General features: G+C 44.8%; 2 protein-coding genes across 2 annotated transcripts in view; both read left to right on the top strand.

Annotated features, from left to right (window-relative positions):
* The first annotated feature begins 20,454 nt into the window (after nucleotides 1-20,454).
* On the top strand, nucleotides 20,455-63,074 carry PSMD2 (proteasome 26S subunit, non-ATPase 2). Its single transcript, XM_032225337.1, has 21 exons — nucleotides 20,455-20,658; nucleotides 23,883-23,939; nucleotides 25,401-25,565; nucleotides 27,987-28,108; nucleotides 30,871-31,095; nucleotides 32,676-32,834; nucleotides 35,129-35,273; nucleotides 38,770-38,830; nucleotides 41,363-41,509; nucleotides 47,262-47,368; nucleotides 50,216-50,343; nucleotides 51,103-51,190; nucleotides 52,012-52,174; nucleotides 53,396-53,497; nucleotides 53,724-53,869; nucleotides 55,069-55,152; nucleotides 55,761-55,929; nucleotides 59,283-59,377; nucleotides 60,054-60,180; nucleotides 62,475-62,593; nucleotides 62,774-63,074. Exons 1-21 carry the CDS (start codon nucleotides 20,500-20,502, stop codon nucleotides 62,954-62,956), a joined length of 2,751 nt encoding a protein of 916 aa, XP_032081228.1. The 5' UTR covers nucleotides 20,455-20,499; the 3' UTR covers nucleotides 62,957-63,074.
* Nucleotides 63,075-69,814: 6,740 nt separating this feature from the next.
* The window catches only part of EIF4G1 (eukaryotic translation initiation factor 4 gamma 1), a 189,446-nt gene continuing 187,822 nt past the window's right edge, over nucleotides 69,815-71,438 (top strand). Inside the window, 1 exon segment of the mRNA XM_032225132.1 lies at nucleotides 69,815-69,917. The gene's annotated coding sequence lies outside the window, so the exon portion shown is untranslated.

Raw genomic sequence — 71,438 nt, 5'->3', positions numbered from 1 at the left:
GAGTGGGTAAATCGGTGGATGGGAGAGTGGGTGCGAGGGTGGGTGAGTGGGTGAGTTGGTGGGTGAGAGGTTGGGTAGGTACATGAGTGGGTTGGTGAGTCGGTGGGTAAGTGGGTGAGAGGGTGGGTACGAGGGTGGGTGACTGGGTGAGTGGGTGTGAGTGAGTGGGAGGTTGGGTGGGTGAGTGAGTGGGTAAGTGGGTGAGTGGGAGGGTAAGTGAGTGGGTGAGATGGTGGGTGGGTGCGAGGGTGGGTGAGTGAGTGGGTGGTGAGTGGGTAAGAGGGTGAGTTGGTGGGTGAGAGATTGGGTAGGTAAGTGGGTGAGTTGGTGAGTGGGTGGGTAAGTGGGTGAGAGGGTGGGTACGAGGGTGCCTGAGTGGGTAAGTGAGTGAGTAGGTGGGTGGGTGGGTGGGTGGTTGAGAGGCTGGGTGGGTGAGTGGGAAAGTGGATGGGTGGGCGAGGGATAAAAGTTGCGGGCATGGCGTTCCTCTTCCCCCAACCAAAAAAAAAGCCTCCCCGCCTTTTGGACCAGCCGGTTTCTTTGCCCGGCCCGCTTCAGCCCGGCCCTCGGCTGCGCTGCGCTTTTTGCAAAACAAGCCCGCCCTGGGCCGAAAGCGGGCGAGCGGGCGAGCGGGCGGGCATCCGCCGTTGCTTACTCACGTTGCTGCCGAGCTCCTGGAGAGCCACGCTCATGCTGGCGATCCGGAGGGAGAAGGGGGAAGCCGGCGGCCGCTGCCTCCTAGCGCGCGAGCCAGCCGGGGGCGAGCCGGGCAGGGGCGGCGTCCGGCGCTCGGGCCATGCGGGGCCGCTCCGCCAGGGGGCCCGCGGACCGGCAGCCCGGCCTCTGCCGTCCTTCTCCGGAGAGCGCCTCTGACGATGGGCCGGGGAGGGCAAGGTTGGCGCGCTCCCAGCCGCGCCCTGCGGTGCCTCCGCCGCCTCGGCTCCGCTGCAGCCCGGACGAGGCAAGGAACTGCGGGGAGCCTCCCGCGCCTTCCTCCTACCCCACCGCCGCCGCCGTCGCCACCGCCACCCCGGCCTTCGCCCACCTCCTTGGCCGCTCTAGCTTGCCTTGCCGGGGAATGGCCGTCTTCTTAGCGCGAGAGCGCCGGCTCAAGTTTCAAGTCCTCATGGGTGCGGAGGAGCCGCGCGATCCTTCCCCTCCCCTCCTCCCCTCCCTAACCCGCCGACCCCCTTCGTTGCGATTCGAGGACTGGGGTTGAGGATGAATCGTAGGGCGAGTGGCACCGGCATCCGTCCTCTTTTGCCACCTTATTGTAGGATTGATCATCTCAAGTTTCATGTCCTCATGAGAGCGGAACAGCCGTGCGCTTCTTCTTCTCCCCCCCCTCCCCGCCGACCCCAACAAATCCCCCCCTTGCGATTGATGGCTGGTGCTGAGGGATGCTTTTTTGAATGGTAGGGCAAGTGGCACTCTTGCCACCTTATTTTAGGATTTATCATCTCAGGTTTCAAGTCCTCAGGGTGCTGAAATGCGCTCGTTCCCCCCTCCCCTCAAACCCCCTTGTGATTCGGTGGCTGAGGATGAGGATGAATTGTAGGGCATCCGGGCCCCTCTTGCCACCTTATTTTAGGATTTATCATCTCGAGCTGAGATTTATCATCTCAAGTTTCTAGTCCTCAGGAGTTGTGAACCTTAACCCTAACCTCCCACCTCAAACCCTCTCGATTTGGTGGCTGGAGCTGAGGATGCTTTTGAATTGTAGGGCAGGTGGCACTGGCGTCCTGCCCCTCTTGCCACCTTATTTTATGATTTATCATCTCAAGTTTCAAGTCCTCATGAGAGCGGAACAGCCATGTGCTCCTTCCCCTTCCCCCCCCCCAAAAAATCCCCTCCTTGTGCTTGATGGCTGGGGCTGAGGATGCTTTTGAATTGTAGGGCATCCTGCCCCTCTTACCACCTTATGATTTATCAACTCAAGTTTCAAGCCCTCAAGAGTTCTGCAGGTTTGTTCCCCTCCTTCCTTACCTTCACCCCTGCCAACCCAAACCCCCTTCGTTTTTGATGGGTGGCTTGGGGTTGAGGATGGTTTTAAATTGTAGGGCGGGCATCCTGCCCTTCTTACCACCTTATGGCTTTAAGGTTTATCATCTCCAAGCTGAGATTTACCCTCTCAAGTTTCAAGTCCTCATGGGTGTGGAACAGCCGCATAATCACCCCCTCGGTCAACCCAAATCCCTCGCTTGTGATTGCTGTCTGGGGCGGAACATGCTTGAATCGTATGGAGGGTGGTATATCTTGCCCTTCTTGCCACCTTATTTTTCTTTTTTTTAATTATTTTTTTTATTTTATTTTAATATAAAACAATCCATTTTCCATTAGTGTGTCATCTGGGTTCAAGTATATTTTGTGCCAACAATTGAAATTTACAATCATATTCATTCTTTCATCTATTCTTACCATAATTACCAATACTTTAAATGTCTAATACTATAACAGTCCACTTCATAACTTATTTAACTCTGTTAATTATGTTAACAATTAGTACATTTTCTGACCAGAATCTTACCAGTAACTTATAGTAAAGAAAATGTATATTTTGATTATCCGTGTTATAACAGCAGCTGGGATTGTATTTGCACAAAACTGGAAAGGTGAAGAGATTCCCTAGAGAGGAGTATGTAATTAGAAAACTACGAGAATGTGCAGAAATGAATAGATTAACACTGGCAATTAAAGAGAAAGAACAAGCTGATTATTATACAATTTGGGAATCATTTTATCGATGGTAAGGAGAATAGATACAAGAATTAGCCATCTTATTTTTCTGATTTAGCTTCGGTGTAAGGAAATTCTCATTCAGATTCTCCCGTTTTCCCCTTCTACAAGGCAGCTGTGCCCCTCTGTGCACCTCATATAGGTAGTCCTCGACTTACAACAGCAACTGAGCCCAAATTTTCTTTTGCTAAGCAAGACGGTGAATTTGTTCTACAGCCTATCTTGCCACAGCTGTTAAGTGAAACACTGCAGTTGTCCAATGAGCAACGTGGTTGTTGAGTGACTCTGTCTTCGCCATTGATGTTGCTTGTCTAAAGGTCGCAGAAAGCGGGATTCCGGGACTCTGGGACACTGCAACGGTCATAAATATGAACTGGTTGCCAACATCCAAATTTTGATCACATCCAAAGGGTTGTTAATCTCCATTCCCCATGAGCTTTGCTTGTCAGCCGAGGTGGCGCAGTGGTTAGGGGGCAGTACTGCAGGCCACTTCAGCTGACTGTGATCTGCAGTTCACCGGTTCTAATCTCACCGGCTCAAGGTTGACTCAGCCTTCCATCCTTCCGAGGTGGGTAAAATGAGGACCCGGATTGTTGTTGGGGGCAATATGCTGACTCTGTAAACCGCTTAGAGAGGGCTGAAAGCCCTATGAAGCGGTATATAAGTCTAACTGCTATTGCTATTGTCAGAAAGCTACAACGAGTGATCACACCTGGCCCCAGGGCACTGCGACGGTTATAAACATGAATCAGTTGCCAAGCATCTGAATGTTGATATACGTGACCAAGGAGATGCTGCAATGGTCTATGTGTGTGAAACACGTCGTCAGTCACTTCTTTTCAGTGCCTTTGTTACTTCGAAAAGTCACTAAAACGAAAGGTTGTGAATTGAGGGCCACCTGGAGCGTGTAGCACATTCACTTTGCCTTGAAAGCAGTAACAGCAACAGAGTTGGAAGGGACCTTAGAGGTCATCTATCCTAGCCCCCCTGCTCATGCAGGAGACCTATACTATTTCTGACAAATAGCTGTGCGGTCTCTTCTTGAAAGCCTCCAGTGATGGGGCATCCACAACTTCCGAAGGTTATCGGTTCACTGATTGATTGTCCTCACTTTTAGGAATTTTCTCCTTAGCTTTATGTTACTTCCTCGAGCAGTTTCCATCCATTATTTCTTGTCCTGCCTTCAGGTGCTTTGGAAAATAAGTTGGCCCCCCTCTTCCTTGTGGCAGCCCTTCAAGTATTGGAAGACAGCTATCATGTCACCCCTGGTCCTTCTTTTCACTACACGAGGTGTTGTGGCCCAGCAGGAGCCGTTGGAGCTGCCGATGGACTCCAATGGACTCGACCTGGGTACTTGAGAGACCGCCTTCTGCCAATTACCTCCCACAGACCCATTCGATCCCACAGATTAGGCCTCCTCCGTATTCCATTTGCTGGCCAATGTCGGCTGGTGACTACTCGGAGGAGGGCCTTCTCTGTGGCTGCCCCGGCCCTTTGGAACGAGCTCCCCGTGGAGATTCGGACCCTCTCCAGGCCTTCCGGACGGCCATGAAGACTTTACTGTCCCAGCAAGCCTGGGGTTGAATTCCCACCCCCTACTCGAATTTGCTGTGTCTGTTGTGCTTTTAAATTGTTCGTATTGTCTGATTGTCTTTGTCTTACTTTTTGTAATTTCCCCTCCCTTGGCTTTGTTCAGCCACCCTGAGTCCCTTCGGGGAATAGGGCGGCCTACAAATCGAATAAACTCCAAACTCCAAACTCCAATAGCGAGAACCCTTATGAGTCAGCTCTGGAAGATGTGGAGGACCCTGGGCAGGGTTCAGACTCAGAGCAGGGACCAGAGAGGCTGGTTGGCCACCAGGAGGCGCCTGAGGCATGGAGCAGTGGGGAAGATCAAAGGGAGTTTGTCCCTGACGCCAGGCAACTTAGGGCGGAGAAACGGAGGCAGCAGTTACGGAGACAGACTCATAAGAGATAATCAAGCCCAGGTGGTTGTGGCTTGGCCCCTCCCAAGAGAGTATATAAGAAGAGACTTTGGGAGGAGTCCTTTTGCAGGACACAACCATTTGTAATAATCTGGAGAACTCCTTGTCTGGTCTGCCTTGTGTTCCCGTGTCTGTTGGAGTCTGGGTTGCTGTCAACTTCTTGCCAGTGAGTGTTTGGGCTTTCAACCAACAGGATTATAATTGCTGTGAATAAAGAGTGGCAAGCAGCTAAGCCTGTGTCTGTGTTCATTACCGGACGGAAGGGGGACAGAACAACTAGGTAAACCCAGTTCTTTTGTATGTTATAGCTTCTAGGCCCCTAATCATTTTTGTTGCTCTTCTCTGAACTTTTTCCAAAATCTCAACATCTTTTTTGTATTGGAGTGACCAAAACTAGATGCAGTATTCCAAGTCTGGTTTTACTAAGGCTTTATAAAGAGGTACATTTTTTTTATAAAGCAGAGACATCACTCTGCCAACAAAAGTGCCTATAGTCAAGGCTGTGGTTTTCCCAGTTGCAATGGATGTGTCAGCGTTCCAAATATCATGCAGAATTAAATCAGAGTCCAAGGAAGAGCTATCCTTCAAGTTCCAATTTAATAAGACAGACATGTTGGCACAACTGTGGAATCACAAATCTAAAAGCTTCCTGGGATTCCACCCAGTTGAAACTTCATAATCTTATCTCCACACCCATAAATCCATCACATGGTCCAATCTTCTTCGGCCACACTGGCATCTCCACTCAGCTGGTTCCGGTCAGGTGCAGAGGTGCGGAGACAAAAGATGACCTTGGGCTTCTAGAAAGGAATGAGAACAACAAATTCCACAATTCTACTCCTTTCTATTCCCCCTCCCAATTAGTACACTAATGATACAGCATAATGAAATAATAGAGAGAATGGCAGGCCAAAGATCCTAAAAAGGAATATAACTGCAGGCCTGACAGGATGGCTGTGAAAGTTGGACCATAAGAAAGGCTGAGTGCCAAAGAATGGAGGCCTTTGAACTCTGGTGCTGGAGAAGACTCCTGCGAGTCCCTTGGACTGCAAGGCCATCCAACCGGTCAGTCCTAGAGGAGATCAACCCTGACTGCTCTTTAGAAGGCCAGATCCTGAAGAGGAAACTCAAAGACTTTGATCACCTAATAAGAAGGAAGGATTCCCTGGAGAAGAGCCTCATGCTGGGAAGGATTGAGGGCAAAAGAAGAAGGGGACGACAGAGAATGAGGTGGATGGATGGAGTCAACAAAGCAGTATGCATGAGCTTAAATGGACTCCAGAGGATCGTAGAGGACAGAAAGGCCTGGAGAAACATCCATGGGGTGGCGATGGGTCAGACACAACTTTGCAACCAACTAACAACTAAGAGGTACTAATACTTCATGTGATCTTGATTCTATCCTTTTGTTAATGCAACCTAGTATTATATTGGCTCCTTTGGCTGCAGCTAAACGCTTTTGACTCATGTTTACATGGTTGTCCACTCCAAGATCCCTCTTAGAAGCAGTTGACCAAGGGATCAAACTGTTTTCTTAAGAGGAACTGGGCATTTTAGCTCTAGAAATCAGAACCGAAACCTCTAAAGCTGGCTCTCACAGCATTTCCAGGGCTATGGACAGGCTACATTCATCATTAATGTAAAGGTAAAGGTTCCCCTTGCATATATGTGCTAGTCGTTCCCAACTCTAGAGGGCGGTGCTCATCTCTGTTTCAAAGCCGAAGAGCCAGCGCTGTCTGAAGACGTCTCCGTGGTCATGTGGCTGGCATGGCTAAACGCTGAAGGCGCACAGAACGCTGTTACCTTCCCACCAAAGGTGGTTCCTATTTTTCAACTTACATTTTTTACGTGCTTTCGAACTGCTAGGTTGGCAGAAACCGGGACAAATAACGGGAGCTCACTCGGTTACACGGCACTAGGGATTCGAACTGCTGAACTGCCGACCTCCTGATCGACAAGCTCAGCGTGTTAGACACTGAGCCACCGCCTTGTCTTATTCCCTTATTCATTGTAATCTCATCCCTAAGCGAATCGCTTTTTTTCAAAAGCCAGATTAGATGCATTGCCATCAAAGTATTCTAAATGACAGATTTAAAAGAAAAAATCCTCTCTGTCAAAGATTATGTCTCTGTGTAATGACACTGATGCTGAAATGATGGAACACATTTTAGTGTGCTGTGAATTTTATAAGTGTCTTTGGCAGGAAGCTATGTGGCCTGTTTTGAAATCTAAATAAGGGAAACATACTTCTGAGTATGTAAAAAATGTTATTGGCAGATGAAAATTGTGAGATTTCAGTGGCAACAGCCAGATTTTTAATGATGGCTATAAAAACAAAGCTTTTAGTAATAAATCAATGAGTTGGGGTTTTTACTCTTGCTGAAAGAAATATCCTTCTGGGTTCGGCTCCAAGTGGGGAAAAAGACACTGGAGACATGGAGGCTGCTTGGAAAGATGGTTTTAATGGTGGACAGGACCACATGGCTTGAGCCCTGAACAGAAAAGGTGATCAACATGCTTCAATGTTGGTGGAAAAAAGAGAAGGGAGGACTGAGATGCTGAGACCCTGGTTTTATGCCCTCTCTGGCCTTTGATCTTGATCTTGTATTCTGATTGGTTGTCAGACTCCCATGGGGCTGTGCAGGGGTAACTCTCTAGGCTGTGTTTTGAATCCAGGTTTGGTTGAGTTCTCAGATGCCATGTGGGGAGTTTCTGTGAAAAGCTGATACTACCTTTATTATGTAAAGTAGACTAGCTCAGGCTTTAACGGCTCATTGACAAAGGGGGTGGGGGCAGAAAGCTGCAGGGAGCTACTCTATCTTTTTAAAACATGTTTCTTCCTTTTCACATCCAGGGAAATATAATATTCTGCCTTTCCAATATTTCCTAGGATATTTCATTTTTCTAGGAGAGGGCTGGGTTTTTAACTTCCTACACTCTATGTGACATTAATTAATATTAGGTAACATTATTTTTGTTATTTAGTAATATTGTTTAATATTATTTAGGGATGTGATGGCTCAGTGGCTAAGACGCTGAGCTTGTCGATCCGAAAGGTCGGCAGTTTGGTGGTTCAAATCCCTAGTGCCGCATAACGGAGTGAGCTCCCGTGACTTGTCCCAGCTTCTGCCAACCTAGCAGTTCGAAAGCATGTGAAAAATGCAAGTTGAAAAATAGGAAACACCTTTGGTGGGAAGGTAACAGCGTTCCGTGCGCCTTCGACATTTAGTCATGCCGGCCACATGACCGCGGAAATGTCTTCAGACAGCGCTGGCTCTTCAGCTTTGAAATGGTGATGAGCACCACCCCCTAGAGTCAGGAACAACTAGCACATATGTGCAAGGGGAACCTTTACCTTTACTATTATTTTGTTAAACTTTTATCCAATGTCAAGTTTACATTAGTAACTAGCTTTGGGGACTTTTGGCTGCAAATAAATTTGAATGACGAAGCTGTGGTTTCTCTAATACAGTTTTGTAGTTGAGTTTACCCAATGCGTTAGGCCACAAATTATGGTTGGAAGCCACGGTCCCAGCATCCAAATAACACTCTAAGCCAAATGCCAAAGGGGCTTTTATGGACTTCTGGATTTTTAATGACTTCTACTTGTTTCTGTGGAGGATAGTGTCAAGCAGCAAGTTGATAAACTGCCTCCTAAATTACCCTTAAGGTAGTTTTTCTATTCCCTGCTATGTTATAATTTAATTTCTGTTGTAGGTCTCTGGAAGAGTTCTTCAAATTCTTTGTGGAAGCATTATTCTGCGATTTTAAGAAAACTGTAAAAAATCCTTGCCTTGCCCCCACTGCAGTGGTGGGTTTCAAATTTTTTTAGAACCTCTTCTATAGGTGTGGCCTGCTTTGTGGGAGTGGCTTGCTGGCCATGTAACTGGGTGGGAGTGGCTTGCCGGCCACGTGACTGGGTGGGCATGGCCAACTTGCAAAATGTGGTGAAACTCACGTAACAACGCTCTTGTTTAGCAATCAAAATGTTGGCTCAGAAACTCTGGCATTTGAAGCACGCAAGCCTTAAAGCTGTCAAGTTACAAGACCCTTGCACCCCTAACCCTTTAGAAAAAAAACCCAGGGGTGTTCAAACTTGACAGCTTTAAGACTGGTGGACTTCAACTCCCAGAATTCCTCCTCTTGCTCTTCATCTTGATGATGTGCGGATGGGTGGGGGGAGGGAGGGAGCTGGAACCGGTTCTAAACGGCATTGTAGGTTTGTGGAACCTCTTATATAGAAGAGGTTAGAACAGGCAGGAACCCACCACTGCTGTATATCCAGAACTTTACGGGTGGGGGTGAGGGTGGAATCCCCACCCTTCTTACTTTCAAGTTGGCAATTCCTTGGTGATGCACATTGCTTAAGTAAAGAAGAACAAGAGAAAAATATTGAAAAATAGGTTGCGCGTGAGTCAAGCTCCCAGCGCACAAAAGCTAACCGTGTTATCAAGACATCAAAAGCCGAATTGATCCAATAGCAGCACAGAACAAGACAATCACATTACTTGCCCGGAACAAGGGCTGTCTTTGCTCATTATAGTAAAATACACCGGATAACATCAATTTGATTTTTAAGTATGATTGCTGTTGTACTGATTCAGCGAGATTGCCCTTGGGCATCGTTCTCTTATTATTGCATTTTGTTGTTGTTCCTTTCATATTTTTTTTTGTTGGCTTTTTAATCTTGTGTCCTCCACCCGGAGTTGCCACTCATAAGATAGATGACTATGTAAATCAGGGGGTCGAGCACTACATCCTCAATAAATAAATCAGTGCTGGAGTACGTAAATAATAAATAAAGACACCAAGATCGGTTAGTCTTCACCTTGGTTAGATGAACAAACCCAGCTGTTTGGCCAATTCATCTTTGCAAGTGTTGGACAAATGCCAGACACTCAATAAGAACATCCAAGAATTTGTAAGTGGCACAGGCAGATTGTGAAGGCGGAGAGAGAGTGGGGGGGGGGGGGCAGGCAGGAGACCTCAAAATTATGAACACAAAGGAAGGGTACTCAGAGAAACATCTTTATGTCTGGGTTGCTAAAAAAATATCCTGTGCTCTCTGGATTTTAGATAGATAGATAGATAGATGATGATAGATAGATAGATAGATAGATAGATAGATAGATAGATAGATAGATAGATAGATAGATAGATAGATGATAGATAGATAGATTGATGGAGGGGGGAGACAGGCAGGCGGACAGACAGACAGACAGACAGACAGAATTCTTTATTGGGCAAGTGTGGATTGGACACACAAGGAATTTGTCTGGTGCATATGCTTTCAGTGTACATAAAAAAAAAATATTCGTCATGAATCATAAGGTACAACACTTAACGATAGTCATAGGATACAAATAAGCAATCAAATCATAGTAGGAAACAATTATCAATCACAAGCAACAAAATTACAGTCATACAGTCATAAGTGGGAGGAGATGGGTGATAGGAACGATGAGAAGATTAATGGTAGTAGTAATGCAGACTTAGTAAATAGTTTGACGGTGTTGAGGGAATTATTTGTTTTTCGGGGGGAAACTGTCCTTGTGTCTAATTGTTCTGATGTGCAGTGCCCTATAATATTGTTTTGAGGGTAGGAGTTGAAACAATTTATGTCCAGGATGTGAGGGGTCTGTAGATATTTTCATGGTCCTCTATTTGACTCGTGCAGTGTACAGGTCCTTAATGGAAGGTAGGTTGGAAGCAGGGATGGGTTTCAACCGGTTCGCGGCAGTCCCCGCGAACCGGTTGGTCGGCAAACTGGGAAGTAGGTAACTTCTGGGAACGGCGAAGGGCCCACTCGTCCGCCCGCATTCCTTACCCGGTTTTGACGAGTTCTGCGCTTCCACGCATGCGCAGTACGCATACAGCGCCTGCACGATCCTCCAGGAGCAGCTGGAGCATCGGACAGACGCCAGTACGCATGCGTGCACTGCGCGCGTGCACGAGGACGCCGCTGGCCCCATTCCAACCGAACCGGTTGGAACGGGGCGAGAAACCCACCCCTGGTTGGAAGTTATTGTTTTTTCTGCAGTTCTGATTATCCTCTGAAGTCTGTGTCTGTCTTGTTGGGTTGCAGAGCCAAACCAGACAGTTATGGAGGTGCAGAAGACAGACTCAATAATTCCTCTGTAGAACAGAATCAGCAACTCCTTGGGCAGTTTGAGCTTCCTGAGTTGGCGCAGAAAGAACATTCTTTGTTGTGCTTTTTTGATCACGTTTTCGATCTTAGGTGTCCATTTTAAGTCTTGAGATATGATAGAACCTAGAAACTTGAAAGTCTCTATTGTTGCTACTGTGTTGTCTAGTGTGTGCACCATGAATCAGAGAACAGCAATTTGTCAGGGAGTGATAGGCGTAATGTTAGAGGTTAGGATGCCTGAATCCTTGGGACCGATCCTAAGCTTAGTGAGGAGACAGCTGTCAGCTGAGGGAAGGGAAGAGGTCTGGTTAACGTCAAAGACTGTTTTCAAATACAGTCTTTGAATGCCAAGCAAATGTTTTTATTATAACTGTACTCCTCACCGGAGGGTAAGTCCAGCCACAGTGCAAAACGAACAAGCAAAGACTAACAACTAAATCTCAGCTGAAAGTAATAAAATGTTATTATATTATATTAATGATATTTGGCGTTGTCCAAAAACGCTAATGCAATCCTTGGTTGTATAAGCAGAAACACAGCATCAAATTCACATTGTGAGTGTTTAGTACCGCTTTGTAAAGCCTTTGTAAAGCCAAGGCCTGGAATACTGCATCCAGTTTTGGTTACCACATTACAAAAAAAGAGACTCTAGACTTTGGAAAAAGTGTGAAGAAGAGCAACTAAGATGATTAAGGGCCTGGAGACAAAAAGATATGAAGAACTGTTGCAGCAGAGGTGGGATTCAGCAGGTTCTGACCAGTTCTGGAGAACCGGTAGCGGAAATTTTGAGTAGTTCAGAGAACCTGTAAATACTACTTCTGCCTGGCCCCGCCCCCTTCTATTCTCTGCCTCCTGAGTCCCAGCTGATTGGGAGGAAATGCAGATTTTACAGTATCCTTCCCTGGCCACGGCCCCCAAGCCACACCCACCAAGCCACACCCACCAAGCCACACCCACAGAACTGGTAGTAAAAAAAATTTGAATCCCACCACTGGTTGCAGGAATTGGGTATGGCCACCGTATTGGCCAGTCTAGAGAAAATAAGGACGAGGTGGGATGATGATAGCAGTATTCCAGTATTTGAGAGGAGGGGGACATTTTATTTTCCAAAGCACCAGAAGACAAGACAAGAAACAATGCATGGAAACTAATCAAGATTAGGGAGAAAATTCCTAACAGTGAGGACAATTAACCAATGGAACAGAAGTTGCTTCATCACTGGAGGTTTTTAAGAAGAGACTGGACCAGTGGTGGGTTTCAAATTTTTTTTAAAACCTCTTCTGTAGGTGTGGCTTGCTTTGTGGGAGTGGCTTGCCAGCCATGTGACCAAGTGGGAGTGGCTTGGCAGTCATGTGACTGGGTGGGCATGGCCAACTTGTAAAATGTGGTGAAACTCACTTAACAACGCTCTTGCTTAGCAACCAAAAGGTTGGCTCAGAAACTCTGGCATTTGAAGCATGTAAGTCTTAAAGCTGTCAGGTTACAAGACCCCTGCACCCCTAACCCTTTAGGGAAAACAAACGCAGGGGTGTTCAAACTTGACAGCTTTAAGACTTGTGGACTTCAACTCCCAAAATTCCTCCTCCAGTCATGTTGGCTCAGGAACTCTGGCATTTGAAGCTATTGCTATTGCTATTTGAAGCACGTAAGTCTTAAAGTTGTCAAGTTACAAGACCCTTGCACCCCTAACCCTTTAGAAAAGAAACCCCAGGGGTGTTCAAACTTAACAGCTTTAAGACTTGTGGACTTCAACTCCCAGAATTCCTCCTCTCGCTCTTCATCTTGATGATGTGTGGACGGGCACGGGGAGGGAGCTGGAACCGGTTCTAAACGGCACTGTAGATTTGTGGAACTTCCTCTACAGAAGAGGTTAGAACTGGCAGGAACCCACCCCTAGACTGGACTGTCGTCTGAAATGGTATCGGGTCTCCAACTTGAGCAGGGGGCTGGACTAGAAGATCTCAAGGACCTTTCCAACTCTATTCCAATTGATTGGTGAATGATATCTTCATAGAGTTAAAATATAGGTAGTCCTCGACATAACAATTTATTTGGTGACTGTTCAAAGTTACAATGACACTGAAAAAAAGGGGACATGATTGTTTTTCAAACTTACGATCGTTAACAGCATCCCCATGGTCATGTGATCAAAATTAAAATGCTTAGCAACTGGTTCATATTTATGACGGTTGCAGTGTCCTGGGGTCACGTGATCCACTTTTGCAACCTCCTGACAAGCAAAGTCAATGGGGAAGCCAGACTCACTTCACAACTGTGTTATTAAATTAACAACTGCAATGATTCACTTAACAAACTGGCACGTAAAGTCATAAATTGGGACAAAAGTCAGACAACCAAGAGGAAAGGCAAAATAGGAAAATGGCAGAAATTTGAGAGCCTGCCCTGAGAATCAAGATCACGTGAAGGGTTAATAGCACTTTATAATTCCTTGGTGAGGCCACACTTGGAATACGGCATTCAGTTTTGGTCGCCACGATGTAGAAAAGATGTGGAGACTCTAGAAAGAGTGCAGAGAAGAGCAGCAAAGATGATTAGGGGACTGGGGATTAAAACATATGAAGAATGGTTGCAGGAACTGGGTATGTCTAGTTTAATGAAAAGAAGGACCAGGGAAGACGTGATAGCAGTCTTCCAATATCTCAGGGGTTTCCACAAAGAAGAGGGAGTCAAACTATTCTCCAAGGCACCTGAGGGCAGAACAAGAAGCAATAGGTGCAAACTGATCAAGGAGAGAAGCAACTTAGAACTAAGGAGAAAATTCCTGACAGTTAGAACAATTAATCAGTGGAACAGAAATTGCCTCCCGAAGTTGTGAATGCCCCAACACTGGAAGTTTTTTTTTTTTTTAAGATTGGATGGCCATTTGTATGAAACGGTATAGGGCAGCGATGGCTAATCTTTTTGTCATCGCGTGCCGAAAGCAATAATGCAATTTGTGCATGACCTCCCAAACACCCGTGCATGTGCGCATGAGCCCCCCATGATCCCCCCTCCCCCCGCCCATGCATGTGTGGCCCTCCCCTTACCCCATCTTGGACCGATTGGCCTCCCTGCAGCCTCCTGAGACCAAAAACGGGCCACAGGGTGGGCATGCTGCACCCCCACATGCTCCCCCATGCCCACACATCTTCCACATGCCCTCCACACACACATGCGTGGCAGAGACCAAAAAAATCAGCTGGCTGCCGGGAGGCGCGCACACATGCACAGTGGAGCTGAGCTGCAGAGAGGGCTGTGCATGCCACCTGTGGCACATGTGCCATAGTTTCGCTATAGTGTTGCAGAAAATCAGGAGATTCGGACTGCGAGATCCAGAAAAAACTTTATTTGGCCAAATAGTTCCGATAGAGAGAGCAATTTCTGTTGTGGCCCAGCAGGAGCCGTTGGAGCTGCCACCAGACTCCGACAGCGAGGGGCCCTATGAGTCGGCTTTGGAGGATGTGGAGGACCCTGGACAGGGTTCCGACTCCGAGCAGGGCACAGAGAGGCTGGTTGGCCACCAGGAGGCGCCTGAGCCTTGGACCAGTGGGGAGGAGACAAGGGAGAGTGATCCTGACGTCAGCAGTGGGGAGGAGCCAAGGGAGTTGTTCCTAGATGCCCGGCACTGGAGAGCTAATAGGCGTAAAGAACAATTATGCAGTTACAGGAGGTAATTGTACGCAGCTGGTGGTAATTAGGCTCCTCTCCAGACTATAAAAGAAATGCTTGTGCACACGCCCCTTTTGCAGAAGTCAATGCATTAACTAACGTTGGAGAACAGTATTGTGAGCTTGGCAGGCTGGATTGCTGCCAAGGCTTATCTGTGCCGGTTTGCTGCCAAGGACCTGTCTGTCTCTTAATAAATTCCGTAAAGTATCTTTGGCTTGGAGTGCTTTGGTGTGGAACGAGGGGGGTCAGAACAAATTTCTAACATCTGAACAGCGTTCTAATCCAAACATGCATTCTTATAGTGTGTTCAAAGCATCAAAAACACGGAAATATTAAAGCATTTCAATTGGCTAAGCTCCTCATTGCTAGGCAAAGAAGCATGCAGGAAACATTAGTTTCATATTGGCTTTTGTGGTTAAGCCTTAGGCCTGACTCGCAAGCAAGACCTCCATCTGAGTTGGCCTACTTACAACAGGTGTCACGGTTTGACATTTGAATCTCCTAAGTTCAAACTTCCTGTTTTTCTTCAAGACTAGAAAATGTATAACCAGATAGAAGGGATAGAGAAAGAAGAAATCCCCTAGTCTGACCCCATTTCATGTTCACTCTTATGTCCAAATCTCGCTTTATGTCCTGCCTTAATAGGGTTTCCTGCCTGAGCACGGGGTTGGACTAGAAGACCTCCAAGGTCCCTTCCAATTTTGTTATTCTGTTCTGTTCTAAGAGAAAGAACACACGTTCACACAATGTGCTCAACCTGGGTTATTGTATGGGGCCTTATTTCATGATCTCGGGCCTTGCAAAGGATCCTTCATCAGCTATATGTATGTTGCCTCCCACTTGATATATCCAAAATTGAGAGCACTTGTACACAGGCGGAAATTGTTTAAGGGGAGGAAAGACAAGTCCAGTTAGAAATTTTGTTACAGTCTATTTTGTATTTCCACCTCTCATTCATTCTCTGGTTTTCTATTTGTTTTGTAGTTTCTTGATCTACAAAATAGACCATAGACAAAAATAGTAGGAAATAAGAGACATAAGATGACAAATGTATATAAAGGTTGTTATATATGGAACTGATAGAAGAGATATATATGAAACAAAATATGTATGTAGATAGATAGATAGATAGATAGATAGATAGATAGATAGATAGATAGATAGATAGATAGATAGATAGATAGATAGATAGAGGTGCAGGTGTTTGTATATATATATATATATGTATGTATGTGTGTATGTGTGTATGTGTGTATGTGTATGTGTATGTGTATGTGTATGTGTATGTGTATGTGTATGTGTATGTGTATGTGTATGTGTATGTGTATATGTATATGTATATGTATATGTATATATAGTATTGTGTCACATTTATTTATGTGACACAATATTTTATTTATTTGCTTTAAATAAATTACTTTACTTTATTTATTTATCAGCACAAATGCAACACACACACACACACACACACACACACACGCGTATGTGTTGTGTCACAACCCCTGGTATGCCCAAATATCGGAGGGAGCATACTGCTCCCCTTTTCTGTCTTTCGGCTCACCTTAGGAGCCATCCAGGCTGAAAGCCTTTTTTTTTAATGTTGCCTTTGTTACATTTGTGTTGCATTTGTGCTGATAAATAAAGGGAGACTAGTATAGATCTAAATAGCTTGAAATAGATTTATACTAGTCTCCTTTTATTTATTTATCAGCACAAATGCAACACACACATACACACATACACACACATAGAGAGAGGGGGGGTTATATAAGATTTACATGTACAAAGGAAACACAATGGATATGTAAAAGAAGTATAATGTGTTGCAAAGATGTTATGTTTGTATAAACAACAATTGTAAAAAAAAAATTAAAAAGAAATTTTGTTACAGGAAACGTCTCCTGACCCTTGATCAGCAAAATTGTCGTTCTGACCTTTTAATTTGGGCCATTATCCGGGAACAGCTGAAAACTGAACTGTTTGCCTGCAGAGCGAGATGGTTCTCTTCCTTTCACAAATCGGTTTATGTCCTGATTTGCCGTGCTTCCGTTGGGTCACTTGGTACACATCCTAACCTTGTTAGGCAGGCATCAACGTAAGAAGCAACAGATTAAGAAATAGAATTCTGCAGAGGACATAAATCAATTTGGAGAAATTTATTTTCCGATTGCTGCCTGCCCTTGACTGTTGACTTATACCAGGCAAAACCTTGGGCTCAAGGCCAGCTCATGGAAAAGGTTTTCCCCACCCCATAAAGCCGTTCCCTTTTTATTTTTGTCGTAAGACATGTCCATCTGGGTTCAGTTCAGAGGTGGGTTCCTACCAGTTCGCACCTATTCGGTAGAACCGGTTCGTCAAATCTACCGAACCGGTTAGAAGAGGTTCCACCAGTGGACCCGGAAAGCAGGCCACACCTACAGAAGAGATTCCAAAAAAATTTGAAACCCACCACTGGTCCTTGGATATGATTATTCTACACTATCATGCTCCTATTTATAAAACTCAGTGCCTCTGTGAAAGGTAAGGATGACTCCTGCGTTTGTGGTGCAATCAGGACATTGCATGTGTTGAAGTTGTTTTAACGCAAACCAAAGATGCCTTTTGAAAAAGAAGTTCACATCCTATTCTTATGCATGCCAGTGCTGTGTGTGGGGTAATTTAAGATGGTTCTGACAAGTGTCGTCGGCATCTTCATATCCGGTCACATGGGTGGCAAGCCACTCCCATCTGGTCACATGGGCGGCAAGCCACTCCCACAAAGGAGGCCACACCCACAGAGTAGGTTCGAACAATTTTTGAAACCCACCACTGGTTCGGTTCCAAGTGGGCAGAAAAACACTGGAAACATGGTGGCTGTTTGGAAAGATGGTTTATTTGATGATGGGCAGGTTTGGCGTTCTGGGCAAAGAAGGGAGGAGATGCTGAGAGAGCCTGGGTTTAATCTCCTTTCTAGGCTTTTGAATTTGAGCTTGTATTCTGATCAGTTGTCAGACTCCCATGGGGCCATGCAGGGACAATTCTGTAGGCCCGTGATGGTAAACCTATGGTATGCATGCCCGAAGTGGCCAGTGGTGGGATTCAAATAATTTAACAACCGGTTCTCTGCCCTAGTGACCAGCAGGGTAGGCGGGGCTTGGTGGTCATGTCACTGGGTGGGCGTGGCCAACTCAACATCACTCATGTCAATGGGCGCTTCGTCTTAGCTGTTATAGTGTCATAAGGGTTAACTGGAGAGGCAGTTTCTGTAAGCAGGGCAATAAAGATTAGGCTAGAAACAACACCAGAATGTTTCCTTCCTGCCTTCCTTACAGGATTAGCCCTGTAAAGTGGGAAAAAACAAAAGATTTCTTCCAACAACCCGTTCTCCCAACTGCTTAGAAAGTTAACAACCGGTTTTCCTGGATAGGTGCAAACTGGCTGAATTCCACCACTGGAAGTGGCACACGGAGCCATTGCACGCACGGCATCCCCCGTTCCTGTTCTAGGTTTCTGGCTCACATGCACACGCAACGATTAGCTGGTTCTTGTGCGAGCTGCTCTTCCATTTTCCAGCTGATTGTCGCGCGCACATGCCCACCAGTAACTGGAAGACCTGCTTGCTGGCACATATGCGCATGCTGGAAACTGGAAGCTCCTTTTCTGGCACCTGCATGCCCCCTGAGAGGCTCCTCTTCCGAGTCGCGGTCCAGATGAGTGCATTTTTTTGGCACTCAGTGCCAAAAAGGTTCCCCATCACTGCTGTAGGCTGCCCTGAGTCCCAAGCTTGGTTGATTCTTGCTGGGTGATGATGTAACGAACGGGTTTTGAGCAATTCCTACTATGGCTCTGCCTGAAGGAGGTAGATCTTTGTTATGTAGAATAGGCTGGCTCAGGCCTTAATGGCCCATTGACAAAGGTGTTGGTGTGGGTTGAGTTTCTGACTCCCTTTTAGGGGAAATATTCTGCCCTTTTAATATTTCCTAAAATATTTCATTTTTCAAGGAGAGGGCTGGTGCTGACTCACCTACATTTTCATTATTCATTAATTTCTATTTATTTTATAATCCTGCCATGTTGCGCATACAATTTCATGAATTGTGCATCAAGAGCAAGAAGTGCAGGAAGTTACAAAAATGAAATATCGGGAACGGACTTCGGGTTTGCTCGTAGGGCCAGTTTAAGCCCTCCGGAGCCTTCCGGTTTGTCTGTTGGGTCGTTTTTTGTCCTCCAGAGCCTTCAGGAAAGCCTCTGGAAGGCCCCTGAAGGCTCCAGCATACTTAAACCGGCCCTACGAGCAAACCAAAAGTCTGTTCCCGAACTTTCAGTTTGCCCATAGGGTCGGTTTTTTTGCGCTCCAGAGGCTTCAGGGAAGCTCCTGAAGCCTCTGGAAGGTCTCTGGGGGTGCGGGGGAAGCTGTTTTTGCCCTCCCCAGGCTCCTATAAAGCTTCTGGAGCCCAGGGAGAGCAAAAAATGGCTTTAAAGAAGGTTGAACTCAGCTGGCCAGCGTGTGCCAGCTGACAGGGCAATGCCTCACGCCCTGACAAATCAGAATACAATAGGATAGGGCAGCGATGGGGAACCTTTTTTGGCTCGTGTGCCCTGACAAATGGCTCCGTGTGCCACCTGTGGCATGCATGCCATAGGTTCGCCATCCCGGGTGTTGCTTGAGCAGGGGGTTGGACTAGATGACCTACAAAGTCCCTTCCAACTCTGTTAATGTGTATCTGTATCTGACTCCCAGAATTCGGAGAGTTGAAGTCCACAGATCTTCAGCTAAGCACCTGAGGTCCCTTACTACTTACAGGTAATCCTCAACTTACCACCACAACTCAGCCCCAAATTTATGTTGCTAAATGAGGCAGTTAAGAGAGTTTTGCCCCCTTTTCTTTCTGGCCGCAGTCATTAAGTAAATCCCTGCATCTGCTAAGTTAGTCACATGGTTGTTAAAGGAACATGGCTTACCCCTTGACTTGGCTTGTCAGATTTTCCAATTTAGTTGTATACATGATGTACAATGACAATAAAGGCTATTATTATTATCATCTCTTTTATTCATTAAACATGAAACTCAGTCAACTGAACATTCCAAAATGCATCAGAAAGACCACTGACTGGCGCTGATGGCTGATACGGTTGCTGCGTCCTAGGTATCAATCAAGTACCTTTTTAAAATATACAATGTTCCGAGTAGCAGAGTTTTTTGCAGTTCCGCTGGGGTTATTGCAGGAAGTTGCAATTTGTTGATGTATCTTACATCTTATCCTTGGACATGGTACCAAGTGCCCTGATGACAATGGGTATCACTCTTACATGTTTCATTCATAATCACGTAGTTTCGATGGCCAGGTTGCTGTATTTCATCATCATCATCATCACCACAAAAAGTGATCCCGTGATACTAGGATACTAAATAGGAACCAGTTGCAAAGTGTATAAACTTTGATCACGTGACCATGAGGATGTTCAAGAAGAGACTGGGTTGCCACCTGTCAGAAATGATGTAGGGCAGGGGTCCCCAAACTTGGCAACTTTAATACTTGTGGACTTCAACTCCCAGAAATTCTATGCTGGCTGGAGAATTCTGGGAGGTGAAGTCCACAAAATATTAAAAGTTGCCCAAGTTTGAAGACCTCTGATGTCGGGTCTCCTGCTTCAGCAGAGGGGGTTGGACTAGATGTCCTCCAAGGTCCCTCCCAACTCTGTTAATCTGCATAATACGTAACCTGGAAACGGGAGCCAAGAGACCCACCTGCAGAGCGATCTGCACGTGGCCCTTTGCCTTGCCTCGCCACGCCCCCTCTATCAGCCTGGCCCCTCCCCTCCTCCAACGCCCCTCCCACGTCCCTAGACGCGTCCGCCGGCGCTCGCGCCCCCTCCATTCCCTCCCCCGAGGCACGGATTGGCTGGCTGAGGCTCCGCCCCGTCTACGGCGCCGGCGCATGCGCAGAGCCTCCGTCGGCCTCTGAGAGGAAGCGGCTTGCGATGGAGGACAGAGGAGGAGGCGGCGGCAGCAGTAGTTGTCAAAGGCGGTCTCAGGCTGGGGGCTCGACGCCCGGCTCCGGAGACGACAAGCTGGCAGGGCCTTGGAGCAAAGACAAGAAGGACCCCAACGCCCCCGCGGTGGACAAGGAGCAGGAGCTGGTGAGAGGCCGGCGGGGCTGCCGCAAATAGCCGCGCTGAGTCACGGCCAGGCCCGGAGCCGGGAAACGCGCCTTAAACCCGGCCCATCATCCGCAGCCCGGGCTGGAGACCCTGCGCGGAGCCCTCCCTTCGCCGGCCAGGGCTGGTAGAGAAACGCGCCCGCCTCTGAGCATGTGCAGAGTGGAGCCGTGGGTTTGGGGCCGGGTCACTCGCACTTGGCCCAGCCCACCTCGCAGGGTTATTGTTACGATGAAAATAGGAGCCTTTATGCATGTTGGCCGCCTTGGAGGCATCTTATAAAGAGAATAAAGGCGGGATACGGGTAGGGCTCGACTTACGACCACAATGCCACCCCCCCCCCAACATTTGAATTGCTAAGGGAAACTGGTTTTTTTTAATTCTTATTATTATTGAACAGGTTTTTTATTTTTTTAACATTATCATCATCTTTGCAACATTTCTACATCGGTATAATTCCATTATACCGTTTTTATCCATACATCTATGTATATACTTTAATATGTGTAAGAGAAGTATAAGTGCATATATATGGATATAAGATGTAGATAAATTAGTATACTAATAGATTATGTAAAAAAGAAGTATACGAAATGTTAAGTGGGTTTTTTGTCCCATGTTTCGGCCTTGCTGACAGAGGTTAAAATTAACCCAGGGTGGCATGTGTGAATGGGGCGATGACATTCTTTACCAGGGACTAAATCCTGTTTTTCCCCCTCCAATAGGAGCATCAATAATATTTGGAAGGTGGAATAGAGGCACCAGGAGTTTCCTTGAATTTTTATATATATAGTCCTTGACTTATATAAGTTCATTTAGTGACTGAAATTACAATGACACTGAAAAAAGCGACTTGGGGGGTGACACATACTGCTACCATGTCCCTTAAGGTGTGATATGATAGCAATCGTCCAATATTTGAGGGGCTGCCTTTTTATACAGCTTATACAACTTATATAGAAAATATAATTTGTTTTCCAAATCACCAGAAGGCAAGACAAGAAACAATGGATGGAAACTAATCCAGGAGAGAAGCAACTTGGACTTAAGCAGAAACTTCCTAAGAGTGAGGACAATTATCCTATGGAACAGCTTGCCTCCAGAAGTTGTAGGTGCTCCATCACTGGGGGGGGGGGGTGTTAAGAAGAGATTGGACAACCATTAGTCTGGAATGGTATAGGGTGTCCTGCTTGAGCAGGAGGTTCGACTAGAAGGGCAGACCAAGAAGCAGTGGGTGGAAACTAATCAAGGAGAGAAGCAACTTAGAACTGAGGAGAAATTTCCTGACAGAACAATTAATCAGTGGAACAGGAGTTGCCTCCAGAAGTTGTGAATGCCCCAACACTGGAAGTCTTTAAGAAGATGTTGGATAGCCATTTGTCTAGAATGGTATAGGGTTTCCTGCCTAGGCAGGGGGTTGGACTAGAAGACCTCCAAGGTCCCTTCCAACTCTGTTATTGTATTGTATTGTAGAAGACCTTCAAGGTCCCGTCCAAATCTTGTTATTCTGTTATTCGTTTAGTTGTTAAGTGAATAGGAACAGTTAAGTTAATCACAGGGTTGTTAAGCAAATCCGGCTTCCCCATTGACTTGGCTTGTCAGAAGGTCGCAATAGGGGATCATGTGACCCCCAGTGACCCTGAACCATCATAAATATGAGTCAAGTTGCCAAGCATCTGAATTTGGATCATGTGACGGTGGGGGATGCTGCAACGGTTGTAAGTGTGAAAAATGGTCATAAGTCACTTCTCTCCGTGATGGAACTTTGAACAGTCACTAAAACAGTTGGAAGTTGAGGACTACCTGTATAAATAAATCTCCCCCCACCCAAAGCGATAGTTCCAGGGCTGCATCTTTAGCACCACCTACTCTAGCCTGCCTTTGTGTGGGTTCAGTGAGCCCTCCTCCACCTTTTGGGAGAAGTGGATGAATGGCCAGTGAAGATCCGGGGTTTGGGCATGTGGGCCAAAGCCCCAGCCTGTGTTACGGAACAGGTGACCTTGGAGAGCAGCAAAATGAGCCTTTGGAGGATGGGGATGATGACACAAGAGCTGTCCTATATCCCTTTTGAAGGAGACCCTTCCCAGTGTTGGCAATGAGCCTGAAAGCCATAGAATTACTTTTATTTATTTTGATGTTTATGTAGTGTATTTTGGAGTCATGACCCTTTGAGAGCTGTATGCAATGAAATTCACTTTAATGTTTGCTGATTAGTGTAAATTTAAAGTGACAAAGTTATTCTAAGTTCTAAGGCCCTCTTTTGTCACTGACATATTTCCAAATCTTCAGTGGTTTTCCCAGAATTGCTACCCTAGGGAGTTAAACGGAGGCCTTGTCATTAAAAACCTGTTACTGAGATGAACAGAATAATAATGTCAGAAGGGACCGTGAAGATCTTCTAATCCAACCCCTTGCTCAGGCAGAAAATCCTATACCATTCCAGACAAATGATTGTCCAGTCTCTTCCTAAAAACCTCCAGTATTGGAGCACCCACAACTTCTAGAGGCAAGTTGTTTCACTGTTTAATTGTTCTCGCTGTCAGGGAATTCTTCTAGATTGCTTCTCTCCTTGATTAGTTTTCACCCATTGCTGCTGCTTCTACCCTCAGGTGCTTTGGAGAACAGGTTGACTCTCTCTTCTTTGTGGCAGCCCCTGAGTTATCGAAACACTGCTATCATGTCTCCCCTGGCCCTTCTTTTCATTAAACAGATATACCCAATTCCTGTAACTGTTCCTCATATGTTTTAGCCTCCAGTCCCCCAACTTTGTTGCTCTTCTCTGCAATCTTTGTAGAGTCTCAACAGCTTTTTTATATTGTGACCAAAACTGGATGCATTCTAATGTGATGGTGGCTTGTGGGGGATGAAATACTTAGAACAACAATAAGGAGCAGTTGGGATGCTTCTGTGTGCTTTCCTGGTTTGCTAGATTTGCCTGAATTTCAAAGGAATGCTGGCATTTGTTATGTTAAGTCTGTAGTTTATTGCTATTTTTCCTCAGTTGGCTTAATGGGGATTTTTCTCACCACTTGAATTTCATATGTTTATGTCTTCAGTTGGATATATTTATGATTAAATATAAATTATAGTGCCACCATCACCTTGCTGTTGAATAACTTTGTATTCCTGTATCAATTCAGTTACAGTTCAGAATAGTTGATTTCGGAGAGGCCTGGATTTTCACATTTTTTCTCCATTCTTTACAGTCTGAGGAAGACAAACAGCTACAAGATGAGCTGGAAATGCTTGTGGAACGCTTGGGAGTAAGTTCTTCACTGTGAACTTGTGAGAGATCAGACTATACTAATTTCCTAAGTCCAGAAATGATGGAGCTTCAAACAGCAATAAAGTTCACGCTGTATTGTAGTGACAATCCTATGTATAATACAGGTAGTCGTCATGACTACAATTAAGTGCAAAATTTCTGTTGCTAAGTAAGACATGAGGTCTGCCCTGTTTTATGACCTTTCTTCCTACAGTTGTGAAATGAATCACTGCAGTTGTAAAATTAGTAACAGGGTTGCTTGTGATAAGATCTCAAAAGATGGGTCATATGACGCTACCACCGTCATAAATATGAGTCAGTTGCCAAGCATTTGGATTTTGATCATGTGACTGCAATGATTATAAGTATGAAAAATGATGATAGTGACTTTTTCAGTGCTGTTATAACTTCAAACAGTCACTAAACAAACTTGTATAGTGAGGGCTACCTGTATATTATTTCTGACAACAATAATGTGCATGTTGTTGGTTCTACCCTATTCTCGTAATAAAATTAATTCTGACGCTGACAGTGTTGATCCATCTAAAACAATAACTTGCTGTTTATAAAAATGGTATTTTAAGACTGTCAACAGTGTACCTATAGTCCTCGACTTGTGACTGTAACGGACCCCAGAATTTTCATTGTAAGTCACGACGATTGTAAGTTGAATCACCTATATTGACTGGACCCAATTTTACTTCTTTGGAAAAACCGATATTTTGATTGGCTCATAATGGTCATAAATCTAAAACTTCCTTTGGCTCATTTTTTTTAAATTTCAAATCTATGTATATTAACTGCATTCTTAGATGATCTCCAAAGCAGCACAAAATGAAATGGGACAATTATCATATGCTTTATTCGTAAACGGGAGGATTCCAGACATCTTCAACAGTTATTTAGCAGTTAAGAGAGTAACGTGGAAGAAAGCTCTCAACATTGTTCTAATATTTGTGAGGTTCTTGGTGACCTTTGTCTGACTACTGTGTGACCAAGAACAGTACGGAGGCTTAGTGGTCAAGACCCTCCCTTCCCACTTTGGAAGTTGAGAGTTCAATCCTAAGTAGCGACGGATGTTTCTTTCCTACGGCTCAAAAGAAAAAGATATCTGCTGTGAACTCCACATAGGTATCAGGAAGGGCATCTGGTCAGTAAACGCTCAGCTCCATCCAATTGCCCTGACTCTACCTGAATAGGGACCACAGGGTCATAAAAAGGGAGGTTTTTTGTTATTGTGTGAGCAAAAATGATGGCTAGACAGTTGCCTAATCTGCCAGGACTCTTCTTAACGAAACATTTATGCCTGTTTCTAGTAAATATGCTCTTAGTGCAGGTCCCAGAGCAAAGTTTTGAGCTGATTCCTCCTGGCCACATTTAACCGTAGCGGCAATTTTGCAGGGAGGGCTTGGCAGGTAAATTTTTGTTCCCTTCCTAATAACAACCTATCTGATTGCAGGAGCAAGACACAGCTCTTTACCGTCCTGCCTTGGAGGAACTTCGCAGGCAGATACGCTCTTCCACAACCTCCATGACTTCCGTACCCAAGCCCTTGAAGTTCCTGCGGCCACATTACGGCAAATTGAAAGAGATCTATGAAAATATGGCCGCAGGGGAAAACAAGGTGCGTAGCTTGGATTGATTCGAGGGAAGTGCTGGTGCTACTTTACCATTTTTCTTTTTGTCCTTTCTAATAGCTAGCTGGGACGCGGTGGCTCAGTGGCTAAGACGCTGAGCTTGTTGATCAGAAGGTTGGCAGCTTAGTGGTTTGAATCCCTAGTGCCGCATAATGGAGTGAGCTCCCGTTACTTGTCCCAACTTCTGCCAACCTACCGTGTTTCCCCCAAAATATGACCTGTCCTGAAACTAAAGCGTTGCCACATTTTTCGCGTGGGCAAAAATATAAGCCCACCCCCGAAAATAACCCCCCCCTGGGCAATCCCCACCTCCGGCCAGGCAGAGCACCGCTCACCGACATAGCAGTATCCTGAAGGTGCCAAGCCGCAGGAGCCTGGGTGGGGGGGAGGCGTTCACATTGCTTGGCGCCTTCAGGATACCGCTAGGTTGGGGAGTGGCGTTCTGCCTGGCCAAAGGAGGGAGTTGCCGGGCGGCTGCTCCCTTGCGAACTGTCTCCCGAAGAGCCGGGCAGGCGCCCGGTAACCTCAAAACAATAAGCCCTCCTCTATAATAAGCCTAAGGCCATATTTTATAAGTAAAAAGAAAATAAGACCCTGTCGTATTTTGGGGGAAACGCGGTAGCAGTTCGAAAACACGTAAAAATGCAAGTAGAAAAATAGCCACCTTTGGTGGGAAGGTAACAGCGTTCTGTGCATCTTTGGCATTTAGTCATGCTGGCTATATGACCACAGAGGTGTCTTCAGACAACGTTGGCTCTTCGGCTTTGAAACAGTGATGAGCACCGCCCCCTAGAGTCAGGAACGACTAGCACATATGTTCAAGGGGAACCTTTACCTAATAGTAGCTAGCTAGCAAATCGGTCCCTGGTTGTCAAAAATCTGAATACCAATTTACTTGCTTTGCTCCTTTTTCTTTGCTTCAAGAATCAATCTATTCACAGTAGACCTCCCCATGATCTCCAAAATGGTTTTGTGCAGACCTTGGTGTGATTGTGTATCACCTCTCCTGCGGAAGCTGCATTGATTGCCGATTTGCTTCATGGTGCAATTCAAGATGCTGGTTGTCACCTTTAAACCCTTCATTGCTTGGGACCAGTCTCTTGCCAGTCACTGTACCCCGCCCCACTAGAGTGGGGAGGCAAGGAACGTTGCGGGTCCCGCCTCTAAGGAGATACACTTGGTGGGACCCAGAAGAAGGGCCTTCTCCATGGTGGCTCCCTCACTCTGCAATATTATCCCCCCAGAGATTAGACTGGCCCCCACTCTAACACTCTTTCAGAAGGCCCTGAAGATGTGGGCTACCAACGGGCCTGGAGAACCCAGAGCAGGATGGAGCCCATTAAATGGCTGGCATGCATGTGTGTTATCGCCGGGATGAGAGGATGGGGGTGGTTATTATTTTTATGTTTTATTATTATTACTTTTTCTTTTATATTGTGCTTTTATGTCCTTGTAAGCTGCCTTGAGTCGCCATTGCAAGTAGGCAGCAATGTACATTTTCTAAACAAACAAACAAAATAGCAGAACATAAACTGGGTGGGAAATGAGAGCCCATTTGGCTTCAGGCTAGTTCCCGGGAGACTCTGAGTTCTAATCCCACCTTGGGCAATGGAAGCCAGTTGGGTGACTCGTCCAGTCACTCTTTCCCAAGCCCCTGTCGACCTTTGCTGACAAGCTGCTGGTTTCACAATCAATGGATCATCACTCGAGATGGAGAAAGCACTTGCTAGGAAGGAAATAAAAATGAGTGGCAGATGAGATGCTGCCCAAAAGGCCTCCTCCAGTGTGAATTAAAAGCTCCCTGTTATAGTTGGGTTATAAGAGGACGTATTCAAAAGGAGAGCGAATATGTTGCTGTTTCCTTTGAGAAGGGGGCACAGGAAGACCTGGAGGGTTTTTTTTAAAAAAAGCTTTAAATAGCCAATAGCATCTTTATGTTAGGAGAGGACGTTCTTAATGTTGCGTACAGGTAGTCCTTGACGCATGGCCACAATTGAGCCCAAAATTTCCATTGCTAAGCGAGCTTTGTCCCATTTTATGACCTTTGGTGCCACAGTTGCTAAGGGAATCACAGCATGTCATTAAGCAAATCCGGCTTCCACCATTGATTTTACTTGTCGGAGGCCAATTGGGAAGGTTACACATGGTGATCACATGATCTTGGGCCACAAATACATGTCAGTTGCCAAACACCTGGATTAAGTCTCTTTTCCAGTGCCGTTGTAACTTCGAGTGGTCACTGAACAAATGTTTGTAAATCTAAGACTCTCTGTAGCCATCCCTGGAGAGTCTGAATTGAAATACTGTTATTTATTCACACACAGAGCGTTGTTGCCATTTTTCTTTTTTAAGAGGTTTTAGCCAGAGGAATTGTTTGATCCACTCTTAACATTTATTTCTTCTTACAGCGTTTTGCTGCAGACATTATATCTGTTCTGGCCATGACAATGAGTGGAGAGCGAGAGTGTCTGAAGTATCGATTGGTGGGGTCTCAGGAGCCCTTAGCTTCCTGGGGACATGAATACGTGAGGTAAGGAGCAAGCTCAGATGTTTGATGATCTAGAAGTCAGCAATACAGGTAATCCTCCACTTGCGACTGCAGTTGAAGCCCCAAATTTATGTTAAGTGAGAAATTTGTCAAGTGGGTCTTGCCCCATTTTACGACTTTTCTTGCCACGTTTGTTCGGTGAATGACTGCAGTGGTTAAATTAGTAATACAGATGTCCCAAAGGGGCTTTTTTTTCAAGAGGCCACTGGACTTTCTGGTTTTTCTTAAGACGTTTCGCTTGTCATCCAAGAAGCTTCTCCAGCTCTGGCAGAATAGTGGGGAATGGAAGGATTTATATTCTTTGCAGACAGCTGGTCATTTGCAGGACGGCCTTCTAAAAAAGGATGCAAATCCATTTTGTTATTAAATATTATGGATGTTTAGCTAGAATAGGACATAAGGATTCAGTGCTATTGGAAGATTTTAGAAATATTAAATGAAATGCCAGTATGTGGTTATGGATTAAATCTTGTTATATTTTATGATGAAAGACATTTAAACAATTATAGTCAAATAAAAATGGAGATACAAGGGTAACATGTATAAATCTTTGAGTTAAAATACTTGAGTTAATATGAATTATGCTTGATGACTGTGGAAGAGATGCACGAAAACATTTTGTAACCAACTGATACACTTTCTACAGTATGTAAAGAAGGAAGATTCTATGTGTTGTGTTTCTTTTGAAAAAATAAATAAATTCTATTTTAAAAATAAATAAATAAAAAGGATGCAAATGACCAGCTGTCTGCAAGGAATATAAATCCTTCCATTCCCCACCATCCAGTCAGAGCCGAAGAAGTTTTTGGATGAGAAGCGAAACGTCTTCCAAAGGAAAAAAACAGAAACTCCAGTTGCCTCTTGAAAAAATATCACCTTTGGGACAACCAGGACCTGGATGGCTGAGAATCTCTATAGATATTTAGTAATACGGAGGATAAGGGAATTCATAAGCGTGTCAAACATCCAAATGTAAATCACGTGGTGATGGTGCAACGCTTATGTGTGAAAAATGGTCCAAAGTCAGTGCTGTTGTAACTGAATGATCACTAAGTGAACTGTTGTAAGTCGAGGACTACCTGTACAATTCTTTTGAACTGCATAGTTCTTTTTCATTGTTAAACATCACCTTCCATCTGCAGAGCTGAACACAGCAAACGGGAGACCCTCAGGTGATGTCCCAATCCGCATTGCCTGAGCTTTGTTTATAGTAGTTGTTTCTTCAGTACAGTCTCTTGCAGCAGGGGTCTTATTAACCCAAGACTGATTATTGACAAATAATCTCTTATTTTCTACATACAAATGAGTGACCCATTGGGATCCCCATCTCAAAACAACTTACCTTATGTGCGGCCAGAATCTGAAAATAACATTTAACACAGTACAATACTTGCCCGTTATTTTTCGGCGTATAAGTCGCACCGTTTTGAAGAGGCAAATTAAAAAAAAAAGTAGGTAGATAGAGGAGAGAGAGGGAGAGAAAGAGATAGAGAGAGAAATACAGTAGATAGCGAGAGAGAGAGCGTAGGTAGGTAGGTAGAGGGATAGAGAGAAATAGAAATAGAAATACAGTAGATAGATAGGGAGAGAGTGTAGATAGGTAGCTAGGTAGAGGGATAGAGAGAGAGAAATAGAGAAATACAGAAGATAAGAGAGAGAGAGTAGGTAGGTAGGTAGGTCAGTAGATAAAGGGAGAGAGAGAGAGAGAAATAGACAGAGAGAGAAATACAGTAGGTAGGGAGAGTGTGTAGGTAGGTAGGTAGGTAGAGGGATAGAGAGAGAGAAATAGAGATAGAGAGAAATCCAGTAGATAGGTAGGTGTTTCTGCTGGCATAGCACTTGATCAATGTAATTCTCATCAATCAGTTAAACAGCTTTCCAAAAGGGATGGGGGGGGTGTTGCACTCTGCAAACCTCCCAAAAAATGGCCTGTTTTTTGCGAAAATGGGCCCATTTTTTTTCCAAAAAAAGGCATGAATAGCCTTGGGGGGGCTTGCAGCATGCTCTTGGGGGGGGGGGGCAAAAATGAGCAAAAAAGGGTCCGTTTTTGGTCAAAAAAATTGCATGCATAGCCTTATGGAGACTTAAAGAGTGCTCCGGGGGAGGCGCAAAAAAAATGGACCATTTTTTGCTCATTTCTGCCCTTCCCAGCCCCCAGGAGCTCTCTGAAAGCCTCAATAAGGGTATGCATGCAGGGTTTGGGGAGGCAAAAAATGCTGTATTCAGTGTATAAGACGCACCCAGATTTTCAGCCTCTTTTTTGAGGGGAAAAAGGTGCGTCTTATACTCCGAAAAATAGTTCAGTTGAAATTGTCATATGTGGGACTGATTGCGGTAGATTGTATAATTTATATTTACCCAAAATATAATTTTATCATATATATTAAGTTATTGTATTTTATTCCAATTTCATTTTAAATTGTATTTTATCAAATACCATTTTAAATTGTTTTATCTGATTTTAGCAATAATTTGGGTCTGGAATTCTGCACTTTGATATGGCCCAAGGACTAATCAATAAATTAAACTCTAACTCTAAACTCTTATTTGAAGTGTTCCTTACAATAAAGCAGATGGGAAGATTTAAGGCCCAAGTTCAATAAAGGTACCCCATCATGTCAGGGGCTGAAAAACAAGCTATAAATTTGCCAGGACCCCCCCCCCCCTTCAAATGTCCTACTGTATAGGGAGTTTGTTTTGTTTTATTTTAAAATCATATTATTTTCCTTCCATTGCCGCTGCAGGCATCTAGCAGGAGAAGTCGCCAAGGAGTGGCAGGAAATTGACGAGGCAGACAAGACCCAGAAGGACACACTTCTAACTCTTGTGAAGGAGATTGTGCCGTACAACATGGCCCATAATGCTGAGCACGAGGCCTGTGATTTGCTGATGGAAATTGAGCAGATGGATATGCTGGAGGAATATATTGATGACAATGCCTATGCCAAAGTTTGTCTCTATTTGACCAGGTGAGGGGACTGTACTTTCTTGGGTTCGTGGAGTTTGTGAATTTGTGGAATTCATAAGAGTTGGCAAGGCTGAATTAGGCCATTGAGAGCAATCCCTGGATGAACACAGAGATCCAGATTAAAACATTCATGGTCAGTGGCTATCCAAACCGAGTTTCTTTTTATAATTCAATTCAAAATACAGTTCAAATACCAAAGGCTTCCCCCCCCCCCAAGACAATTGGAAATTACATTCTTGTCCCTCAGATTCTTTATTCTTTTTCTGCACTCTGAAACAGTGCAGAACAGATCTTAATCTTCTGTGTGATATCTTTTCAGATTCATGAAGAATGCTATCCGCCTCTCTACCTGCTCAAAACTATATGTTTCCAGTTCCTTCCTTTCTTATTCTTCTAAAATCCGAATGAACTTTTTTTTCTCTCTTAGCTTTTGTACCTTTTCTTCTTTAAGTGTGGAGTTCAGAAAAGTACTCAAAGTGAAACTATTTCCTTTAGAAATAATAGAATAATTATTTATTAGAATAATAAATAATCCCTTCAACACTGTCAAACTATTTAATAAGTCTGCGATACTATTACTATTAATCTTCTCATCGTTCCTATCACCCATCTCCTCCCACTTATGACTGTATGACTAACTTTGTTGCTTGTATCATCATGATTTACATTGATTGTTTTCTAGTATGATTTGATTGCTTATTTGTAGTCTATGTCTATAAGTGTTGTACCTTATGATTTGGGACAAATGTATCTTTTATGTACACTGAGAGCATATGCACCAAAGGCAAATTCCTTGTGTGTCCAATCACACCGTCCATAAAGAATTATATTCTATAAGAAACTCTCATTTTACTGAGGCAGTCCAATATGACAAAGAATTGTTGCAAGGAAATGCAGGACCTTAAGTGTAGGGCAGTGTTTCCCAATCTTGGCAACTTTAAGACGCGTGGACTTCAACCCCCAGAATTCCCCAGCCAAGCTTGGCTGGGGAATTCTGGGAGTTGAAGTCCATGTGTCTTAAAGGTGCCAAGTTTGGGAACCCCTGATCTAGGATATTCTGAGCCCAAATCCTGATTGATTGTGACAGGTTTGCATTCATTTACACATGCAAAAATAAAAAAAAATGTATGCTGAAATTCACCTGAATCTGATAAGAAATGTATAACTAGCCATAATTCTAATCCTAAAGAGATAATTCTTTTTATCAACCAGCTCATTTTACAAAATGTTCCCCCCTCCCCCACTTGAAGGAAGCAATTCCCAATTTAGGTAACTTCTATATTTGCTGTTCAGTAGGATTTCTGTCTACTTTAACTCTTCCATGATGAGGTTATGACAAAATTGTGGCTCCCCTATGCCTCAATATGCATATTGTGATTTTTTTTTCCTCTTTCAGATCATCTATATTTTTCGTGAGTTGAATGATTTTTTCCCCCATCGCATATTGAAAACTTTAATTTGATAGCAGCTAAGGTTTAGGGAGCTACCCCAAGGGACTGTAACATTTGTGAAAAAAGGAACAGTTGGCGAACAGCCGTAGTACTAACCAAACTTCTGCCTCTCCCATTCTTATTTTTCAAGCTGTGTGAGCTATGTTCCTGAGCCAGAGAATTCTGCCCTGCTTCGTTGTGCCCTTAGTATCTTCCGCAAGTTTAATCGCTATCCTGAAGCCTTGCGTTTGGCCCTTATGCTGAATGACATGGAACTGGCAGAGAACATCTTCATTTCCTGCAAAGATGTGTAAGTAGCGCTGGGGTGCTGGGGGACAGATCCACAGGGCTCAGGGTTAGCTGAACGGAGAATGGTTAAGTCTTGAGCAGGGGTCATCAACTTTTCAGACCTCAGGGACCACTAAATTCATAATTTTAAATCCTGCAGACCACTAATATGATCTGCCTAATGTTTGGCTGGGTGGACATGTGGTCACATGTAGTTAGGTGGTCATATGGCTGGGTGGGCATGGTCAACTCAATGTCACTCACGTTGAGGAGCACCTCACTAGCCTCTACTCTCCCCTCCCCTCCCAATCACTCCTCGCCTCCCCACCCAGGCTCCTTAGGGCCCCAACAGGAAGCAGTTGTTGGAGCTAAGCAGTCACCATGAGAAAGAGTTGGCAAAAAAACTCAGTTCAAATTGGATCAGACCGAGAAGGAGGTTCAGCAGAAGCACCTCACTGAGGACTACGTGCATAGGCTTTCCAAGCAGAGGGAAGACCTGCGGGAGTGCAAGGCCAGGTACCGGCACCTGGAGGCTCAGCAGGCTTGGATGGTTAGCCAGTTCCAGGCCATGATGCAGTCCCACTGGAACGAGGCCCTCCGGCTCTTCGCCACCAGTGGCGCTTCCCTCCAGCCTTCGCCCAAAGCCCCACACCAGGGGGCTAAAACAGACCCCAAGTTGGAATTTCCTCCCCCCTCCGACCCACACAAAAGGACCCCGAAGGGGGAGACTCTCTGCAGCAATACAAGCGTTCATTGCATGTATCCATCCCAGGGGCCGTAGTTTGGGGACTCCTGATTTAGTGCAATATAAAAAATGCAAATAATTTTTCTGAGGACCACCAACATTTTCTCTCAGACCACCAGTGGTCCACGGACCCCCGGTTGGTGACCACTGGTCTAGAGTCTTGTCCAAAGACCATATGATTCACATGTATAAAAAAGGATGCTGAGATCTAGAAAGAGTGCAGAGAAGAACTACAAAGATGATTAGCGGACTGGAGGATAAAACACATAGAATGGTTGCAGGAACTGGGTATGTCTAGTTTAAGTGGAGCTGTGGTTAGAATGCAGTACTGGCAGTTCGATTCTGACCGGCTCAAGGTTGACTCAGCCTTCCATCCTTCCGAGGTGGGTAAAATGAGGCTCCAGATTGTTGGGGGAAGTAGGCTGTAAATCACTTAGAGAGGGCTGTAAAGCAGTATATAAGTCTTAAGTGCTATTGCTGTTATGCATACTTTTTTTCTTTTTTTGAAACTGAGAACACAATCTTCTACAAAGGAATCTGAACATGATTATGCCATAGCTTCACATATTTCCAGTTATCTTTTTAATAATTTGGCTCTATGTACAATGACCAGTGAGAAAGAATTATGAGGACTTAGTTTAGAACCTCTGTTAAGTACCAGGCTTTCATTCCAGAATAGAAGCAATAGACGTACAAAATAAAACAATGAATCGTAAATAAATCCAAGATTGATCCTCCAGATCCAATATTATAAACTTCTGGTGGAAATTAAAATGTTGCTTAATTGAAATTGATATTGCTCAGTGTTTGGAAACTCAGGTGAGGAACAGTGACTTTCAGTGAAACTTGCCAACATTATCGGTAATCATGATTATCTTCCTGAGATGGGATGTCTTATTTATTTCATTACATTTATTATGGCTGCTCACTCCAGCAGGCTCTGGGCTGCTGACAGAATCCATTGCTAAGTTAATTAAAAACATAGACAAAACATGAGTGTGGCCTAAAAATAGGCCAATTAAAATGCAGCCTTCCCCTGCGAGCAAAATTAGGTTTTAAGGGATTTAACCCTAACCCTAACTTCTGCTGCCTGCCGGCTGCCTGCAATTTGGCAATTCAAATCTCACCAGGCTCAAGGTTGACTCATCCTTTCAAGGTGGGTAAAATGAGGATCTGGATTGTTGGGGCCAATAGGCTGACTCTGTAAACCGCTTAGAGAGGGCTGTAAAGTGGTATGTAAGTCTTAAGTGCCATTGCTATTTTGGAAACGCTGGAAGACTGAGCCCCATCCATCCCTCTGGGGCAGCGGTCTCCAACTTCCAAGCTTTGCTGGCTGAGGAATTGTGGGTGTTGAAGTCCACAAGTCTTAAAAGTTGCCAAGGTTGGAGACCTCCGATCTAGGAGATGCTGTTACTCCTGCGAAGCACTGACTCTTAAAAAAAACAAAATGAAGGTCACCAACAGGATTTTGCTGAGATTCATAAACGACAGTTTGGCTTCATCATCTTATAGTCCACTCTAGTTAAAACATTTTTCGTTTGCTGACTGTTGTTGTTGTTGTTGTTTTGCAGAGTGGTTCAGAAGCAAATGGCCTTCATGCTGGGCCGCCACGGGGTCTTTCTGGAGCTAAGTGAGGATGTCGAAGAATATGAGGATCTTACAGAGATTATGTCTAATGTCCAGCTCAACAGTAATTTTCTGGCCTTGGCCAGGGAAGTAAGTTCTCTTGCACAATCACAAGGTGGTACTTCCCCCCCCCCCCGTAGGATTTAGAATCTTGAAAAAGGAGCAGTGTGTGTGGTGATACGTCGCGTGGCGACGCCAGTTGGACACCCCTGATTTAGAGCAAGGCAAGGGATAAATGTTGACTGAATGACAGTGAGATATAGACTCCTGGGAAAGCTTTTCAAGCAGTCTGGCTTAATTTTAAGAAATGCCTCGTTGTTGTTGTTGTTGTTAGTTGCGAAGTCATGTCCAACCCATTACAACCTCATGGACAACGTTCCTCCAGGCCTTCCTGTCCTCTACAATCCTCTGGAGTCCATTTAAGCTCACGACGACTACTTCGGTGACTCCATCCAGCCACCTCATTTTCTGTCGTCCCCTTCATTAGGTGGCCAAAGTATTTGAGTTTCCTCTTCAGGATCTGGCCTTTTAAAGAGCAGTCAGAGTTGATCTCCTCTAGGACTGGCTGGTTTGATCGCCTTGCAATCCAAGGGACTCGCAGGAGTCTTCTCCAGCACCAGAGTTCAAAGGCCTCCATTCTTCGGTAGTCAGCCTTTCCTATGGTCCAACTTTCACAATGCCTCCTAATCCCCATCCTGTAGCATTATTTTTCATCTTAGTGCCATCTACTGTGGCAAATGAGCTGAGAATGCAGCCTGCCGATACTGTCAGTTTATTTCCCGGCCCCCACAATGGCCGTAAAATATTAAGGAATAATACAGGTCGACCTTGTTTAGTGACTGCTTTGTTTAGCAACAGTTGAGAATTAAAATGGTAGTTATAGAGTAATTTTATGACCAAGTCCTCACATTTATGATTGTTGCAGGTCTGTAATGCAAAGGAAAGCTGAAATAAGATCTCTCTCACTTAGCAGCCACTTTGCTTAACAACCAAGTGTGCTGTCCCAACTGTAGTTGCTAAACAAGGACTGCCTGCAATACTTCCTCAGATTTAAGACAGATTGAACATTTGCATAAATGTTTCCACTGTTTTTAATTTGATGCAAGGGTGAGTTTTAATCAGTTCTCAGGCATGGAAGGTTTCTCAACATATCAATTTTGCTGCGGGTTCTTTTTTTTTGTTTTTGTTTTAACATGGATATTTTACAAGGCTCTCTTGTTTTCAACTATCAGGATATTGAACCGCAGTGGCATGGAAATGTAATTAGAATCTGGAAAGATTTAGCAAATTATAAAAAGGAGTCTAGAGGTTAAAACTTGTGCATGATACAAGCCACTCAGCTAAATATGTTGCATTAAAGTTGTCTGGACAGAATGAAGCTTAAAGATTGCAGTTCTAAATATATTCTGTATATTTCATTGTAATCCAGCTAAGACATTTATCATTTAAACTGTGAGACATAGTAAAGTTGGTTATGTTGTCATCTAGTTAATGTTGGAACCAAGTGCTCAGAAACTAAATCTAGATAGATAGATAGATAGATAGATAGATAGATAGATAGATAGATAGATAGATATAAATGGCTGTCTGTGTGTTCCAGCATAATTCTGGAGCGCCTCGAGCAATTTCAGCCAAACTTGCTACACAGATGACTTACTCTGGAAAAAAACACTATGAGGGTAAGACACTCCTAACACCCCTTGAGGGTGGTGATGTTCTGTTACAATAAGCCTGTTGTGTCTTCAAATGGCTTCTACTGTACAGCGCAGTGGAGTTGCCGAGTTAACTGTTTCACAGTACTCCACAAGGGGGCTCCCTCTGGTAAGGGGGAAAAGCCAACATTAGAAATTACATTTGGTCTGGACATTCTCTCCCCCTCCCCTATAAATCCCAGACAACGTCAGGTTATGAGTTAGTATATAATAAAAAAACTTTGAAATGGGAAATGTCTTGTGCTGAAGAAATGTGTGGCTTACATTGCAGTCGGAATTAAACACTGGTGTTGCATTGCATTTCTTAGGAATTCTGAGCGTGTATTTAAATATTTGAAATATAGTGCTGATCTGCTTCTGTATCATTTCTTTGCTCTCACCTCTTCTAATAGTAAAGGCTACCTATTTGACATTAAATGCTATCTGGACAACTTAGCATCTCGAGATTTCCAATACCTGTCCCAATTTCTAAATTTCCATTACAGATAAAACAGGATTTGCAGTCATGGAGTCTTTTTTGATCTCCGTATACTTGTGTGGGGTGATCAGTTATTTGATTCTAACCCTTTTTGTGACCGCTCTTTGCAGCAGCGTGCAAAATATTTTGAATTCAAAACAGTTCCTTGGAAGAGCTGTGCTGAGCTCACCTGGAATGTCCTGGCAACATGACCAAGATACCAGAAAGCATTCTGAATATAAAACAGCGAAGTTGAGCTCAAAATATTTCCAGCAAGGTCAGAGCAACCTGATCTAACTTGAAACAGTTATTTCAATATCACAACATTTCAAATTCAACATCTTTCGCATTTCTAATGAACAGAAATGCTCAGCAGGGCAGCATGAGTGAAAAAGAAATGTTTTTTTTAGTTTTCAGTAAACCTTTTCTTTGATTTGGGCATTCATCCAACACTGCAGGGAACTTGAGATTCCTGTGCTACTGATAGCTCCTCAAAACTCTTTTTTTTTTTTACCCCCAGTTTCTTCCAGTTTCCCCAAATGGCAATGGTTGAAAAGTGGAGGGCAATTACTTGAGAATTGAGTAACAGAAAAATTATACAGTAAACCAACTTCTCGCCAACTGTGGTTTTAAAATGATTTGCTGTGATCCCCTGGGAAGATATAGGCAGCGATAAGAAAGTTGTGTTTTCCTCAAAGTGACGGAATGTGGGATGTTACATCATGGAAAATCAAAGCTTTGAATTGGGGTGACAGTAGGACATGGGAGATAAATTACATGAATTTTCAGTCCCCCCACCCCCATTTAAATGAGGCTGTAGCTTAGTTATTACTTTACCATTGTATGCTTATTCTGCAAGTAAATGTGTTCAATATATTATATTTGAATATCATCAACCTTCATTTTTCTGACACAGTAGCTCAGTGGTTACGATGCTGAGCTTGTGGATCAGAAAGGTCGACAGTTCAGCGGTTTGAATCCCTAGTGCCTTGTAACGGAGTGAGCTCCCGTTACTTGTCCCAGCTTCTGTCAACCAGCAGTTTGAAAGCACGTAGAAAATGCAAGTAGAAAAATAGGAACCTCCTTTGGTGGGAAGTTAAGAGCGTTTGCGCCTTCGGCGTTGAGTCAGGCCGGCCACATGACCACAGAGACGTCTTTGGACAGTGCTTGCTCTTCGGTTTTGAAATGGAGATGAGCACTGCCCCCTAGAGTCGGGAACGACTAGGGAAACCTTTACCTTAACCTTGATTTTAGATATTTTTTTTGTAATTTAAAAATGTTGTGAACCACACCTAGTTTGGTCATTCTGTGATTCCATATATATTTTAAACACGGATAGTGGATTAATTTACCAATCAGGCGAAGACTTGTTTTATACATTAAAGACATCAAAGGTAACTCTTTCTTTTGCCCCCAGCTGGACATCATGGAGCCCAAGGTGCCAGATGACATTTACAAAACGCATCTAGAAAATAACCGTAAGTGCTGGGCTTTGAAATAGTGGGGCCCTTGTTGACTCTGGGTTCCCTGGAAAATTGAAGGAATATCTTGGTTGGTTGTACCTCTTGTCATCAGTCTAATTCACACCGTTTGGATTCAATTTGAGTATAGAGAGGGGCAGTTCTAACTATATCATGATGCCTCTTCAGATATAATAGCCCAGTTCTATTTGAATTTTATTTTGCAAACTTATCTATAGCTGGTCACGGTCATTAAGTGTGTCCCACTCCCCCTCAATTCTTGATTCACATTCTGAGGCTGGTTTTTTTTTTGCCACGGAGTAGGAAACTATATAAATTTCCAATTTTGATTGCCATGGATGGTATCTGCAGTAGTTTGAACCTGAAAGTTTAGGGTTTTTTAAAATGGAATGGCCATCGAAGGCATTGCGACTTAAGTATGTTTCTGTTTTCAGAACAATTACTTTGACAAATTATAGTTATTAACAGGAGAAGACTGTCAGGCAACGAGAAATCAAGACCACGCATTAAGTTCCAGTGAAACTGATTTATTGCTCATGCCTGGACTCACGAATTTAGTCAGCCAACAGCACTGACTTGATGCTATGTAACCGTTAACAGAATTCAAGGGGGTGGGTTGGAGTTGGACCACTTGTGGGAACGTAACAGCTCCAGGCTGATTCCTCTCTTGACTCTTTCCCCCCCACCCCTTTCCGGCTCTGCCTTGTCTTCTCCAACGCCATTCCATAGCAATTTTGGGCTCCTGGCTTAGATGGACTTCAAAGGACAAAACGAACCTATGCAGATAGATTTTCAGTATGAACCACAAAGCATAAAACCTCCCAAGAAAATTGAGCTGAGAGGGACAGTGGGAGCAAAGCTCAACTGGAGGGCCTCTTTTAGAGAGGGATGAACAAGTGCTCTGGAAGAAAGGCCTATTCCAAACTGTTTCTAAAGTTAATCCAAGCGCAACACAGAGTCAAGTCCAAAAGTAAGATTCCCTACCATTAGAATCTCTTTTAAGGCTTAAGATAGCACCAACTTTATTTGGGAATCTGGCCACCTTTGGGGTGAAAGGTTCTATGTTTCCACTGGAAAACATTTTTCCGTCGCTGAGCCATTATCTGGGGTGTTGGGAGGCCCCCAAGAATTTGAAAAGTAGGCATACTGTTTCACTCTAGATCAGGGGTGTCAAACTCAAGGCCCGGGGGCCAGATCGGGCCTGCAGGGTCCTTAGATCGGGCCCGCAGAGCTACCCTGGAAACAATGAAGTACTGGCCCATAGTTGGAAGGCACCTTGGAGTCTTCTAGTCCAACCCCCTGCCTAGGCAGGAAACCCTATACCATTTCAGACAAATGGCTATCCAACATCTTCTTAAAAACTTCCAGTGTTGGGGCATTCACAACTTCTGGAGGGAAGTTGTTTCACTGATTCATTGTTCTCACTGTCAGGAAATTACTCCTCGGTTCTAAGTTGCTTCTCTCCTTGATTAGTTTCCACCCATTGCTTCTTGTCCTGTCTTGAGGTGCCTTGGAGAATAGTTTGACTCCCTCTTCTTTGTGGCAGCTCCTGAGATATTGGAAGGCTGATATCATGTCTCCCCTAGTCCTTCTTTTCATCAATCTAGACATACCCAGTTCCTACAACCGCTCTTAATATGTTTTAATCTCATATGTGCGCCTTCCCCAGCTCTGTTTTCACTGGCAGAGGGTTGTAGGAGGCTGTTGCAGCCGAAAACCGAGCTCAGGAGCCTGTTTTCGCTGGCAGAGCCCTTGGACCACCACAGGTGACCCTGAAATGTGTGACATCGAGCTGGCCATGCCCACTCTGATCCCCTGAAGTCAAACATAACCCTAATGTGGCCCTCAATGAAATCGAGTGTGACACCCCTGCTCTAGATCAACCCCACTGCTCCCTCACCCCCATTTGCCCATGGTTTGCGAATTACAAAATCCAGGCAACTTTTGTCTATTCAGCGGGACAGCGGGTGACATTGCTTTGATGCGTGGCACGACAAAAGCGCGCTCGACTAAAGCGCGCCCGACTAAGCCATGCCCGATTAAACCGCGTCGCTGACGTCATCAACAGGGCGACAACAGCGAGCGCGGAGAAAGAAGGGCGCTTTAAATAGCGCTTTGAAAGCAAGCCGATTCCAGTTAAGGTTAGGGTTAGGTTTAGGGTTAGGTTAAGGGTTAGGGTTATGTTTAGCGTTAGGTTAAGGGTCAGGTTTAGGGTTAGGTTTAGGGTTAGGTTAAGGGTTAGGGTTAGGATTAGGTTTAGGGGGGTTAGGTTTAGGTTTGGGGGTTAATTTTAGGTTTAGTGTTTACAGCGTGCTTTTTTCTCCGCGCTGTTGTCGCGCTGTGATGACGTCAGCTACGCGGTTTCGTCGAGCGCCCTTTAGTCAAACGCGGTTTTGTGGTGGAACCGCTTTGATGTTGGCTAGGCTGCAACTTCTTAAAAACGATCTTTCTGGCACAGCGCAGAGGTTTCTCAGTTCCGATCTGAGGGGAGGAGCAACCCATTCATCTTTACGTTCTCTGTTCCCTCAGGGTTTGGCGGTAGCGGTTCGCAAGTGGATTCGGCCCGCATGAATTTGGCTTCCTCCTTCGTGAACGGTTTTGTGAATGCTGCTTTCGGGCAGGACAAGCTGCTGACGGATGATGGCAACAAGTGGCTCTACAAAAACAAGGACCACGGTGAGCGGGGACAACAACTCACAATCTGGGCTGGGGTGCAGGATGGGGAAGAGATAATTTTGCTCCAGAGTGGGAACTTTTGCACTCGCACGAGCTGCTCTCTGGCAATGAATTCATTATTGGGTCGAATTTAGAACTCTGCCTCCGTGCTCCGTTTTCTAAGATCCTGGAAACTCACTGGTGTCACTCAGCAAGTGGCACAACCGGGTTTGATGTTGCCTGAACTCAGAAGTCTAGAGCAGTGTTTCTCAACCTTGGCAACTTGAAGTCCGGACTTCAAGTTGCCAAGGTTGAGAAACACTGGTCTAGAGGGTCAGGTCTAATGAGAACCAGGATGGTAAATCACCAGGAAACTCCAGAACGGATGGCAGGATTCTGCCAGAAGGAATTGACGGTCATTTGCCTAGTACTGCCCCAAAAATTACATGGATGTGTCCTTTAAAGCTATCGTTAGTCTGGTTGGACTCAAAAGTTTGATTCAAATTGCCTTTTGTTTTATTGGTAGTTTGCTAAGATACTGATAGAATATTTGTAGCTCAGTTTGAACTATGGGGTCCTGGTGCTTTCAGCTCTGTGGGTTGTTACCTCCCAAAGATCCATTAGATCGCACAGGGTCGGCCTCCTCCGGGTCCCATCCACTAGCCAATGCCACCTGGCTACGACCCGGGGGAGGGACTTCTCTGTTGCACCTCCGGCCCTTTGGAACGAACTCCCCGCGGAGATTCGGACCCTCACCTCTCTCCCTGCTTTCCGAAAAGCCGTTAAAACCTGGCTGTGTCGGCAGGCCTGGGGTTGATGAGTTCCCTTCCCCTCTCGACAGGTGTGGTTGTTGGTCATTTTAAATGTCTATTTTGTACTTGTATGTTTCCCTTGCCCGTTTAAGTTGTTCGCCGCCCTGAGTCCCTTTTTGGGAATAGGGCGGCATATAAATAAAATAAAACTTAAACTTAAACTTTTTTTTTTGTGTGCAAACATTACCAAAGTAGACAACATCATCAGTATTAGAAGAAATGCGGTTTGCTCTTATTCTCATTCCTTCTCTCCGTCCCCCGCCCCCCGTCTCACTCACTCACTCAGTCATTTACTAGTGGCTCCTGTCAACACTTCCACCAACACGGTAGAGCAAGCCAATAGCAGATGGAACAGGGGTGTCCAACTCACTTCGTCACAGTGGCGTCAAATGACGTATCGGGGCTTTCCCTCCATTTGCTAAACCAGGCGAGGGCGGGGCCAGCATGTGGCGAGTTTGACCCCTGATATACTGACATTGAATCTTTATTGATTAGCCCTTGGGCCATATCAAAGTGCAAAATTCCAGAAACAAATTATTACTAAAAATTTGATAAAAACAATTTAAAATGGAATTGGAATAAAATACGATTTAAAATGGAATTGGAATAAAATACGATTTAAAATGGAATTGGGATAGAATACAATAATTTAAGATATAGATAAAAGGTGATGAAATTATATTTCAGTGTCACCCCTGCGATCTTCCCCGATCAGTTCCACATATGCAGATCTCAACCGAACCATTTTGTTTAAGTACTGCGCTGTGTTAAATGTTATTTCCAGGTTCTGGATGCACATAAAGTGAGTTGTTTTGATATGGGGATCCCAATGGGTCACTCGTTTGATATATAGACCAAGGTACCACTGATATAAAAAAATAAGAGCAAAGCCAACTCCCTTCTAGCACTGATCATGTTACCTAGTCGGATAATGAAACATCTGCAAAAAAAAACCCCACCAAGATCAGAAAGCACTAAGGACCCCCAGCTATGAGTTGAATGCTGCACAATGCTATCCAGACAGTTGATTTACATTTTACACAGGCCAGTCTTAAAATAGGTATAGTAGGAAGTTTAATTTAGAGTTCCAGCTTTGGACTGCAGAAGGCGGATTGTCCCTAGATGACAACAAAGAGCAGCAGCTTGTATCTCATTGCTGCCTCTAGGGGCGCTCTGTATTTTTTGCAGCAGGTCTTATCCTAATATATACAATGGCAGATGCCCTTTTATAAAGGGGGTTGTAGGCTTCCCTTCCCACTCGTCCCTTGTTTCAGGCATTTTGCCTTCTCTTCCATGCCTTGAATTGAGCTTAAACAATCGGCTACTTGGAATGAATGCAGGGGTGAGCAACCACTCTCCACATATATCTTCATACACTCCCTGCAGCCACCTTTTCTTTTGGGTCTTTGGCCCGCCACACTTTCTATTATTCTACTATGCCTTTTCTATTGTGGGAAAACGGGAGGGGGGATTGTACGGAGTTAGATGATATGTAGCCATAACAACATTCCTTCTAGAAAGTCAAGGTCATCCTTTGTCTTTGCACCTGACCGGATCTGAATAGGTGGAACTGCCAGCGGCAGATTGGACCATGTGATGGACTTGTGGGTGTGGGGTCAAGTTCTTGAACTTTCTTTTTTTTTTAAAAAAACATTTTATTTATTTCATTTTCATTTTCATTTTATACAATCACTTATATACTGTGCGTAACAAAAAACAAAAAAAAAAGGAAAAAATCCACCATAAAAAAAAAAAAAAACCCAACATGACACTTCAATCCCCCATACACCCTTTCTTCTCCCCTCCAACTTTCATTTCTCCCCTCCAGCATTCCCCTCTTCTACTTCCCTTCCCCCTCAGACATCTCCCCCCCCCCTCCATCTCACCCTCCTTACATTCCCCTCTCACTCCCTCTTTACTTCTCCCTCTTCTTTCCCTCTTCTCCTCACTTTGGTGTATCCCTACAATTAATCTATTCAGTTTATTTTTTTAGAAAATAAAAGAGAAAAAGAAAAAAAAAAGGAAAAAGAGCCGCAGTATACAAGTGAATTCTTATTGTTCTAAGAATTGAAACTGTAATTCCACCCTCCCCCCTCCCCCCTATAATCCCCCCTCCCTAACCCCCTTACGGCTTCCCAGGTCCCATACCCGGCATAGTTCCTTAACAAGCACTTGAGTATAATAAAACCAGCTAACTTTAAAGTTAAAAAAAAAATAAAAGAAAAACAAAAAAAAAAGGGAATAGTAGAAAAAAGAAAAGAAAAAAAACACACACAGAAAAAAAAAAAGAAAAACAAGAAAGATCAATAAACCCACTACATTAACACAGCTTCCCATCATCTGTAAATCTTAAACAATGTAGCTCATTCCAAATTTCGGTTATTTTACTACTTGCAGGGTTTCAAACTGTGTTAGAGCCAGGTAAGTTAATCAATTAGGATTCCCCAACTAAAAGTCTCATTGCTTTATCTATCTATTCAGACTTTAATTTATCTCTTTTTATCCGAATATCCAAACCTTTCTATAAAACCATTAAACTCAAGTACTTCTTTCATTTTTCATTTCCAACACCTCCCATTCTATCCTTACCCACATCCACATGTAAATTTTTTTACCTTCCACCCTGCCTTTATCCATATCCACATATATATTTTATCCGCGTCCATTGCTCCTCACATATTTACTCCACCTTCCTGGAGACTCTCTGACTAATCTTTCTTAACCTTATATTGAAATAGCAACTGATACAAACATCAGCTTGCATTCTAGCCCCAAATAGTCTAGTTAAGCTTTCGCTACCCTTCCCTCTCCCACGCGCCTCCCAACTCCGTTCGTCCCAGACCACAACTCAAAAAGATCGCGATCTCCGCTCTCCTCGCCTAGGAAAATAATTCATGTGCAATTTGAGTTAGAGTTCAAACAAATCTTATATACAATATGTGTCCACAATCAGCAACGCTTCTTTCAGTCTCCATGTCTCATCATCGATATACAACTTTTCCATTTTATCCCAGGCAGAAATCATAAAGTTTTAAGAACATCGCTAAGCCTTTATTCTTTACTCTTCTGCCCTTCCGGAAGAGGAAAGCAACACCCTCCGCCTTGTAGCCACGTGTCTCGCTGCTTGTCTTCTCCTTCTCCTTGTCTCTCTCCAGGTCCGGATGAATCAGGAAGTCCCGCCTTCAGGGTCTTGTAATAAAATTCTCGGGCTTCACAGACAGAATTAATGCGGTGTTTTTTGATTGCCAAATGTAACTGTAATGCCAGCTGGGACTTCCCATTTGTATGGAATCTGAGAATTTCTGAGTTCTTCAGTTAAGAAAATGTAATCTCTCCTTGCTCTTAATATTTGAGATGGTATCTCTTTAAAAACAATCAAGTCCTGTCCATCAATTCTCAACCTCTTGTTGTAAAGCTTCTGTATTATCACATTTCTGGATTCCCTTGTGGTAAAGTATATAATTATGTCCCTCGGAAGCTGTCGCTGTTTTGCTACCCACGAATTCTGGCGGTAAATTTTTTGAATCTGCCAATCAAAGTTAAGTCCCGGACTTCCCACCGAGCGGCTAAGAGCCTCAAAGAAGATCTGTTTCAAATTCTCCTGTTTGTTTTCACGCAGTCCTCTAACTCTTATTGCGAAGGCAGTCTTATTATAATTTATCATGACAAGTTGTTTTTGAGCATTTTCAATTTCCTGTTGTAACGTTTGAATTTTGGATGTCAAATTAAAGTTAGTTTCTTCCAAAAGTTCCAATTTATCCTCCGTTTCATCAATATAATCTGTCATGACTGTCATTACTCCGATCATATCCTCCTTTGCTTGAGCAATTTTAGCATCAAATTGATCATATAAATCCGATATCAGTTGATTAATTTCCTGTCTGAAATTATTAAGCGTTTTGAGAAGAAATTCTTGTGTTAACAAATCTCCAGTGGAGGACGTAGGAGGCAAGGGTAGCGGCTTCATAGCAGTTTTTTGAGATATGTTATTAAGGAAGCGCTTCTGCTTAGATTTGGGAGCCATTCCAGAATAAAGATAAAAGACAAGCAATCAGGCTAGCCAAGAATCAAAGTCTCTGCTCCCCTCAGTTAATCTTTTAACAATTAATACGGAGAAGCCTTCAGGAGAGTAGGGCTGGCTAAGTACGTCACATCAAACACAAAAGCTATAAGATCGCCATCTTGTGACGCAGCTAGAAAAGGGAGCCTTTTGCAAAGTTGAAGCTGGTATTTTAGATAGTAATAAAAGAAATTCCTCAGGAATGGTCCCCGCCCGGATTAATTTTTAAATAGCTTAGCTTTGTCCTGGGGGGGGGGGGGGGGGCAATCTGCCTAGGGCTGCAAAAAAGGCAGCTGCGGAGAACTGGCTGGAGTAAAAGCTCAGCTAATGTTGAACCTCTTCTCCATTCACAGCAAAAAAAAAAAGCTATGAATTACAAAGAGATCCTAACGACTGACCTTCTCCCTGCCCCTTTCTGCCAGAAAGGGGAGATATCTATAGATCTTATAAGATATACAGACCAGAACCCTGAGAGGAGCTCCGTTGAGCTCCCGACGGTGGCAGGTCCTCCCCCCGAAGCCCAAGTTCTTGAACTTTCAACTGGGCGGGGGGAAACTGGGAAGCTTTCAGATTTGGGTTTTCCCAGATGTGCCAACAAGGCTCTCTTAATAAATTGGAACTTTGAGGAATCCTTTGCCTCGGACATTGATTTAAGTTTGGATGCTATTTGGAACCCTGACACTCCCTTCTTCATCCCCCCTCCCCCGTACGTATGTGAATTAGGACAGCCCCAGGAATCACAATGTATTGTGAATAGCTGGAGGTGGATGGATGCAAGATTTCCCAGGTGGTTCATTACCCAGAATTGATTAACGCTGGCAAGGAGTAAAACAGAAATGAGTAAAAATGGCCATCGTTTGCATATGTGCTGGTCTTCTCATGACTCCCATTTACTCTGCAGGGATGCTGAGTGCTGCTGCCTCGTTGGGGATGATTCTCTTGTGGGATGTGGATGGGGGCCTCACCCAAATTGACAAGTACCTGTATTCCTCGGAAGACTACATCAAGGTGAGCAACCCTACTGCTAACCTAAATACTCCCATGTGGAGCAGGTAGAAAATACCTTGAGTTAGGCAACTCCTCTCGAACAGGATTTAGATGGAGGGCAGTGATGGCGAACCTTTTTGGCACTGAGTGCCCAAACTGGAATGTACGTGCATGCACGCACACCGGGCACTGGAAATCCGAAAACCAGCTGGCCTGAAAACAACCTGAAAATGGCCTGAAAAAGGCCCGAAAAACTGCCAAAACCAGGACATTTTTCAGGCCGTTTTTCTGTATTTTGGGGGGAAACTTTTGTCTCTGCCACCTCTGGAACATTCTAGAGAAGCCAAATGATAAAATCAAGAATGGAGAGTTGGCAGAACAAAACTTTGCATGGCCAATTTCTGGAAAAAATAAAAGATAAAGTGGACAGTGAACAAACTTGGTTATGGTTAACAGCAGGTACATTAAAAGAAAGAAACAGAGTCACTAATCCTGGCTGCGCAAGAACAAGCTATCTGCACAAATGCCATTAAGGCCAAAATCGAAAAATCCTCTGATGATGCCAAATGCAGACTTTGCAAAGAAGCTGATGAAACTGTTGATCACATACTCAGCTGCTGTAAAAAAATCACGCAGACTGATTATAAATTGCGGCACAATTCAGTAGCACAAATGATCCATTGGAATTCGTGCAAAAATTATAATATTAAAACAGCAACAAACTGGTGGGAACATCAGCCTGAAAAAGTCACCGAAAATCAGATGGTCAAGATCTTGTGGGATTTCCGTATACAAACGGACTGGCGCATAATACACCAGACATCACACTGGTTGAGAAAAATAAGGTCACAATCATAGACATCGCAATACCAGGTGATAGCAGGGTCGCCGAGAAGGAACATGAAAAATCGCAAAATACCAGGACTTAAAAATCGAAATTCAACAACTATGGCACAAACCAGCAGTGGTAATTCCAGTGGTAATTGGCACATTGGGTGCTATTCCAAAAGCACTGGAATTACATTTAAAACAGTTAAAAATTGACAAAATCACCATCAGTCAAATGCAAAAAGCCACACTGCTTGGATCTATACGCATATTACGAAAATACGTTACGACATCCTAGGCCCCTGGGTGAGGCCCAACTAGTAATCAATGCCAAATCCGGCGAAACAACTGGCCGCTGTGATACAATTGTATAATAATAATTATTATTAATAATAATTAATAATAATTAATTAATAATATAATGGAAATTTCGCACTTGGTGTACATGGATGATTTGGAGCTGTTTGGTAAAACAAAAGCTGAACTGAATTAATTAATTGAAAGCACAAAAGAATTTAGCCAAGACATTGGTATGCAGTTTGGAATTGACAAATGTGCAACAATGGCAACCAAAGCAGGCAAGGTCATAGAAGATGATGGAATAGAATTTGAGAATGAAGAAGGCAGTAAAACCAGAAGAAGGCTGCAAGTACTTGGGGATTTTAGAGGCCTCTGACTTAATGCATAATAAAGTCAAGGAATTAACTTCAGCCAAGTACATTCGACGAATTCGCAAGATATTAAAGTCCAAATTGAGTGGAGGAAACATCATAAAAGCCATAAATACCTGGTCTATACCAGTGATCCGATACTCTGCAGGAATAATTGACTGGACCCAGATGGAGTTGGACAATTTGGACAGAAAAACAAGGAAGCTTACGACAATGAATCATGCTTTGCACCCTAAAAGTAATGTTGACCGATTATATCTACCAAGAGCAGAGGATGGTCGAGAACTCCTACAAGTAAAACAGACTTGGAAGAAGAAAAACACAGCTTGAATGATTACATCCAGAAAAATGAAGAACCACTGCTTAAGGAGGCCTTTTAAAGACAACTAAGTCAAAAGCTGAATATAAGAAAGAAGTAATTGAGAAGCGAGCTGAAAATTGGAAAAACAAAGCTATGCATAGCCAATACTTGAAAAGTATTGAAGGCAAAGCTGACCAAAAGCTAACTTGGAACTGATTAAGATCAGGAGCACTGAAAAAAGAAACAGAAGGCTTTATTTTGGCAGCTCAAGAACAAGCCTTAGCCACAAACTGCATGAAGACAAAAATTCAACATGTTACCACCAACAGCAAATGTCGCCTCTGTAATGAGAAAGACGGGACAGTCGACCACTTGATCAGTGGGTGTAGCAAAATTTCACAAACTGACTACCTACAACGCCATGACCGCATTGCTAAGATCATTCACTGGAAATTGTGCCAAAAGTTTGGATTTGAGTACAGCAAAAACCACTGGGAACATCAGGTTCAGAAGGTTTTAGAGAATGAGAAAGTCAAGATCTTGTGGGACTTCAGAATCCAGACTGACAGGCACTTGGCCCACAACGCACCTGACATAACAATAGTTGAAAAGAAAAAAGTATGGTTCATTGACATTGCAATACCTGGAGATGCATGAATTGAAGATAAACAGCAAGAAAAAGTCACAAAGTACCGGGACTTGCAAATTGAAGTTGAGCGACTGTGGAAAAAGAAATCGTGTGTTGTCCCAATTGTAATTGGAGCCCTTGGAGCAATACCTAAAGGGCTACCTCGCTATTTGGACATTTAAAATTTATCAGACTTGAACATTCTGATTCTACAAAAAACTACCCTACTTGGAACAACTTATATTCTTCGATGTTACCTTAACAGTTCCTAGGTCGTTGGTTAGGACTCGAGCTGTTGAGCTACCAACCAGCCCCAAAGGCTGTGAATCTCACCAAAGATTAACCACATAATAATATCTGTTTGTACATATTAGACTTTTAGATATATCTCTTGTATCCTGTATCCTGAACCATATTTTCCTTCCTTGTCTTTTCTCCAGTCAGGGGCTCTCCTGGCTTGTGGCATCGTGAACTCTGGTGTGAGGAATGAATGCGACCCAGCCCTTGCGCTGCTCTCCGACTACATCCTTCACAACAGCAACACGATGCGCATTGGTGCCATCTTTGGGTAAGAACAGCAACAGCAACATCACTTAGAGTTATAAACTGCTTCACAGCCCTCTCTTAAGTGGTTTACAAAGTCGGCCTATGCCCCCCGCAACAGTCTAGGTCCTCCTCAGTCTGCCTAGTCTTTCATGTTCTGACTGAGGCTTCCCAAGAGCCTGAAGCAAACTCCTTGTCCTGACAAAAAAAACCTGTTATTAATTTGCTGTGAATTCTGCTCATTCACATCCAGCAAAGTCTTTCGAGGGAGGATTTACAGTCACAGACCTTCTCTGGCTTGGAGAGCTGCCAAACTTGGCAAGGAGCCTCGGAGAGTTACCAACCAATTAAGCAAACTAATTGCCTCCTGCAAACTCCACTCCTCTTTTGCTCCTCTTTTATTCCCTATAGGAGGGGCTATTTATTGTCCACCTGTGGCTTTAATCCCAAGTCGACCCCTGTTCTTTAGCTGTTCCCTTCATCTGGCAACTCTGTGCATGCACACACTGTGAACAGGCTCCAGCTGTTCCTTTTCCTCACTGATGTCTGACTCTGAAGGCAGCTGATAACTGGCATACGGCTCTGGCCCCCTCTCTGCCTCTAACACAGAGCCCTCATCAGAGTCTTCCCCAGACTCCAGGACTGGCCCATGTTGTTCCCCAACCTCCTCACTGTCTGAATCTGCTGCCATCACCGCTGGCTTCTGGTGGACCACAACATTCCATTTCTTCCTCACATAGAACAGACTATATATCCTTCAAACCACGTTGTGCTCTCTTGGCAGGCTGGGGCTGGCCTACGCGGGATCCAACCGAGAAGATGTCCTGACCTTGCTGCTTCCTGTTATGGGGGATTCCAAATCCAGCATGGAGGTGAGAGAGAAGAGACCAAGATTGGCTGAGAGATATGTGGTGGGAAAGGAGCGAGGATACGGAATTGGAGATCCTTGATCTCCACCTAAGTGGGGCTTTTTCACAAAACGTTCTGAGGGCAAAGGATGGCAAAACATGTGGACTTCAACTCCCAGAATTCCCAAGCCAGCATGACCTGGCTGAGAAATTCTGGGAGTTGAAGCCCACAGGACGTAAAGTTACCATGTTTGGAGACCCTGCTGTAACTTGCAAGAAATAGCCTTTTCTTGCAAAACTCTGCCTGATAACTCTCTCTTCCCCCCCCCCCTCCTGGTGTGGTTTCTTCTAAGAACTTATGAAGGTGATAGTGTGAACTGGGCCCTCTCTCTCTTTGGAAAAACTTCCCACTGGAAGAGAGATTGGACAACCATTTGTCTGAAATGGTATAAGGTTTCCTGCCTAAACAGGGTTGAACTAGAACAGGGATCAGCAATCTGTGGCTCTGGAGCCGCATGTGGCTCTTCCATCCCTCTGCTCCGGCTCCCTGCGTAACATATGCATCACAACCGCCAATGTGTGATACCTGCCGGCAGGTGATTTATTGAGCTTTTCAACCCCAGATAGGCCAGCCATGGATAAACCCAAGAAAAGTTTCAGAAGAAAACGGAATGTTTAATTCAACTACAGATGCTAGTTCTGTGGCCGCTCAGGAAATAGTCAGGCATATGGCTTCTGGCGTTTTCCTTTGGGTCCAAATGGCTCTGAGTGTTTAAGGTTGCCGAGCCCTGGTCTAGAAGACCTCCAAGGTCCCTTCCACCTCTGTTGTCCTATTCTGTCTCCAGGTGGCTGGTGTGACAGCCCTGGCCTGCGGAATCATTGCCGTGGGCTCTTGCAATGGAGATGTCACCTCCACCATCCTCCAAACCATTATGGAGAAGTCCGAGACGGAGCTGAAGGACACCTATGCCAGATGGCTGCCTCTTGGCCTGGGCCTGAACCACCTGGGTAAGTGAACTCTCTAGGATGGTCCCTGAACGTTAGAAAAAAGCCTGGAGAAATAAGAGGGAGGTTCCCTTGAATGCTGATCATAGGTACAGGTAGTCCTCGGGTTACAGCCATAATTGGGCCCCAAATATATGTTGCTGGGCTCAACAATTTATCTTGCTAAATGAAACATTTTGTTAAGTGAGTTTTGTCCCATTTTACGAAACTCTTAAGAAGTTTAGTACTTTGAAGGGAAAAAAGGAGGGTGAAAAGGAAAAAAAAAGTTCCCCTCTCTCTTTTCTCTCTCTTTTTTTAAGGCCAAAGAATTATAGAGAAATGCAATAAATTTTGTAAATAAAAATAGTGACAGTTCATAAGGATTACTAGGTGCAAAGAGAAATACACATTACCGTATTTTTCAGAGTATAAGACACATCTATTTCCCTCATAAAAGAGGCTGAAAATCTGGGCGCGTCTTATACACTAAATACAGCATTTTTTGCCTCCAGAAACCCCACCCCCTTCACCAAAATGGCCGTGCATAGCCTTTAGGAGGCTTTCAAAGTGTTCCTGGGGGCTGGGGAGGGCAGAAATGGGTGAAAAATGGGCTTGTTTTTTGCTCAGTTTTGCCCCCCCCCCCACAGCCCCCAGGATACTCTGTAAGCCTACTAAAGACTATGCATGCAATTTTTTGATAAACAATGGGCCCGTTTTTCCAAAAAACGGGCAGTTGGGAGGTTTGCAGAGTGTAAAAACTTTTTTTTTTAAATTGCCTCTTCAAAACCTTGGTGTTTCTTATACTCCAAAAAATACGCTATTTCCATAACAAGGGATGGTGAAGTGGATTACTTTATTTAAAGAGGAAAATATGTTCTTAGTTGGATATCACTTCTGGAATTTGTGCTTGTGAAGAAGAAAAAAATGAAATGTTGGTTTTGTTGATTAGAAAGATTTGGTGTTATAGAAATGGCTAGTTATATATTAATGTGTAAAAGCGAAAAGTTGAGTCTGGAGTGTGTTTATCTTGTACTGTGTTGGGAAGGGTTAGAAATCAATGCCCCCTTTTCTTTCTTTCTGTTCTTCCCCCTTGTATCTCACACCCCCTTTTCCCACCCTTAATTTCCTATTTTCCTTTCTTTTTTTTCTATTTTCTAAAAATAAAATAAAAATGATATTTTTAAAAAAATACAACATCGGTCGCTTGAGTGGATGCTGAAGTATTTTCGCACCCAATTTTTACAGGAAAGGGTGAGGCCATTGAAGCAATCCTGGCTGCCCTGCAGGTTGTGTCCGAACCTTTCCGTAGCTTTGCCAACACCCTTGTGGACATATGTGCCTACGCAGGTTAGTCTGGTGTGGGAATGGGAGGTTGGGAGAGTCCTGTCCTTTTTATTATTCCTGGTCTGCATTCACACAACACACAGCGAACTCGGGTGAAGATCTAGCATGTTTATTTTGCTAGGGCTTTTTCTCAGCAGAGCATGTGAGGTGTAACCCAGACCAATGTAATTGCATGATGTCGACGCATGCAATGTGAATTCGAATTACAAGTTTGTGTTGTCCCCTGCAGGATCTGGGAATGTGTTGAAGGTTCAGCAGTTGCTTCATATCTGCAGCGAGCATTTTGATTCCAAAGAGAAGGAGGAGGAGAAAGAGAAGAAGGACAAAAAGGACAAAGAGAAGAAAGATAGTGCGGCTGACATGGGCGCGCACCAGGTAATGACGTCTGCCCGTTTTTTGCACTTTGCCTTTGAGTTGGGTAAACAACCGAATAGACACTAATAGGTGACGATGTGTTCAGTTAACAGGACAAAAACGTAATTGCGGTCTTCTAAAAAAAGGGTAAAAATTTGGGTGCGTGTTATACACCAAATGTAGCCCCACCAGAGGCCAAAAACGCAAGGCATGGAGGCGGTGATGGTCTGTGGCAATCCCTGCAGCCTGGAACAGCTGATTGGGGGTATTCCAGCAGTCCGATCCACCCGCCAATCAGCTGTGCTGAATCAGGCTGCGATAAGTGCTGAAGCTGACCTGCCTGGTCAGAGTTTGCAGCAGCAATCACATTCAGAAAGCACAGTAACTGATTCAGCAAAATTCAAAATAATAATAATAATGTACAATACATTCCCAAAAGCAGGTTTTCCAAGGTAGCAGTAAATACAAGCAAAACACAAGCAGTTTCACTTTCAGTTCTCAGCTAAGGCTCCTTCCTGTCTCCTTGTTGCTCACACAGCAAATGCTGTTTCAGAGTCCAAATAGCCCTCATTGGCTGACTTAGTTGCTATGCCTACTCATTGGCTGACCTTGCTACCATGTGTCAGCTGAATACCATGGATGCTGGTAGGTAGAGGCAGAATTTTTCTTCTTATTATTTTCCTCCCTAAAAACTGAGGTGCGTCTTACACTCTGGAGCGTCTTATACTCTGAAAAATACGGTACTGTTTTTGTCTTGTCTTGCATTCATAGTTTCTTTTTCTGATAGTTACCAGGAGAGCAGACAGAAAAATGAGATACTGAAACCTCATTCAGGTGTCAGTACAAATGTTCTCCAACCATCTTGCCCGAAGCAGCGAAAATTCATTTGGCTTTTACCCATCAAACTGCGAGAAGCGGAAACTGTGCTTTATTCCCAAATTTGACCCTTGCAAGTTAAAAGTTACATAATAAACAGAACCCTGGTTAAAACGGAGGGATGCCATGAATTGTTAACAGGCTGAGTTTTTACTCAATTCAGTAAACCTGCTTCTCTCCCCTACCTCCTTTTACAAGACAACCTGATTTGAATGTTTGTCTGTCTTGCCTTGAGCCTCTGGGCCAGTGCGTTTATTCTCCAGTAAAAAAATAAAATAAAATTCCCATATTTAGCGATGTTACGAGGTGTCCTGTGGTTTCACATGAGGTCTTTCCTGCTGCAGGGTGTGGCGGTGCTGGGGATTGCGCTCATCGCTATGGGCGAGGAGATTGGGGCAGAGATGGCTCTTCGTACCTTTGGTCACCTGGTGAGTAGGAGGCTGATGACACCTGGAATGTGGGGGTGGGGTGGGGCAGTAAAGATAATAGGTGGATTTCAACTTTCAACCATTCGTTTAGTCGTGCGAAGTATAGTTTAAGTATACTGTGTTTCCCAGAAAATAAGACGGGGTCTTATTTATTTAGCCGCCCTGAGTCTCTCGGGAATAGGGTGGCATACAAATTGAATAAACTAATCTATTGACCTCCGAAATAAGCTCTTGCCCTTATTTTCGGGGAGGTCTTTTTATTTTTGAGGTGCAGGAGGCACCTGTCCCAAAGGTGCTTTTTCAAAAGGAAACTAGACTTCCTTTGTTTTTCCTTGAGGACGTTTCACTTCTCATCCAAGAAGCTTCTTCAGTTCAGAACTAACATTTGAAAAAGCATCTTTGGGTGAATGTAATGACTTCCCGTTATTTTCTTAAGTAGCAGACGGCCTCTGGGGACATTTTAAGTTTTTGTTCTGACCTGCACACTTGGGATCAAAGAGCTTATTTTTGTCCAGGATGTGTTATTGTGGTAGGATTATAAACCGCAATGGTCTGCAGCAAAAGACCCTGATACTTTAATGGTCCTCTTTTCCCCCCCCCCCCCCCAGCTACGATATGGGGAACCGACTCTTCGACGAGCTGTTCCGTTAGCTCTGGCTCTCATCTCTGTGTCCAACCCTCGCCTCAACATCCTTGACACTCTCAGCAAGTTTTCCCACGATGCTGACCCCGAGGTGTCCTACAACTCCATCTTTGCCATGGGCATGGTGGGCAGCGGTAAGCCTGTCCAGGGTATTGGTTCAGGGAGGGCATTACTGGTGCTTAATGTCTACAGAGATTCTCAACGATTCCAGGTCAAGATTTGTCCCGAAGATGCTTCTTGTCGCTTCTCATCCAAAAAGCTTTTTCAGCTCTGATTGGATGATGGGAAATGGAAGGATTTATATTCATTCTTATTTGTGGTCATTTGCATTCTTTTAGAGAGCCGTTAAGGCCACTTGGAGGTTTATCGGAGAGGTGCAAATGGGTGTGGAGCCTTCTTGGAACTGCTGAAAGTCGTGTTGTAGACTGGAGATAGATGATGTCGTTTCTCCCCCCCCCCCCTTTCTGTTGAGAGAGGGCTGTTCAATTTGGACATAAATGACCTCTTTCAAACCATTTGGCATGAGAGATATAAATGAGACTGGAAAAAATGGATTGACTATATACAAAATAAATACGGGACCAAGAAATTCCAGTTAGCCTATGCTTAAGATCAGAAATGATTTAAATTGTTTAAAGTTAGTTCAGCAAGAAGAAGCTAAGGTCAATGTAGAATGTCATTAATTTCTTTATTTCTTTTTTCTCAGTAGATTTTAGACTGTATTTGTTAAAAATCCATACCGTGTACGGGTTCTGGGAAGTCGGGGGGGGGGAGGAGGAGGGGGGTTGGGGGGGAGGGAGGGAGGGGTATGCATTAGGCTAGACAAGAATTTGGTAGTAAACTAGAATTATTTTGACATACAAACCCTTTGGCATTTACAGCCATTTACAGCCTTCTGTGGACACTTGATCACAGTTTCTGATGTTTTTGCTGGAAACCGAAATGTACTTCCAATTTCTGGCAAAAAAAAACCAACACTCCACAGTTAACAATGGGGCGTTTGCTTAACAACTACCTCCAAAAAGATCATAAAATCGGGCATGGTAGTGACTTGCTTTGTTACCATCATGACTACAACTGAAATTGCAGGCTCCGTTAACAGTCGTAACTCGAGGATTATCTGACTTAAATATATTCCAGAGAACTAGCCGACATAAAATTAATTTAAACAGAGTGGTGCATTTTCAGGAAAAGGCAGTGAGTGAGAAGGGAAGAAGGGCAACAAGGAATGAGAACTGCTGAACTACAGATGAGAGTGGAGACCTAGAGAGCATCCCATGTGAACTTGGCTGGATATGCAGCAGTACTTTGCAGTACTACTGCAGTGCGCTCTACATGGGGCAGCCCTTGAAGAGCATTCGGAGACTTCAGCTCGTCCAGAATGCAGCCGCGCGAGCGATTGTGGGTGCACCTCGGTACACCCACGTTACACCTATCCTCCGCGAGCTGCACTGGTTACCGATTGGTCTCCGGATACGCTTCAAGGTGCTAGTCGCCACTTATAAAGCCCTTCATGGTATTGGACCTGGGTACTTGAGAGACCGCCTGCTGCCAATTACCTCCCAAAGACCCATTAGATCACACAGGGTTGGCCTCCTCCAGGTTCCGTCTACCAGCCAATGCCATCTGGCTACTACCCGGGGGAGGGCCTTCTCTGTGGCAGCTCCGGCCCTTTGGAACGAACTCCCCGCCAAGATTCGGACCCTCACCTCTCTCCAGGCCTTCCGAAAAGCCATTAAAACCTGGCTGTGTCGGCAGGCCTGGGGTCGATGAGTTCCCTTCCCCTCTTGATTGTGTGTCTGTTGGTTATTTTAAATGCTTGTACTTGTAAGTTCTTGTGTTTCCCTTCCCCTCTTGGGTTTGTGAGCCGCCCTGAGTCCCGCTGGGAATAGGGCGGCATATAAATAAAACGAAACCTGAAACCTGAAACCTACTTGAGAGTAGATTTGAAACAGGAATCCTCATTTCCTTTTGGGCTTCTTCTAGAGTAGTAGTAAAGTTAATCTTGTTCTGACCGAGGCTTCCCAAGAGCATGAAGCAAACTCCTTGTCCTGACAAAAACCCCTTTTATTAATTCACTGTGAATTCTGCTCATTCACATCCAGCCAAGTCTTTCAAGGGAGGATTTATAGTCACAGACCTTATCTGGCTTGGAGAGCTGCCAGGCTGATATCTGCAAAACATGGCAAGGAATCTCAGAGAGTCACGAACCAATTAAGCGAACAAATTGTCTCCTGCAAACTCTACTCCCTTTTCGCTCCTCTTTTATTTCCTCTGGGAGGGGCCATTCCTCATCCATCTGTGGCCTTACTCCCAAGTCGACCTCTGTTCTTTAGCTGTTCCCTTTGTTTGGCAACTCTGCGCATGCTCACACTGCTAACAGGTTCCAGCTGTTTGTCTGACTCACTGATGTCTGACTCTGAAGGCAGCTGATAACTGGCATATGGCTCTGGCCCCCTCTCTGCCTCCGACACAGAGCCCTCATCAGAGTCTTCCCCAGACTCCAGGACTAGCTCATGTTCCTTCCCAACCTCCTCACTGTCCGAATCTGCTGCCAGCTCCGTTGGCCACTGGCGGGCCACAACAAAACTATTGTAGCAAAAACAGAGCTTTGGGGAAATTGGAGGTTTAGGGATTTGTGGTATAGAAAGCTACCCAGACCATTTCAAATTGTCCAGTTATTATTCTCGTTGGCCTGGTCTCTCTGAGCGTTAAAGCTTCTTCTAGCACTGCCTAAATTTGTTGATGGAGATAGAACCTGGAATTAAAAAAAACATTTTGTATTAGATTATAGAATAAAATCACAAAAATATGATGCAATGGGAAGGAAAAGGGGAAAGAAAAGTGAGGAGAGGAGGAAGAGAGGGGGTCGGGGAATCAGAAAGCATTGACTTCCAACTCCCTCTGTTTCAGTAGAATACAGCATTAACATCGAACCTCAACTTTTTACTTTTCCGGAATAATACAAACCAGCCATTTGAAAAGCAACAAAATCAGCCTAATCATTAAAACCCAAAATCAAAGTTTCACTTTTTTCCCACCTCAAGCACAAAGTCCAGAAGCTGTCTCCACGTAGCAAGCAAAGTACTTGTATTCTGTTCTTGACTCAAAAACAGACAATTTAGCCCCATCTGCCAGCTTCCATCAACCATGGTGGGAATGGAAATATCCTTCTATTTTTGTGCAGACAGTAATCTTGGAATTTTTTTCACGGAGGTCATGCGTGGTTAAAAAAAAGGTATCATAAACACCTGATTGATCCACTTGCTTCAGTGATTGTTCTCCATTTAGTGTAATTAAAAACCAAGTAATCTAGCTTGAAAGTTTCTGGAATTTTTTCTGACGGCTTATACTCTCAGTAAGTTTATTTACACATGTATTCTGGATGAAGCTCCCTGAACTGGAATAGGGCATCCTTTCTTTCCCCCTCTCCACAAGTACTTTCTTTTCTTGTTTTGCTTGCCTGACCCTCTGTCTCTATCCATAGGTACCAACAATGCTCGCCTGGCTGCAATGCTGAGACAGCTGGCACAATATCACGCTAAGGATCCCAATAACCTTTTCATGGTGCGATTGGCTCAGGTAATGGTGCAGTCTAACTTCTGCCCCAATAAACGGCTTGGGGCATCCTTACATTTAAGGGAAACACCCAGAGTAATGAGCATCTTTATTATTTGGCTATGCCGAATATTCAGGATTCCTCTGTGGCGCTAAGCACAGCAAACCTTAACCTTTAATCACACCTGAGAGACTTACCTTTGGCTCACGCCGGAGACCCACACAGCAGACCACTGTTAGCAATGCCTATGGAGATTCTCAGTCATCCAGGTTGTCCCAAACGTGCTTTTTTTCAAGAAGCAACTGGACTTCCTTTGTTCATGCCCTTTTGGGGGGTGGGGGGAACGGGCCCATTTTCGCGAAAAACGAGTCATTTTTGAGAGGTTTACATAGTGCAAAAACTTTTTTTTTAATTTGCCTCTTCAAAACCTTGGTGAGTCTTATACTCCGAAAAATACGGTAAATATTTTTAAGGGAAAGTATTGATTTACACATGGAAAAATATGGTGATAACTGACAACTATGGAAGGAAACTGAGAATCTTGGTCGGCGTTACGAGTGGGGGAGCCACTGGCACAGGTTCTCCCGGCCTGCCTCTTTGCCCTGCTCAGTGCCTGGGAGTTAGTGAGGACAAGCCGTTGCTCGAGTCAAGTTCGGGAGGATGTTTTACCAACCTCTGACTTTTGATTTTGCTGCGCAGGGTCTGACCCACCTTGGGAAAGGAACGCTTACCCTCTGTCCTTACCACAGTGACCGGCAGCTCATGAGCCAGGTTGCTGTGGCCGGCCTCTTAACCGTGCTGGTCTCTTTCCTGGATGTCCGTAACAGTAAGTGCCCCTTTTGGATTTCCTTTTTTTTTTTTTTAAAGTAATCTTTATTAGTTATACATTTTTTAAAGAATAAAACATACAAATACAATTTTAAACATACCCCGCCCCCCCGCGGTGACAGTCATTCACAGCCCAACTTTTTTTCCCTTCCTCGTTGTTAGGTCTCTAAGCCACATCTTCTCATTACAAAATTCAGGGATCTATTACAATACCCACGTTCACTTTTAGTTCCCATTGTTAACAACTGCTATTTAACTTTCCCCGTCTTAAGTCCCTGCCGTTCTCCTTGTCGCCCACATATACCATAAGTTCCAGCTAAGATAATGTTCCGTTTCTCCTTTGTCCCTCAGCCAACCCGTCATTCTGTCCATTTCTGCACATTCATAGATCTTTTTAATTATAGCATCTTCCGACGGTATGGTAGTGGATTTCCAAAATTGTGCATAAGTTATTCTTGCGGCCACAATTATATGTAGGCTCAAATGCCATATTGAATTGCTCATGTTTTCTGGTTTAATGCTTAGTAGAAGGTTCTCGGGTTTCCATTCCATGCTTGCCCCGGTAACCTCTTTTAGAGGTTAGGAGAAGGATTCAAAAATGGCCTTTGGGATTTCCTGATTGCTTGCGGATAAAAGCAGGAACCCTTGTGAAAAGTCTCCCTCCCATTGTAGGAAGGGGGGGGGGGGAGCTTTGGCAAAATGGCTCAGTGTCCCTATTGACGGTCACAGTTGCAACGGTCTGCTGCCAATGCGGCTGCCCACCCTAGAGAACGTCCTGCAGCCATTTCTGGGACCTCTTTTTTGTAGTTTCACCAAAGTCCAAGGCTGCCTTGCTTCACTGAACCAGCCCCTTGGCAAGGATATCCGGTGGAGAGGAACTACCGATAGCACTTTTCGGTCTCCCTCTGTCCCTGCCTCTGAAACGCATCCTTGGTTGGTAGGTTGAATAGCCAAGCAAGTGTCAGCATTCCAAGTAACACCCCCAACAAAAGAAGACTCTGAGGCTTGAGTTTCTTCAGAGTTCTATTTTCTTAGGCAAAAGTTCCCCTCGAAACATATGCACTAGTCATTCACGACTCTAGCGGGCAGTGCTCATCTCCGTTTCAAAGCAGAAGAGCCAGCGCTGTCTGAAGATGTCTCCGTGGTCATGTGGCCGGCATGACTCAACACCTAAGGCAAAGATGGTCCCTATTTTTCTACTTGCATTTTTACATGCTTTCGAACTGCTAGGTTGGCAGGAGCTGGGACAAGTAACAGGAGTTACTTTGAATCTAGGGATTCGAACCGCCGAACATCCGATCTTTCTGATCGACAAGCTCAGCGTCTTAGCCACTCAGCCACCATGTCCCTTCTCCATTTTATTAGAAGGGAAAACTAATAAATTGGCACATCCGGGAAAACCCGAATCTGAAAGTTTCCAGGTTTTCCCCACCCAAATGAATGTTCAAGTCCTGCCCAGCACCCCCATATCCATCACATGGTCCAATCAATGCACCGTCACAATTGGAGGTGCCTCCCAGTCACACCCTTCCAGGTGCAGGGTAGAATGTCCTTGACTCTCTGAGAAAGGAATGTTATTTTGACTATATATCTCCCTTTGTCTGTATAATCCCCCCTCCCATTTTCCCACAGCATTAAATGTGGCAGGCCTGAAGACCCAAATGTAAAAGATGGCCGCCAGGCTTGAACCCGGAGAGACTGTTATTATAAGTTGATCTAAGTATTTCCCGTGTTTTAAGAGGACTCTTTTCTGTATGTTTGAGCCATATTTTATTTTACGATTAGGGTTTGGTTAGAGATCCTTGGTTACAACCCCCTTGCTTTGCGCCAGATAGGAAAAACCCTCCTTCTTGGCAAAATGCAAAGCATCCAAGAGAAATCAGCCTCTCTTTTACTTCTGTGTCCCTTCCTGGGAACTCTGCGTGGCTGACTCCATCTCTGTTTATGGCATCGTACCTAAGTGAGAGATGAGGCATCGTTCAGTGATATTTATTTATTGCATTTATATCCCCTCTTTCTTTTCGGAACTCAGGGTGGGTTTCGGAATGGGGTCATCCCTAACTTAACCTCAACCACAGCAATTTTGTGAAGTGGGCTAACTTACGACAAAACAATTAACCGGAGCCCAAGCAAAATATGGACATGAAAATGGTTTTTCACAGTCCAGGTCCATCACATAAACCACATGACGCTACTGTCAAAATGAACAACATTAAAGAAGTGTGGAGAAAGCCCTTCCACTTTTGGTCCAGTCCCCTCAAACTTTGTCCCTTGTCCTCCTCTCTCTTCTAGTCATCCTTGGGAAGTCCCACTACGTGCTCTATGGCCTCGTGGCTGCCATGCAGCCACGCATGCTGGTGACTTTCGATGAGGAGCTGCGGCCGCTGCCAGTGTCGGTGAGGGTGGGGCAGGTAAGTGGTCTCCAAGAGAGCAACCAGCCAGGGGTGGAGAGGGTCCCAGGAAGACTTGGGGGTCCTGGACCACTTCAGTATTTGGTGCCCTGTTGCGGGGACCTTGGTTTTGAAGTTGGATGATGGTTGTCTGAATATTTTGCCCCTACTAATGCCTGCTCCTCCCCCTCCTCACTGCAGGCAGTGGATGTGGTCGGTCAAGCTGGGAAGCCAAAGACGATCACCGGCTTCCAGACTCACACAACCCCAGTGCTGCTGGCCCACGGCGAGCGGGCAGAGCTGGCTACGGAAGAGCACCTACCTGTCACACCTATCCTGGAAGGCTTTGTAATCCTGCGCAAAAACCCCAACTACGACGTCTGAGTTGCCTGGGGGACGGGATGCGGGTGGTGGGGGAACGGGACGGTTCTCTCTCTCTCTCTCTCTTTTGTTTTGTTACATAAATTGTTTGTCGAAAGAAAATAAACTGTCTTCAGAATAAGGCTTCTTTTTATTTAATAGCAACAGCACTTAAACTTATATACTGCTTTACAGTGCTTTTACAGCCCCTCTCTAAGCGTTTTACAGAGTCAGCCTATTTGCCCCCAACAATCTGGGTCCTCATTTTACCCACCTCGGAAGGATGGAAGGCTGAGTCAACCTTGAGTCAGTCAGGATCGAACTTCTGGCAGTGGGCATAGTCAATCTGCAATACTGCATTCTAACCACTGCACCACCCGGCCTGTTCCTCTCTCCCCTCCCCCCTTCCTTCCTTCCTTCCTTCCTTCCTTCTTTCCTTCCCTCTCTCCCTCCCTCCTTCCTTCTTTCCTTCATTAGCACTTAATAAGATTTAGCACTTATATAGCGCTCTATAGTGCTTTGCAACCCTCTCAGAGTCAGCATATTTGCCCCCAACAATCTGGCTCCTCATTTTACCCACCTCGGAAGGATGGGAGGCTGAGTCAACCTTGAGCCTGGTGAGATTCGAACTGCTAAATTGCAGGCAGCCGGCAGTCAGCAGAAATAACCTGAAGTACTGCACATCTAACCACTGCGCCACCGTGGCTCATTAAGAGGGAAAATAGGAGGGGGAGCTCTTGTATTTTGGCTGCAGGGTTGGGAAAAGGTAAGGCTTGAAGGAGTTGAGTCTTAAACCCCTTGGGTTGGGGTTGCCTTGAGCCTTTGTAGTACCTTTAAATCCGCCAGGCTTAAAGTGGCCAAGATTGGAGACCCCTCCTCTAAATGTTACTGGGTGGGTGGGTGTTGTTTTTTTGCAGATGTTTCATTATCCAAACTAGGAAACTCCCATCAGTGGGTAACGAAACGTCCGCAAGGAAACCACCATGTTCAGTACCTCGAGGCTCTTCCTGTGGAAGGAATGGGATGCTGGTGGTGGGGAAGAACCCTGCTATGTTTAGCTGATTGGATTGCTGAGTCAGGGCCAGTTGGTGCTTTGCGTCAGCTGAGGAACAGACGGCAGTGGGGAAAAGGATCTTTTTCCTTTCTCTCCAAGCGGTTCAGCTGAGTCATAAACTGCTGCTCATTTGGGGAAGGTGCGCTCTACGCAGGAGAGGCTGCCAAGAGTGTAGCGATGATCTTTGTGCCAGGGATTTATGCGCCAATATGTCCCTTTTTACGTTGAGCTTGTCAATCAGAAAGGTTGGCAATTCCGCGGTTCGAATCCCTAGTGCCGCGTGACAGAGTGAGCTCCTGTTACTTATCCTAGCTTCTGCCAACCTAGCAGTTCGAAAGCATGTAAAAATGCAAGTAGAAAAATAGGAAGCACCTTTGGTGGGAAGGTAACAGTGTTCCGTGCGCCTTCGGCGTTGAGTCATGCCGGCCACATGACCATGGAGACGTCTTCAGGCAGCGCTGGCTCTTTGGCTTTCAAACGGAGATGAGCACCGCCCCCTAGAGTCGGGAACGACTAGCACATATGAGGGAGACCTTTACTGTGTCCCTTTTTTGATGGAATGAGCAACCATATATGAAGCCTCCTTTGTCCTGTGAATATCTTCTAATACTGATCACAGGTTGCAGACTGTTTTCAACAGAAGTAAAAACATCCCAAACTGGAACATTTTGTTGTTGTTAGTTGCAAAGTTGTGTCTGACCCATTGCGACCCTATGGACAATGTTCCTCCAGGCCTTCCTCTCCTCCACCATCTCCCGGAGTCCACTTAAGCTCATGCTTTGGTGACTTCATCCAGCCACCTCATTCTCTGTCGTCCTCCCCACTTCTCCTGCCCTCCATCGTTCCCAGCATGAGGCTCTTCTCCAGTGAGTCCTTCTCATTAGGTGACCAAAGTATTTGAGTTTCCCCTTCAGGATCTGGCCTTCCAAAGAGCAGTCAGGATTGATCTCCTCCAGGACTGACCAGTTGGATTGCCTTGAAGTCCAAGGGACACGCAGGAGTCTTCTCCAGCACCATAGTTCAAAGGCCTCCATTCTTTGACGTCATAAGCCTTTCTTATGGTCCAACTTTCACAGCCATCCATTGCAACTGGGAAAACCATAGCCTTGACTATATGCACTTTCGTTGGCAGGGTGATGTCTCTGCTTTTTAGTATGCTGTCTCGATTTGCCATAGCTTTCCTCCCCAGGACAAGTGTCTTTTAATTTCTTGGCTGCAGTCCCCATCTGGAACATTTTAATTGCAATTATTGAGAGCAGCTAGAATAATAATTTAAAAAATGGTTCCTACGTGGTTGGGGCACAGCACGTTATGAAGACACATTTGTGTAGCCTATCACACTTCCTTTGAGGATATGCAGAGAAAGTATAAAATGTATGCCACAAGAAGTCTATGTATTTTTTTAAAAAAAGGGAAACGAGAACAAAATTAATCTAAATTTGGGTTACCAATACCATTCACTGTATCTTAGCATATCTTCTTAATTCTGCAAACTATCCATGCTTCCAACTACATCTATGTACCATATCTACTGCATTTTAAAAAAACAAACCTTATTTTTAATCAGAATAGAGCTACGAAGTACCCTGGAGGTCATCTAGTCTAGCCCCCTGCTCAAGCAGAAGTCCCTATACCAGTGATGGCTAATCTTTTCCGGACTGAGTGCCCAAAGCCCGCATGCGCGCCCGAACCCCCCAAAATGCAACACACAGGCGCCCCCTGCACATGTGGCTCCTGCATGCCTACTGCAACCCTTGCACACAAGACCCCCCCCCAATATGCCCTGCTTACCACACATACATTTGTATGCTTTCAAACTGCTAGGTTGGCAGGATATGGAGAAAAGAACCTCACCTCATCATATCAGACATTGTTTGGGTCTTGAACCCGGGCTGACAGCTTTCCAGCTGTCTTTAAGCCTTTGTGCCCCTCCCATTGCAGCCCTTATTATTGGCAAATATATATAAAAAAATCAAATTTTCAATCCTGATGTCAACAAAAGGTTGATTTAAAAAAAACAAAACAAAAGCTCTTTTTAACCGTGATCAAATAAACCAACTTTATATTCCTTCCTTCTAACAGTCTTCAACTGGGGTTCATTCAAATTTTTGAATGTTCAAATACTATCCTTCAATTTTTCTTGGAATACCAAAGTAAAAATATGAAAAAGGAAAATGTAGTTGGACTGTACGGCTTAAGAAATTGAAACAGAGCAGGAAACTAATTTACACCATTTTTTTTGCCATTCCAATGTTTTCTTCAAATGTCTTCAAAGAAGCAAAGTAATGCGGCTATACTTGGACATCGCCAGATGTAATATACAAAAATAAAATGGACTACATTATTGCCGAAAAGAAGCTTGAGAGCTCAATATAGCATCAAAGATGTGGCCAGGTGATGATTGTGGAAAAATTTAAGCTCCAAGTTAAGCTACCGTATTGTGGAAACTGACTGGCTTTCTCCTTCTTTAGCTTAATTGTAAACCGCTCAGAGAGTGCTGTAAAGCATTATGAAGTTGTAATATTTCCCCAGCGCCAAATTCCTTGTGTGTCCAATCACACTTGGCCAATGAAGAATTCCGGCCTCTACTCGCTCCTCCCCTCCCAACCACTCCTCGCCTGCCCACCTGGGCTCCTTAGGGCCCCAACAGGAAACAGTTGCTGGAGCTGAGCAGCCACCATGAGAAAGAGTTGGCAAAATAGCTCAGTTCAAATTGGATCTGACCGAGGAGGAGGCTCAGCAGAAGCACCTCACTGAGGACTACGAGCATAGGCTTTCCAAGCAGAGGGAAGACCTGCAGGAGTGCAAGGCCAGGTTCCAGCACCTGGAGGCTTAGCGAACTGAGATGGTCAGCCAGTTCCAGGCCATGATGCAGTCACACTGGAACGAGGCCCTCTGGTTCTTCGCCACCAGCGGCATTCCCCTTCAGCCTTCGCCCAAAGTCCCATACCAGGAGGTTGAAGCAGACCCTGAGTCAGAATTTCTGCCCCCCCTCCAACCCGCACAAAAAGACACTCTGCAACAACACAAACGTTCATTGCATGTATCCATCCCAGGGGCCGTAGTTTGAGAACCCCTTAGTGCAGTGGTTCTCAACCAGTGGGTCGGGACCAGTGGTGGGTTTCAAAATTTTTTAGAACCACTTCTGTACGTGTGGCCTGCTTTGTGGGAGTGGTTTGCCGGCCATTAGACCGGGTGGGAGTGGCTTGGCAGTCATGTGACTGGGTGGACGTGGCCAACTTGTAAAATGTGGTGAAACTCACTTAACAATGCTCTTGCTTAGCAACCAAAATGTTGGCTCAGAAACTCTAGCATTTGAAGCACGTAAGTCTTAAAGCTGTCAAGTTACAAGACCCCTGCACCCCTAACCCTTTAAAAAAAATCCCAGGGGTGTTCAAACTTGACAGCTTTAAGACTTGTGGACTTCAACTCCCAGAATTCCTCCTCCAGTCATGTTGGCTCAGAAACTCTGGCATTGAAGTGTGCAAGTCTTAAAACTGTCAAGTTACAAGACCCTTGCACCCCTAACCCTTTAAAAAAAAAATCCCAGGGGTGTTCAAACTTGACAGCTTTAAGACTTGTGGACTTCAACTCCCAGAATCCCTCCTCTTGCTCTTCATCTTGATGATGTGAGGATGGGCGGGGGGAGGGAGCTGGAACCGGTTCTAAACGGCACTGTAGATTTGTGGAACCTCTTCTATAGAAGAAGTTAGAACTGGCAGGAACCCACCCCTGGTCGGGACCCCTTTGGGGATCGAACGACCTTTCACAGGAGTCGCCTAAGACCATTGGAAAACACATATTTTTGATGGTCTTAGGAACACCAATTTATGGTTGGGGGGTCACCATATGAGGAACTGCATTAAAGGGTTGCGGCATTGGGAAGGTTGAGAACCGCTGCCTTAGTGCAATATAAAAAATGCAACTAATTTTTCTGCGGAGCACCAAAATTTTGTTGCGGACCACCAGTTGGTTACCGCTGCTGTAGAAGTCAGGTCCAGAGGCAGGGAACAAAGTAAAACTTACGTGAATTTCCTCTTTCGCAGTAACTGAGAAGCAAGTTGCACTGATATTTATATTGGTTGATTTAAACGATTTCTAGAGCTGCCTATCTCAGAGTAAGGATTCTGGTTCATGTATGGAAAATTAAAAGCCCCAAAATATACCTATGTCTACACACGATTAACTAAACTACACCGGAAATGACGTTCACCCATTAAACAGAGTCAACCGACTGTGGCTTAGTTAAGTTACGCAAACCAAGTTAATTCAGTTAGAGACTCAACGTATCACAGTCGCATTTCTCAATCTTGCCCGCTTCAAGATCTGCAGACTTCCCACTCTGTGGGGAATTCTGGGATTTGAAGTTGGCAAATTGTAAAACCACGAAGGTTGAGAAACATGTTATTAGGGCAATCCAGAAAGAAAGTTAATTAAAAAGTCAGGGGGAATAGGATTTGCATTTTAGGCTGCAGTCTCCTAATTGGGTCATTATTTCAGAAAAGACTCATCAGAAGAGTTATGATATTTAAAAGGCAGTTTCCTGGGGGGAGGTGCTTAAATTTTATGGAATTCATAAGTAATGGCGTCATGAAACTGCTATTCCGTGACCGGATTAAGAACTTTATAAGGTAAAGGTTCCCCTCGCACGTATGTGCTAGTTGTTCTCAACTCTAGGGGGCGATGCTCATTTCTGTTTCAAAGCCGAAGAGCCAGTGCTGTCTGAAGATGTTTCCATGGTCATGTGGCCGGCATGACTAAACACCAAAGATGCACAGAATGCTGTTTCCCTCCCACCAAAGGTGGTCCCTATTTTTCTACTTGCATTTTTTACGTGCTTTCGAACTACTAAGTTGGCAGAAGCTGGGACAAGTAACGAGAGCTCACTCTGTTACCCAGCGCTAGGGATTTGAACTGCCAAACTGCCGACCTTTCTGATCGATAAGCTCAGCGCCTTAGCCATTGAGCCACCACGTCCCTTTTAACTTTATAGCTAGACATTTAATGTCTTTAAAAAGATTAACCCACATATATATTAACATACAGGGCACCTTCCCTAATTGAATGCTGATTAATATGTTTTGTTTATTGTGTTTTATCTTTTTTTCAATATTTTGGTGTCTTGTAACACGTCTTGAATGAACTAATGTTATTAATCATATTAATTTAAAAGATTTTTTATAGCTGGGCGGCTGCCGGCTCGTTGGCTCTTCTGCTTTACGGGGACTCAACCCCAACCACGGTTGAAGACGCGGAATCCGCTACACCAGTGTTTTTCAACCTTGGCGACTTTAAGTCCTGTGGACTTCAACTCCCAGAATCCCCCAGCCAGCACAGCTGGCTGGGGAATTCTGGGAGTTGAAGTCCACAGGACTTAAAGTCGCCAAGGTTGAAAAACACTGCGCTACACAAGCCCCCTCGGAATGGGAACCGTTCACACGCCAACAACACGTGTCCCCCCACCGGCAGACTGGAAGCGCATCGGCGGCGGCAAAAAAAAAAGAAAAAGAGCCGGAAGCCGTCGGGCGTCACGTGACGCAGGCACCGTCCTTCCTCGTGGACGGTCACATGACGTATTGGCTGCCCGAGTAGCGATCAGCTGACCCGCCTGGGCGCCCTTTCTTCTCTCCTCGAGGCCGCGCAAGGTGGGGAGAGGAAAGCATGGCGCGGGTCACGTGACGAGGGCCTCCTCTTTTTTTTTTTAAAAAAAAAACCCAAACCCTCCACCCCCTTTTCTCCTCCCGAGCGAGGCTTCAGGCGAGCTCCGCCTCCTTCCACCCCCCCCCCTCCCTCTTCTGGCCCTCGCCCCGTGACCGCCCCTCCTCCCCTCCCGGCCCCGCCCCTCCCCTCGGAGCGGCTCCGGAAATGGTCGTGTTGGGCTTCGCTGCGGCTGCGTTGGGCCTCGCTCCCCAGACTGGAGGCGACTGAAAGGTAACACGCGCGGGGACGGGGAGGAGGGGGGGGGAGCGAGCGTCCGGAGGGGCGCGCGAAGAGTAGGCCGCGGCGCGGGTGGGAATGTGTGTGGTGGGGAGGGGGATAGAGAAAGAGAGAGAGAGAGAGAGAGAGAGACAAGAGAGAGACGGTGGCGGGGCGGGGTCCAGGCTAAGCCCCGCCCACTCCTCCGCCGGGTTCTTCGCCTTCTTTTCCTCAGCCGCGTCGTCTGCTCCCTGCCGGGAACCTCGGCCGCCATTGCTCCCTCCTTCCCTCCCACCCGCCAGGCCTCGCCTCAGCACCACGTGGGAGCCCAGGCGCTGGAGGAGGAGGAGGAGGAGGAGGAGGCGCTGCCCGGGACAGGCCGCGTGGAACTCTATGCCCCCTCCTCTTCAAGGCCGGCTCTTCCCTTCGGCCCCACGCTCCATTTTGTCTCCCTCCGCTTCCCATCGCCCAGACCCTTTCCTTTCTCCCGCTCCCCCCTCCTCCTCCAACGTGCTCCGTAGTTGGGTCGGTGGGACTGACTGAGGGCGTCCTGGGAATGGGGGGCCCGCCTCAGCCGCCGCCGCCGGGTTGAAGCTGTGGGAAGGAACGACGGCCTGAATTAATGGGTTCAACAGCACACACTCGCCCCAGCTGGCAAGGGCTTCCCTACAAAGGGCCCCCGGCTGGTTGAGAGCCCAAGAACGGCTGCTCTGAAGGCCTGACTCGGTCGATCTCTATCTCTCTTTTTCAATCTTTCTCTCATTCTGTCTGTCATTCTGTCCATCATTCTCTCTCATTTTCTCACTCTCATTCTTTCTCTCATTCTGTCTTTCATTCAGTCTCTCTCATTTTCTCTCTTTCTCATTCTTTTTCATTCTCTCTCACTCTGTCTCATTCTTTCATTCTGTCTTTCATTCTCTTTCTCATTCTGTCTTTCATTTTCTCTTTCTCTCTCATTCTCTTTCTCATTCTGTCTTTCTCTCATTCTCTCTCTCTTCGCCCTTTGGCTTTCTGGACTCTGACCTCTCAAACCTCCTTGGCGGCTGCCAAGAACCGACTCTGAATTTCCTGCCAGGAAACCTGTTCTAATCCCCCCCCCCCATCCTACCCCCACTCCAACAAATTCAGGATTTATTGCCTTAGGGACTCTTAGGAAATGTATCCACTCTGCCCTTCCTCCGAGTAAATTTAGCTTTTTTTCCCCCTTTAACCTTTTACATGTGCTGAGATCTCTCTGCGAGCCAGGAATGACGGGGATTTGAGGCACACAAAAACCTGGTTTATCATTATTCATTGCATTATGAAGTTTATTTGCAGCCAGTTGTCTTCATTTATGTATTTTCTGTACTATATTCATCGTTCGAAAGCTTGAGCTTCAGAAGCAAACGGCCATGGGGGTATTATACTGAGATGAAGAGCTGCTCTTGTCTCCTTTTGGAAAAACTGAGCCTTAATTTGTTTTGTTATTCGGAAATTATTATTTGCTTTCCCTTCTGGCTGTAAGCTTGTAGCCCTACCATCCCTGTTAGCTATGCC

The sequence above is a fragment of the Thamnophis elegans genome, chromosome 10, assembly GCF_009769535.1.
Source record: "Thamnophis elegans isolate rThaEle1 chromosome 10, rThaEle1.pri, whole genome shotgun sequence".
Taxonomy (NCBI): Eukaryota; Metazoa; Chordata; class Lepidosauria; order Squamata; family Colubridae; genus Thamnophis; species Thamnophis elegans.
Note: the sequence above shows the minus strand (reverse complement) of the source record. Positions and strands in the feature narration are given on the sequence as shown.

What these genes read in the sequence shown, in the direction of transcription:
- PSMD2 (XM_032225337.1), top strand. Translation starts at nt 20,500, where the DNA reads ATGGAGGACAGAGGAGGAGGCGGCGGCAGCAGTAGTTGTCAAAGGCGG. An exon ending in GTTTGTCTCTATTTGACCAG is followed by an intron (nt 31,096 to 32,675) that starts GTGAGGGGACTG and finishes TTATTTTTCAAG; the next exon opens with CTGTGTGAGCTATGTTCCTG. An exon ending in AACGCATCTAGAAAATAACC is followed by an intron (nt 38,831 to 41,362) that starts GTAAGTGCTGGG and finishes CTGTTCCCTCAG; the next exon opens with GGTTTGGCGGTAGCGGTTCG.